This window comes from Xyrauchen texanus, chromosome 2 (genome assembly GCF_025860055.1).
Source record: "Xyrauchen texanus isolate HMW12.3.18 chromosome 2, RBS_HiC_50CHRs, whole genome shotgun sequence".
Lineage (NCBI taxonomy): Eukaryota > Metazoa > Chordata > Actinopteri > Cypriniformes > Catostomidae > Xyrauchen > Xyrauchen texanus.
In genome coordinates, this window is record NC_068277.1 from 34557333 (window position 1) to 34629421 (window position 72089).

Consider the following 72089-nt stretch of genomic DNA (forward strand, 5'->3'; position numbering starts at 1 on the left):
AACATTCTTCTTCCTAACCAGTAGGCAGAAATAAGCACAAAAATGTGAGTAGCCAAAAACAAAAGAAAAAGAAGAATGTGAAAATGAAAGTGAAAGTTAACATTTATAGTAAAAAATGACTTTTTTTATTGTTTTGTTTCTCACAACACCTATCATATCTCTTCTGAAGACATGGATTTAACCACTGGAGTCATATAAATTATAAACAAAAATTATGTTTTCGACCTGTCAATCATTTAGCATGTTCTCATAGTTTTGTAGTTGCAGCTAATTATTGAGTCTTACGTCTCGGGTTACTTAACTGTAACCCCTGATCCCTGATTAAAGCGGAACGAGATGCTGCGCTGAGTTAGCGCTTTGGGAACAACTTAAGGTGTGACCAGCTGTGAATATGTGTGCAACACATCAATGAAAATTGACTGGAATTTATAGTCTCTGCCGGTGACATCATTGGATGCACCTGCGCAGCATCTCGTTCCGCTTTTATCAGGGAACAGAGGTTACAGTTAAGTAACACCTGACGTTCCCTGTCAAAAAGCTACACTTATGATGCTGCGCTGAGATATCGCTTTGGGAATGAGAATACCCACGCCGCCGCACTGTGGATGTCCGGACCCCTTACGGTTGTGTAGTGTGCTCACAAGAGCACGAGAGGTCTCTGACATGAGCTTGTGATGTTGACTCAAGGACATAAGAGCCCGGAGTGGCATGAACATCCAAACTATAAAATCTTATGAATGTGTGCGGAGAGGACCAGCCTGCTGCATCACAAACATGCTGCAGATGGATACGTCTAGCCACGGCTTTAGAGGAGGTGACCCCTCTGGTAAAGTGAGCCCTGATACCTACTGGCGAAGCTATAGCAATAGCGTCCCTCACCCAATGTGACATAGTCTGCTTGGTGGCGGCGCCCCCCCTGTTGTGGCCCCCATGGCAAATTAATAGTTGCCCTGACTTACACCACTGGCTAGTGCGGTGGACATAAGTCTGAAGGGCACGGACTGGACAAAGTCTGTGAAGCCTTTCCTGCTCCGGCGTTGTAAACGGCGGGGAGCAGAAGGATTCGAGAGTGACAAGATGTACAGTCGAGAAAGTAACCTTAGGCAGGTAGTCAGGATGAGGGTGCAAATTTGCTTTAGCCATTCCTGGGGCAAAATCTAAGCAGGCTGGCAAGACAGACAGAGCCTGTAGATCCCCAATTATTTTTAGAGAAGTAATTGCCATAAGAAAAAAACATCTTGAGAGTCAGAAGTTTATCAGACGCTGACTATAGAGGTTCTAAGGGGGTCTCAACCATACCCTCAAGGTCTATTGCTAAGTACCATGAAGGGATCCTGGTCCTAGCAGGAGGTCTCAGGCGCATGGCTCTACAAACGAAGTGAGCGAGCAGAGGATGTCTCCCCAACGGCACCCTGTCAAGCAAGGCGTGGCAAGCCGATAGAGCAGCCACATAAACCCTGAGAGTGGCGGGGCATGTGCCTGCTGATGAAAATATTGTCCCCTGCGTTTGAGACAGAATGTCCCTCCTGTCTGGAATCGCCCAAGGCGAGCCGTCGAGGAGAGACATTATCTCTGAGAACCATACCCTGTTTGGCCAGAGTGGCGCTATCAGTTAGAGGCAGGACCCTTGATGGCGAACTCTGGCCAAGACTCCCAGGAGCAGAGAAACCACTGAAAAGCATACAGGCGCATTCTAGGCCATTGTAAAATCTCAACCAGATTTGTTCCACAACATCGGGGTGGAGTTTCCACTCCCCCTTTGGTATTTTCTGTCTGGACAGTAAATCTGCTCCCACTCAGGCATCCAGGGATATAAGCTGCTCTGATTAACAGGAGCTTGCCCTGGGCCCAAAGGAGAATCTGCCATGCCAGTCTGTTCAGCTGGTGTGAACATAGACCTCCTTGATGGTTTATGTTAGAGATTACCGCTGTGTTGTCCACCTGCAAGACATGGCAGCCTCTGGAGGAAGTATTTCAGGGCCAGAAATACAGCCATCAACTTGAGACATTAATGTGACAAGTGAGCTGATGACCCTCCCATTCCCCTTGAGCTGTACGACCACTTAAGACCGCTACCCAGCCCGTCAGGGAGGCGTCTGTCATTAGCAACCTGCAACGGCAAGATGCACCTAGAGTGGGACCCAAAGTGAGGAACCGGGGTCTGAACCACATAGAAAGGGTATGTAGCATGCGGCGTGTAACCCTTATCAGCCTAGGGGATTGGCCCTTGGATGAAATCCCCTGGATTTGAGCCACAACTGATACAGTCTCATGAGCAGAAGGCCCAAAGGGATCACCGAGGACACAGATGCCATGAGACCTAGTATTCTTTGGTACTGACGAACAGTGCAACCTTGGCCTAGACTGACTTTGCGCAGGGTGTTCTGAATGGACATGATTCGAGCGGGAGACAATTGTGCCCGCATCGTGATCGAATTCCATACAATGCCCAGATAGGTGATTCCCTGAGAGGGAGAGAGAATGCTATTTTTGACGTTGAGTTTCAGACACAGAGAAACCAGATGAGTTAAGACGATATCCATGCCAATTCTTTTGATTGTGCTAGTATCAGCCAGTCGTCTATTTAATTTAGAATGTGGGTGCCCCAGAGTCACAAGGGAGCCAGTGCTGCATCCATACATTCCGTGAATGTGTGGGGTGATAAGGCTAGACCAAATGGAACAACCTGATATTGGAAAGCTTCACCCCCGAAAGTGATCCTCAGGAACTTCCTGTGTTGTGGCAGAATTTCTATATGAAAGTACGCGTCCATGAGATCGATCGTGACCAACCAATCACGATGTTGGATTTGAGACACGACCATCTTGACGGTTAGCATCTTGAACTTGATCGCCCTCAGAGCGATTCAAGCCTCGAAGGTCTAAAATCGGACGCAACCCCCCATCCTTCTTGGGAACCAGGAAGTATCTGCTGTAGTAACCTGACTCTCACTCTGAAGGGGAACATGTTCTATGGCCCCTTTGACCAAGAGATTTTGCAGTTCTTTCCACAGCAGACATGCTTGCCACGGAGGCCGGCGAACAAATTTAATTCTGTATCTTTTTCTACTGTTCTTAGGACCCACAGACAAACACCTGGCAGTAGCTTCCACGCTGCTTTCCACACTGATGTGTGTCACCGAAACACAAGAGGCGGCGTTACTTGTGGACTCGACTGGGGGAGAAGAGAGCACATCTTCACCTCAGGGGAGGGGAAAGGCACTATGCACAAGTGAAACACCTGGCCAGCAGTTGTCTCCATATTATCGAATTCTACATGTTCGGACCTGTCAAAACACAGGACGAGACCAGATCAAACTGGAGATTGTAAAATCTCACAAAGGTATTGGGTGTTGCCCAGCATGCTGCTCTGCAGATATCTGCTAGAGAGGTGCCATTGGCCAGTGCCCACAAGGATGCCACACTCCTTGTAGATTGTGCTCGAACCCGCAAGGGGCAGGCATGGCCTGGGTCTGGTAGGCCAACGCAATGGCGTCAATGATCCAGTGGGCAAGCTTCTGTTTGGAGACAGCGTTCCCTTTCCGCTGTCCACCAAAGCAGACAAAGAGCTGCTCAGAGTGTCTAAATCTCTGCGTGCGATCCAAATAGGTGTGCAAAGCATACACTGGACACAGCGACGTTAAGGCTGGGTCTGCCTCCTCCCGGGGTAGCACTTGGAGGTTCACTACCTGATCCCTGAATGGGGTCATAGGAACCTTGGGCACGTAGCCCAGTCGGGGTCTCAGGATGAGTGAGAGTCTGCCAGACCGAACTCCAGGAAAGTGTCGCTGACAGAGAGCGCTTGCACGTCCCCAACCCTCTTGATGGAAGTGAGTGTGATCAGGAGGGCCATCTTCAAGCTCCTTAAATTTGACTGAGTCTAGTGGCTCAAACGGGGCTCCCCGAAGGCCCGAGAGGACAATGGAGAGATCCCATGAGGGGGACAGGCATGGCCTAGGAGGGTTCAGCCTCCGGGCACCTCTAAGGGGCCTAATGATCAGGTTGTGCTTCCCTAATGACTTACCATCCACTGCATTGTGGTGAGCCGCTATATCGGCTACATAAACCTCCAAGGTGGAGGGGGACAGCCGCCACTCCAACTTCTTATGCAGGAATGAGAGCACTGACCCAACTGCGCAGCTCTGCGGGTCTTCAGATCGGGAAGAAAACCAATTTGCGAACAAGCGCTACTTTAAGGCATAAAGCTGCCTGGTAGAGGGAGCTCTGGCTTGAATGATCATGTCTTCGACGGCTGGTGGTAGACCGTTTAGATATTACGCATCCCATCCAAGGGCCAGACGTGAAGGTCCCAGAGGTCTGGGCGCGGATGATAGAGGGTGCCCCGTCCATGAGAAGGAAGGACCTTCCTCAGGGGAATTTGCCAGGGAGGTGCTGTCGTGAGGAGTATGAGATCCGAAAGCCAAGTCCGAGTGGGCCAGGTGGGGGCTACGAGAATAACTTGTTGCTCGACCTCCCTGACCTTGCACAATTCCCTCCTTTTATATCCGGGAGAGGGGCATGCAAATTCTGTTCGCTAATAGCACTGTTTTCTCAAAGATAAGAGGTAATCGAGGCTCTCAAGAGAGACCCCTAGTGTCACTACATCGACACAATTTTGAGTGAGTGACAGAGGGGGAACAAGTTTATCTCATGCACACATGAACATGCCACTGATGTCAAGTTTAGAACTTTTCATTTAGAATATCATCATGATGAATATCCGTAAATTATGACAGAATTTTCATTTTTTAATAGTTCATCAACTATTCCTTAAACACTGCAGGGGATGGTAAAATGTCCAGAATTAGTTTTGAAATCCAGTCTAAATGCCTTGTTTTTAACTACTTTTAATTCACACCCACCAATTGTAAAGGTTTTGTTGCCCAAAGAAACTTTGGTGGTAATGGAGGCAGGGACAAAAATGTCATCAAAATGTTGGGGGGACAATAAACATAACAATTCTCAAGAGCAAAATGTTTAAAACTTTTTTTTGTTGTTGCCCCGATTGCATTTGTATTATTTTAGTTCTTAAACAATTATTTTAAGAATATATCATTATATTATTTACAATACACATATTTTAATGATATTTTAGGGGGGAACAACCCTCAGATGGGGGGGGGGGGGGTCCTGACCCCCCCGGTCCCCGCGATTTCCACCTATGAATGGAGGTACACACATACTCTCTCTCTCTCTCTCTCTCACACACACACAAACACACACACATGCCTACTTGCTCTCATACAACATACAAACACACAAACCAGTCTCCAGAGGTCCCTCCTGCACTCAGAACCATGGGTCAGGTCAGTTGAGGCCATCCCTGCCCAAACAAATAAGAGCTATTCTTCCACCACACCAAGCCTCTTAGCTTTCTACTGGCAGTGTGATTCCCACAGGGACACGGAGAAAGAGAGAGACAGAGCTGAAGAGAACTGAAGAGGAGCAACAGGAAAACAAAGAGAGAAAAAAAGAGAAGAAAAGAGAAAATAAACCCTATGTTTGGAAAGAAAGAGTGATAGCAATAAAGAGACTATGCACTAATCTGGTGTGGATTGAGTGATGTCTCTGTGGTTTCTGTAAATGCAAGGGATTGTTTTTGTGTCTCTTGCCATAATAACTGTTAAATGTGTTGTCTTCTCCCTGCACAAAGCTGGACCAAACACTCCAGCTCTGCGGTTCTCTGATGCATTGTTCCCTGTAGACCTTCCTGGAGCCTCACTGACAAACAGCAGAAAGGTCCATTTAAAAACTAGCTCGTAGATGACATACAACTCTGTAGACAATAGCCTTGAGGGTTATGAGGACATGTAATTATACAAATCATACCAATAATGGAAGCCAAAATAAAAAAAGCCCAACATTTTGTCTTGTTGTGTCATATTTTTCCACGGTGTGCACATGGGCCCAAAGGAGCATATTTCATCAGTGCAGTAGTTCAGCTGTGTTCAATGTGTTCAGCTAGAACAATGAAAATTATTATTTTTAACACTTTCCAATCATGCAGAGAGCTTGAGACAGAGAGACAGAAACAGAGGGAAAGATTTGTAGAGCACTGTCAAAAGTGTGATTGCTACTTAGTATCTAGAACAATCTGAGTTGGCGATAAGTCTGTTTGTACCCTCAAAATGACAATTTAGCTTTGTTTAGCTATACATTAAGTTATGTGTATTTATGGTTGTTTATACATGTTCTAGTGTACAGATGCAGTGAAACAAATTCAATAACACAAGCACAGATGACAGTGAATGTTGCAAACATTTAGCATGTTTGTGTGACCAAACCACAAGATTTATATACTTTTTTCCTTTTCGGAGAGTACATGTCTACATGTGTGTTTCTCAAATATCCTTCACCACCTGTCATATCTAGGCCATTACAAGTCTTTTGGCCTAATTAAGAAAAATGAAGCATATTTTGCAGCTGAAAAGAGCAGACTACTGACCTTCTTATAAGCATAAGCAAGTCCAGTGGACTAGGCATGTCTGTCAGTCAGAAAGTAGCGAGAAAGACAGAAAGAGCGAGAGAAATCCTGACACAACACTGCAGAAACATCAGATTCTCCTCATAATTGGTTTAGTTTAAAAAGGCCATTCTATATTTCTGCCTGAGATTGCTGCTGCTGTCATGTTAATTTAGTATCCATAATGAAGCCAGCAGTGCCAATATTTTTTCAATAGACAAATAAAGGTCATTTTCAACACCTTATTTATTTAAAAATGTGTTATTGTATAGTCAATATGTAAAAAAAGTCATTTAGTAAAATCAATTGTTCTTAATATACTAATTTGAATAGAACAGAAGGCTCAGTTTGGAAACATGACAGGGAGAAATACTAATGTTAGAGAAACCACAGAAACAAACCAAAAACTAAAATTTAAACATGTTAGTGCTGGTTTGGTGCTGGTCTAGCTAGTGCACCAGCATAGCCATGTTTTTCACCAGCATGGTCTTTCTTATGAAGCTGGTTATGCAAGTTTAAAAGCATGGTATGGTCCCCAGCACACCAGCATCCTTGCTGAGGGACCAGCACACACAACACAACATAAACTGGTGACCAGCAATGTTGATCTTTTCAGCAGAGTTGTCATGATTTCATTGCATCTAGCTTAACCAATTTATTGCAGTTAACACAATGTTGATTGATGGCATTTCTGCTGTCAGTCAGTTAAATGTTTTGTGTAGAACAAACTATAATTAATAAGGTCCTGCTGTGTTTTTATTACAATACAACACTTGCAATAAGTACACAGTCTCTTGCTTGATTGTAGGTTACTACAAAAAAGCCCTTATCATTCACAACTTTGGTATTGAAAGGTAAGGAAACTCTCGGATCAGCTAACAAATATTAGCACTGTTTAAAATGTTTTGCTGAACATTTTACCACCCCACAGCGTGTTTCTGTTAACACTGATAGCAGTCTGTGTAGAAATACAAAGAAGACCGGAGGGGTTTTTCTAGCATCTGTAAATGCACTGCTCTCGAGGAGGAACTAATTAGATTAATAAAGCCCAATCCCATCTCTCGAAAGGAACTTTGGTTGTCATGTAAAATTTTGACTGCTACCAAGATTCTCTTCTTCAGTGACCAAACGTTTTGGACAATGTGTACAGCCTTCCTTACAGCTATCCAATCCTGGGCCACTCATTGACAATTTTGACCCATATTATGTACTTTTTTATTCTAATGTTGAGGATCTTGTGGCTTTATTGCTTGAAATCTCTAGTCTCTGTACTGTGAATTCGCTAGTGGGTGTTCCTACTGCAGTCGCTCTAACATTTTTGGTGTACTGCAAATCTGACCATATCTTAAGAAAAGCTGATCGCAGATGAGACATATAGCCAGTAAAACTTAGATTATTCTCTAATTAGACAAGTAATTTGTTTTTGTGTCCCAAAAATGTAACATTCTGCAGTGGAGAGTGTATATATATTTAAATTAAATACAGCTATGCTCAGTGCATTAAAACATTTACCATTTACCAGATGAACAGTCTATCAATGTACAAATAAAATTTATTTAGACTGCCGACAGTTTCTTTTCCGTGCATAATTTTTATTATATCCATGTATATGGTTCCAGTCATGTCATATAGAACAGTGAAATCCCTCTCAGAAATGCCCTCATCTAGTTGCCAGAAGTCGCTGTCGCTCTTGTTGCCGGAAGTCGCCAGCTCTCATTGAAATTTTTGGTTGCAAGAAGTCACTGCATGTGAGAATGGGGCTTTAGTCATCCAGCCCCTTCAACAGATCCGTCTTGCGGAGATTATCCCTGACAAAAAAAAATATGTCCACAGCTGAAAGACTGACCTTCCAGTTTCATAGCTCCACAATATTTCTAAGCTAAACCTCTGACAGAGCAGTTGCCACTGTACACAGACTGTAAACTTAACCTCAACATATTTGTCATCAATGCCCTGGTTTTCCTTCACAGATGCCTTTCGGATGCAGACCTGCCCCAAACTGTTTCCAAAAAGATTATGTTAACCATCTTTACTGGCATCCCTGGGGTGGTGGTATGCCTCAACAACATTATGCTACATTACCCTCCACAACAACTGCCTGCACCTTGTGCTTACTTGACATGTTTGCCAAATACAACCTCACCCTGAACAAGTCCTCTTCTCTGTGCCTGCCATCCAGTCTGTGGGGTTCTGTGTGATGGCTTAGAGCCTCAGGCCACTCCACTCAAAAGTGGAGACTGTACAGCGCCTCCTGGAGCCCACCTGCTCAGCTCAGCTCAGCTCATATTTTTTTCCTAAAGATACCTGTCAATGCTTCATCCCCCAGTTCATACCAACTACAGCCCTTTTGTGTGAATTACAAGTTGCATGGTTTACTTTATGACTGGCAGTCTATCAGGTGACAGTTGTTCAGTTTAGTGTGTAAAAGAATACTTTAACCAAAAATAAAAATGTTGTTATTATTTACTCACCCTTATATCATTTCAGAATTTTCTGACTTTCAGACTTTCTTTTTTCTGTGGAACACAAAAGGATATTTCCTTCATCTTCACTGTCATTATTTGCCATAATGAACAGCCGGATTCAGTAGCTACCCATGTAAGTTTGAGTTTAGTTTGAGCAAACTTTGGTTTTTCGGGCTCAAGAAGATGGGTTGGTTTTACCCGTGTTCATCGTATAGCAACTTATGCCACATAGCTAACCTGCTCTGTAGCATGTTTTATTCTGCATTACAGATCGGAAACTGATGCTGAACCATTCAGCTGTGAGTGAAGTGACATCTCTGAGGCAATAAAGTCACTCAGGTTTATTTGATATATTGGGGAAACTTGTATCTTTTGAGCAGCACATTTAAATTTATTATTGAGTTTCTTTGCATTTCTTTACATCCAGTGCATAAGGCTGAGAATCTTGAAAACAAAATAATGCTCGCAGAAGTGTTCGTAAAATGATTTCTACATTTTAAAGACAAATGTATTGTGTGATGAGTCTTTGCACATGCACAAATATACTGGATAAAATTACATTGTAGACTGTTGCACAAAGTGACATTGCTTGCACTTCATTAAATTATATAAGACTTTTAATTTTAATTAATATAATATAGTTTGCACTTTAAATATATAAATTTGTATGCTTCTAAATGGAATGTTTATTATTGTGAACCTATATCCATTAAATTACACATTATATTCATTTTCTTTTTTTCATTCATTGCAGTTGTGTTTCTTCATTCCGTGAAAATTTGATCTCTTGTATCTTAAGTGGAGCTGTAAATCTTGCTGAATATCTTGAGAGAAGTAAATCGCACCAACTCTTTTCAAGCTTCACCCATTGGCTGTTCATGGCAAACGTCACTCATTCATGTGTACAAGGTTCAGGGTTAACCACAAACTCGGGATCAAACTCTTAAGTTGACAGAGAACATTTGTACTGAGCTTCTTCGGATCTCTGAACCCTATCTAATTGGTTTTGGATCTATCTGGTTTTCTCAACCTGAAACTTTTAATCTCTGAATTCTTGACATCACGACATTTGGTCACGAGACCGATGAGAACCAATGAGGTTTGATGTTATTACTATAGATGCCATATTTGATTTAAGTGCTTCATTAATGATTTGATTTGATAGTGAATATCTTGACTTAAATTTCATTCTGTTCATCACACAAAGTAATCAGATGGCTTCAGAAGATATGGAATAGTCATATGGATTATTTTCACTGTGGTTTATGGTGTTTTGTCCTTTTTCAAGCTTGAGAGATTTTCAGTATGGTGAATAAATCCTGTGAAAACTTTTAAAATTCACCTTTAAAAATTATTCATTTAAGGGGCATAAGAACTAGCTTCACTTTTGTTTGCATCTTTATTCTAACCTAACAAATGCCACAGTGGGACATTTTTCACAAATGTTATGAAAGCTTAGCTTAGCCTAATACTTTTGTTGATCCTCTTACACTCCTGGATTTTATAAATTTTTTACAGGTTTTCTGTTAAAGTAAGTGAGAAAAATGCAAGCTCCTCTCATATATGTGCTGGAGTTTTAGAGGATAAATAAACAGACAAATCCAAGATTATTGTTTCTCTAGCCAGCGGACATGCATCTATTCATTCTTCTATATTGCTGAAAGCAATAAAAATGAGTCTCTCTTAACAGTAGTGTGTTTAGTATTCATTAGGCAGTTATTAGAATAAATGTATCATCATCCCAGTGTGATTTATCTGCATGTTAAATGCTATGCCACAAAGCAGAGAAGGGTGAATTCATTATAGCTTAGGGCAACTCTCTATGAAATCAAAATTTTATTCCAACTTAAAAGAACATAAATACTGCCTTTGCATACAGAATATATTTTATTTGTTTTAGAGCAGCTAGAATTCTCTCTTACTCTCTCTATATCCCCTATAAAACCCCTTATCTGTTCAATTAATTCATAATAAGGCCATTTTAAATACTGATGTTCTATCCAGTTCTATTCAAATCACCTTCATTGTGTGGACGCCCATGAGGAAAATAACTTAACGGAATATTCCACATTCAATAAATGTTCAGCTCAATTGACAGCATTTGTGGCATAATGTTGATTACCAAAAAAAAAATAAAAAATATATATAAAAATATATATATTTATAATTCCAACTCATCCCTCCTTTTCTTTAAAAAAATTAAAAATCTGGGTTCCAGGAAGGCACTTATGGAAGTGAATAAAGCAAATATTTGGAGGGTTTAAAGGCACAAATGTGAAGCTCTAAAGCTAGTAAGCTAGTAATAGCTAGTAAGCTATTTAATTATACTATCGTAATGTGAACATGCATATTGTTTACTTCTTGTGGCTCTACTTTTTAAACTGAGTATTTTAACATTTACGGACTGACCCTATTGACTTCCTTTGTAAGAACCTCACTTTTTTTTTTTAAGAAAAGGAGGGGCATCAAAATAAATGATATAATATATTAATATATTTTTTTGCTAATCAATATTATACAACAAATTCAACTGAACTTAAATTGTATTGAATCTGGAATATTCATTTAAAAAATATAGTAAATAATGTATTGATGAAAATGTAATAAAGCATAAAGGTTTTTTAATGAGGGTGAGGGATAGGAGACAGAACATATCATTAGCAAAACACAATAGAAGGTACTGGAAAGTCCCCATACATGTTTGTCTGTGTGTTTGCTTGTTTTATACACTTCAAAGAGTCACTCAGTCTTCCCCTTAACTGTCCATTGCTTCTCAGTTTGACGTCATGTTGTGTAAACTTTGTGCTGAATGGCGAATACATTTCCCCTCTCTCTCTGATGAAGTACATGACCTCATCAACTGCCTCTCTGTTTTACAGAGCAGAGTAATAAACAGTAATAACCAGAACAATTGCTAGTCTGTGTGTAATTTCATATTAATGTAAACAAATCTAGGTCATCCCTTTGTTGGGTATGTTCTCATGTAATAACTACTGTTGCTTCTCATTTATCAGACACTGATATCTCCTTCTTGTACACGCTTGTTTCTGTTCAGTGGATGACCTTTGCTCTTCTCTTGTCATCAACCATATTACAACATTATGAAAAGGTAAACTCCCCTGAACTTGCTGTTGTCATTTTTCAAGACAACACAGCTTGGAATGATACAGGACTGATCACTTTTATGAAATACTTTAGAACCTTGAGCAAGGTCAGACATCTTGTGTACTTTGATTAGTATGCAAAGGTTTAAAGTTTGCAATGCAGAACTAAGGTCATCATGTTCACCCAACTCTAAAAGGAAGCATTAAAAGAAAGAGAGAGAGGGAGGGAGGGAAAGAGACCCTGCTATGTTAATCTAAATGACTATTTCACCAGCATGCCTGCCCCCTCAAACTACAGCTCAAGATTTATTCCTTTACTTTATAATCAAGTATTTGTTTATAGTTCAGACATAAAAACAATCATAATAATAATTCTTGATGAATAGCCCTGCATGCTGATATTTATTTGCTCATAAAAACTCAGAGGAAAGTCATTGGGCGTCGCTGTGTTCCGGAAGGTCATCGACACGGGGCAAGAAATGGGCGTTTGACTCTGATCATTTGATCAGTAGGGCTGCTTTGAATAGCTGATGAACCTGTCAAGCTCAAAGTCTTGTTAAAATTTTAATAAACATCTCAGAGGCCTATGAAATGGGGGTGAGTTATGCAGGCACCTCCCAGGCTGTCTGCGACGGAATGGCACAATTGTGTTTGACAGGGTGTGCTGAAAACCTCTCCATCTGCGTAAAGAATTGTACCCATTTACATGAACTATAGGATCTATCCCGCTCATGTCAGCCACAATTTATTGAACAGAGAATATTACTAGAGCCATTTTAGAAAGAACCTCCCCTAACACACACAAACACACACACCGCCACCACATAAATATATCTGCATAATATGCATGGGAAATCATAGTCACAGCTCACAACCTATACCTCTTACTACAGAAGAAAAACATAATAAACACAAATAAACAAATATTTTAGAATACACTAACAAATACAGCATATGAGATGGATTAGATTGATCGTGACTGTCATTGGAACAGAGCCGTATGAGAGCTCAGAGATAATGTGATTGCCTGTTTTGGGTTATGTATGAGATCAAGTGTGTTAAAATGACATGCTCCATCTCGTTGCTTCTTCATCTCTACCATTCACAACAATGAAATAAATAAATATGACTCAGAAGAATTTCATATTCATCAGATCCATGAACACAGGGCTGTTTGTCAAACACAACCACACAGACTTCATCAGAACAGGAAAAAGTGTAGATTTTTGACATTTAAATTCCAAACACCAAACAAAACCAGGATGAAAGCAGAAAGACAGAGAGACTTTATTGGTGTTTTAACTTTGTTCAGCTGAGCAAAGCTGGAGCAGAATGTGAGATAATCTCGTTTCTGCTCTCTCTCTTTCCCACTGATATTTATTTTATTGAAGAGAGAAAGAGAGAGAGAGTGATTTGTGGAGCTTTTTGTGGAGCTTTGATAAAAGTTATCCCTTTATATCAGAAAAACAGACTAATTTAATTAACCTTCTCAGATGCTTTGGTGATGTCCATTAACTGTTGCCATGAGGTGCCATCCAGAAGAAGATCTGCTCTCTCTCTCTCTCTCACTCACTCTCTGAATGTGCAAGTGTGGAGCGTGTTTGTTAAGAGTGAGCGTGAAAATCTGTTCTTTTTTCAGTTAATTTTTTCTCTTATTTTTTCCCCTTTTTGGACAATATATTATGCTTGTGGCTTTTGTCGCATGTCGTCATGGTGTTTGACCCTGTACAGGTAAACCCACACCTGTAGATGCGAAATGGGTGCAGGTGTGTGCCTGAGCTTGGTGTTAGTGTGGAAGATGTACTCATGGTGGTGGGAGAATTGGTCTGTTTTGAGAATATTCTCTCAACATCATGAATGAATAAGTATATTATTGTGTTTTTGAAAATGGAGCAGTTAGTTAATCTGCTAACAGAGAGCGGAATTTGGATTAAAGAAAAGTTTGTGCCTGTGACTCATTTAGCGGCTGCGGCTACTAGAGTAAATATTTCAAATGTGCCACCATTCATATCAAGCGATGCTATTATAAAAGAGTTGACACGATATGGAAAAATCGACAGTCAATGACAGGACTGATACCATGGAAATGACAATGACATGACAAGAAAAGAAAAGGCCTTCTGATGGAGATATCGGCACAATGAGGTGAGTGAAAGCGATGGTGATGCTGAGAGTGAGCAAGCTGGATGTAGTTATGCTATTGTCAGTGGTTAATAGTGAGAATGAGACTCAGACAGATGTACAAGCAGTTGAGGAAGGCTCAGTAGATGAGTTGGATGGAATGTCTCAATGTATTGATGATAGCATGAAAAATTATGAACAATGGTTTGAAGGAACAGAGATGTCAGAAGTGATGAAAGAAGACTTGTATACTGTGACTCAAATCAGTGAATTTCTTGATGAAACGAAGAGTAAAAAAGTTGAAGTGAGTGATTTTTTTTTCCGGACTTGGACAAGTTTATAGCATCTTTTATGTGGGCAAGAAGACATAGTAGTCATGAAGAGCTTTCACAGCAGAAGTGTTTTAGACTAAAGAAACACATTACTGCAAGTCGAAAAAAGTTAAACCGGAGAAGTTAGGCCAAAGAGGGTCAAACAAAACTAACTAATCACTATGGTTAATTTTTCTTTCTCCATGTCTGCTTTCTTTATTATCTCTCTTCTTCTTCTGGAGACTTTAAGGGTGGGATCTTTAAATGTTAATGGGATGAGGGATAGGGGGAAGGCGGAAACTATCATAGAATTTATCAGGTTGAAAATGTTAAATGTGGCTTATTTTGATCAAGTTGATCACCAGTTTCTTTTCAGAGTTTTAATGGCTTTTGGTTTTGGAGACTATTTAGTTGGAATGATAAAACTGTTGTACAATAATGCCACATGTATGATAAAGATGGTGGAGTGTTTCTGTTAAAGTACAGAGGGGCATAAGACAGGTATGCCCACTCTCAGGTCAAAAGTTTGGTTATTGAACCTCTCCTCTGTGATTACAGACAGATGTTTCAAATTGTATTGATTGTGTAAAACGTTCAGCATATGCTGATGATATAACTGTGTTTCTAAGAAATGAACATGATGTTCAGTTTTTAAAAGACATTTTAGAGAGTTTTGAGAACGCTTCATCTGCCAAAGTAAATTGGGATAAAAGTGATGCCCTGTGGTGTGGCTTGGATTATAATGGTCTGAGACTTCTAAATAGATTACAGTAGGGAATGTCTGGGTTAAAGTACATGTTTTTTTTAGGAAGAGATGAATACAAGAGAAAGAATTGGGAGGGCCTGATGGAAATGTGTGTGCTCGTTTGTCTCTCTGGCATTGGCTGCTCCCCCAGCTATCGTACAGGGGAAGAGTTTTGGTCTGCAACAACCTGGTAGCCTCATCCTTATGGCATAAAATAACTGTCTTAGATCCACCTGAGGATTTGGTGTAAAGTATTCAAAAACATCTAGTAAATTTATTTTGGCCTGGTCAGTATTGGCTGAAAGCATCTGTGTTATATCTGCCCAGACAAGAAGGAGCCTAAGGATTGGTGGATATTAACAGCAGAATAAAGACTTTTAGACTCCAGACAGCAAAAAGACTATTTTATGCAAAAGATGTAAGCTGGGCTGGAGTAGCTTGTGCCCTCCTAAGAAAAGGGGGCAGTATGGGGCTAGACGTCATCTTTTTCTAATGGATACTCAAGTTGATTCGTCTGGATTGACACCTTTCTACCAGTCCATGTGGAAAATTTTAAGCATATCAAGGAATCTCATGGATGTGCAAGGCCTTTGGATGAGAGAAGAACCCCTGTTGCACAATCCTTTTGTGGACTTGGACTGCTTTGAGGAATGCTGGAATTAAAAAAGATTGGTCATTTAATAACAAAAAATGTATGGATGTCTGCTGAGATGCTGGCCGCTAAGATGGGTGTGAGGTCAATTCGTTTGACGCAAAGACTGTTGAATGATCTTCTTAAATGTTTACTTATGGATTTTAAACATGGTTTGGAAACATCAAATGAAGATATAGATGTAATTTTCCCAGAGTAAAAAATTGTGCCTGTTTTGATGCTTTTCAAGAAAGGGAAATTACTTTGCTTACCTTTAAAACTCTTCAACAAAAACCTTTCAGTGAAACTGGGAAAAAAGCAATGTATGTCACATGTGTCTCACATATGAACTCTATAGAGGGACTTTTAATGAATCTAAATGGCAGGAGAGTTTTGGATCAGGGACTTTCCCTAAAGGTAGTTGGAGGACCTTGTACAAGGCTCCCATTGATAAAAGGTCTGGGGACCTTCATTGGAGAATAGTGCATGGTTTAATAGCTACAAACAGACACAGAGCACACCTTGATCCACAGGTAGGGAAGGGGTGTCCTTTTTGTGGACAAACAGAAACAGTTTTTCACTTATTTTTTTACTGTGGTAGACATGAAGCTTTGCTATCTCAATTAGAAGAACGGTGTACAATTTTAGGAGAAGTGTTCTCATCTATACTTTTTATTTATGGGCCCAAGTATAACAAAAACAGAAAGCAGATCCTTGTGATGCTTAATGTTTTGTTTAGGCAGGCCAAAATGGCTACATGGCTGTCACGCAAAGGTAAATTAAATGGTATGGGGTCAACTGATACAGTGTCAATTTTAAAGGGTCTAATAAAATCAAGGTTATAGGTGGAATATGCTTATTATCAACTGGTTAAAGATATAGAAACCTTTAATTATACTTGGGGAGTGGAAAAGTGTTTATGTGAAATTGACATTGAAGGTTCTCTGCAAATGTATATTTTATTGTGTTTTATTTCTTTAAAAAATATATACGAGGTGTACTGGCTTGGTATTAACTTTAGTGTAGTTTTTTCCCCTTCTTTGTTTTTCTATTTATTGTTATGTATTGGTGGGTTTTTCGTGTAGATTTTATGTAATTATGTAATTTTATAAGGAAAATTTTAATTAAAGGATTGTTAAAGTGCGACACACACACACATTGGGTTTCCATGTTTTATGGGGACTTTCCATAGACTAAATGTTTTTTATACTGTACAAACTTTATATTCTACACCCTAACTCTAACCCTACCCCTAAATCTTTCTGTATTTTTACATTTTCAAAAAACATAATTTAGTGTGATTTATAAGCTATTTCGGGTTTTAACATCTGTGATAAATACAAGCTCACACACACACACACACACACTCACACACATTCAATATTTAAAGGCACACTCAACGTACTCTACTTGGGTCAAGCCTTCTCACGCTTCTCTCACTCTCCTAAGTAATTTATAATGTGCTTTACTCCAAGGTATCGCTGAATCTCATAAACATTATTGAGCATATTTAACAACAGTTTTTAATTAGATGGTGTTGTATTATTCATGGCAATAACTTGAAGCTGCAGAACCTCTTAAAAAGCAACAGTAGATGAAAAGAGGGCGTAAAATGGAGCAGCCCTTGTTGATGTGTTTTTGAAACTGGAATGATTAAGTTAGTGATGTTTAACTGGAGACCTTCTGACTCTGCTCTCTGGTAACCATTCTTTTCAGCTTGCTAGCATACACCGAGTTGTGTATGCTTTTGCATCTGCTGAATTCATAGCACTGGGAATTTTCTGCTTGCATCTGTGTGTTTTTGTGTGTGTTTGGCTCCTGTGTAAAGCTTGTGTGTGTGCTGAGGCCATGGCTCCTTGATGTATTATTAAAACTGGAAATGCACTCTTGGGATTGCATCTAATTTTGTGCTTTCATTTAGTGAATATACCAAGCATTGTTTTCATCTTTCCTGGTGATTGTTAATGGCTTGCCTGATGAAGTGTGTGTGTGTGTGTGTGTGTGTGTGTGTGTGTGTGTGTGTGTGTGTGTGTGTGTGTGTGTGTGTGTGTGTGTGTGTGTGTGTATCCATCTACTGTAGTTCTCTTATTTGGGGGGGAGAATTTGTTTTGGGTTTTCAATTAGTCATTTTACCAAGCACATCTGTCGCTGGCACACAACCAGTCACTGAGTATGCTCATTACAGAATACAGAAGTAAAAATGTAAAAGAACTAAGCTGAAAAGATGCTACAACCTTGTTTTAGTTGTCCTGATGGTTATTGGTTTTTAATCTACAGTTCCCAAACCATATACATGCCCTTACTTAGGAACTTGAGCTGTGTAATTGCATTGGGATACGCCCTGAGTGTCACATTGTATGAAGCCCTTGAACAATCGTGCCAATTTATTGGCTGGTGGCACTTAAGAAACACCCCTAGAGAGCTACATGATAGGCTCCATAAAAGTGCTTGCTTTGGCGACATCGAGTCAGATTTTCTGTTCTTCATTGCACAATTTTGTTTAAGCCCATGCTTGTTCCAACTACTCACTTCGAAGCAAGAACTATTAATCCTCCCTTTTGAATGGTGAATGCATAAGGATGTTGTTTATACATAAATTTCAGAGTTAGTTTTTTTTCAAACATTACAAGGGTCTGACAGGGACAGCTGCACTTTTCGAGGTTTGCAATTACTCACCATGAGGCATTATCCCCATATATTATTTTATATAATTAGTAATTAATAATTGATAATCTGATAGTAAAATTTATCTAAACAACCATTAGCACCATACAAAAAAATGGTGCCCTGTGTGAGGTATCCTATTTGTCAGTTTGTCACAGTGTGTATGCATAAGAATCCAAAGTAAAAACTTGAATCATTACTTCAAAGATTGGTTCTGTTTGACAATTGACTTCTCTCATGACTTGCCAAGCATAAGCCAGTGTGGTATGAAAGTGCTCTTCGAGTGAATTAGGGGTTGGTAAGTTTCCAATGTCTGCTCAAAGCCTACTATTGTTGTTATATAACTTCTAACACATTCACCTAGATGTTACATATGTCCATCAAGGAGAGAATGCATTGAAATTTGCAAAAAAAAAATATTTAATTTTTTTTATTGAACAAAACACAAATTAACAAGACATAGTAGCTTATACAAGTAAGGGACCAGTGAAATACATATATACATACACATACACACATAACAAAACACAAAAAAAAATTAACAAAAAAACAAACAAACTTAATTATAGGTGTATAGGTATAGTAGTGTCTAAATGTATTGCGATAGGTTTAAGGGCTAGGTTAATTTAATGTCATATAATAGTATTCATTATTATTAATTAAATTTTTTCTGGTGATGTTGGTGAGATAGAGAAAAAGAAAGATATGCATTTAAACTTAGATAGATATGGAACAACCAGTTATAATAATAATATGAATAGTTGTAGTAGTAGTATAATACTAGTAATAATAATAACAATAATAGTAGTAGTAGTGGTAGCAGTAATAATAATAAAAACAATAATACCAGTAGTAGTAGTGCTAACAATAATATCATCTCAGCTTTATGAAATTTTAGACTAGTCAATAAAAGTATTGCAGATATACCGAACTCTCTAGGTCTGGGAGCAGCTCCACCAACGCCAGCGGGCACATCCAACAGACCCTCCAGACACAGACACCAACCCCAACTCTAATCCCCCCGTCCCCCCACCGGCATTCCGCCTCTGTGCGCCGCTGTGTCTTCCTCCACAAAGGATACTGGGGCACCATGAAAGGCACCTCCAAATCAAGCTCACCTGGTCTGGTTGTGAACCGGCAGATGACCAGATATCATTGTTTGGTTGACCTTTTTTGGTTTACAATCTTTTGCTGGAATTGTGGTGTGCACCAGTTATCTCCCCAGCCAGAGACACCACATCCAACCCAGATAGCACTCTGACACAGTCATGTTAAAATAAGAGAAAGGACTGCCAGCGGATGCGGCAAAGGGAGGGGCCAGGCAAACCAAAATTCGCACAGGTAATGCCTATGCCGACAAGATGTGCCAAACACACCCACCAACAGCCCCCAGACCCAGACAGTTAATAAAGTATATAAGTTATAAGTGTATAAATAGAATGCTTTTGGAATTGGGTTTTATAAGGGAGGCAGGTGGGAGGGATGATAGATTGTTCTATACTAATATAACTATCAGTACTACCACCACTATTAACCCATCAACAATAACAATAATAACATTAACTATAACAATTACATGCATAATTTACATGCAAAGAAAATAAATGAAATATATTATAGCATATAAACATTTTTTTTCCCTGTCCCTTTATTAGAGCAAAGTATGGAAATACAACAAAATAATTACGAGATAAACAAACCAAAAACAAACAAAACAGATATTGCATGATATTATGTGAAGTGTAGGTGTGAGGTTGTGTTCCTCTATTCACATTTATGCATTTGGCAGACGCTTTTATCCAAAGTGACTTACAGTGCACTTATTACAGGGACAATCCCCCCGGAGCAACCTGGATTAAGTGTCTTGCTCAAGGACACAATGGTGGTGGCTGTGGGGATCGAACCAGTGACCTTCCGATTACCAGTAATGTGCTTTATTCAGTATGTACTAATGAAAAGAAAATATATTTGCACATTACATAACAGTAAGCCACAGGTCAAGTCTCTCACCTATGCATTTATGTCAGCATTATAGCAACTGTAACACAACAAACTATCAGAGCCACTGTGTCGTGAGCATTTGTACTACCCCAGTAAAATGAGTCGCCACTTGGACGGAGCTGAAGCTCCTCAGAGGTTAGTCGACCCAGCATTGCAAGGTGTGTCCTCCGTCTCTCCATAGAGGAGAGAGATAACCTTAATGGCTACGATATTATTCGTTGTGATGAAGCATTGCAGGAACTAATTGATTATGTCAACAACCTGGTTGGGAAGCCAAAGTGCACAATCCCAGTCCTCGAGGGCCAAATTTTCCTCCTCCATCACCGCAGAACCCAACTGCAAACTGCAGAGCACCAGGCCCAGCTCATCCAGCTGCATAACAGCTACCAAATGGTGCAGATAGAAAATCTCAGTCTGTGCCAAGAAGTCAGATGCACCCAAGCTGAGATTGCCTGGATGCAGGAGGAAAATCAAACCCTATGCAGGCAGCTTGAAGCTGCCCAGGTAAGAGCAGAGTCAGATCAGGTAAGTGCAGCTGAAAGGCACAACATCTGACATCGAAGAGGGTCCCCTCTTTAGCACAAGGTGTAGAAAGGTACCCTAGAAAAATCCAGGGACACACGCTAGGAGGTGAGCTGCCCCTAGTGGTACAGTCTCTGACTTCGTCCTCCTAGACTCCTGACAAGCTCCTCACGTGGCCTGCTGGTTGGACGCAGTTGCCCCTATTTACAGTAAACCACCCCAGTCAGTTTTCTGTCATACCACCTTGTCTTTCAAACCGACTGATTCCACAACACGGAAGGGGGAATACTACTTCCAAGCCCAGAGTGGTGTAAGCAGCTTGAAAATCCCATTAGCCAGGGAGCTGTACGCAACCCGGGATCCACCCCCACGTGCTTACTGGACTCCTTCCCCACCACGAAAGGGAGGAGGTCGTCCTCATCGCTATAGCGATCTGAGTGACTACGGTGTTTCGGATGACTTGGACGATCCACAGTCATACCGACACCAAGGCTTGCACATTAAACAACTCGAGTCTCTTGCAAGGGACATAGAACACTTTGACCTGAGTAATCGAGATTCAGACTTCGACGATTATCTCAGAAAAGATGAGCTCTGTCTGGTTGACTTGACGTATGCCTCGTCTTTTGAAAAACTCAAGCTCATATTGAACACCACTTTAAGGAGTGTCCATGTGTTCATGCAAATGCTACCGACTGGTACCCGAGACCGCTACTCTGCTATGTGTAAAGCCCTACGCGAAGAGTATTCGCAATATATCGATGAGGCCTCCACTAGCATAGCCGCTTTCGCCATCACACAGAAGAGGCATAAGCATCCGCGTGAGTATTACAGACGACTGAGAACTGCGTACTTCCAAAGACGTAACGCACCAGGTCTGGAGGAGTTTCAAGTCTCTTTTCCTTCAGAACCTCCATGAGAGCGTGCCGTGTGACGTCATGATGCACTGCAGAAAAGGGAACCCCACCATGCAAGAAATGAGAAGTTACACACAATTGTCATGGGAGACACACGTATGCCCTGCCCGAGGGCATAAATGCGATACCAGAGTCCTGGGGATCCAAGCCTCAGAATATGCAGGCCTAGCACTCGAAGGTGTAGGGTTTCTTGGTTCAGGTTTGGGGAATGTACAATTAATATTAATGATTGTAATCAATGATTAATCATACGGTTTGAACCATTACATACCATTACATTCTAAATTGCCCCAAAACAGGGGTTATATAGCCCAAAAGTCTGCTTCAGATATATATAGATAATTAACACAACGAATTATAATTAATTAGGAATATACATCATATGCAGACAGGCTGTATTAATTTTCAGAACACCTTAATGGAATTAACCCGTACCGCAACCAATCAGTTCGTCCACCGAACCACTTTGCTCGACACTCTTGATCAATTCTCCAGAAGGTTTATTCTTAGTATAAGCCTACTTAATCAAAACACGTTAACTTACTTTGATAATATCAGCTCGTAGCTTTAGATCGCACATTAAAGAGGCTTTGCTTTATAACCAACAAACACAGACAATCAAGCGTATAATTGGGCTTAATACAAGGAACTAGGAAATATCACTACACTTAAACAAACAGAACACATTTAACAACAAACATTTAACATAGAACAAAGTAAAACAGTAAGGAAAATGATAGCAAACTTGTTACAACAGTTAAACCTTAAGAACCAGCAAGGGAATTACACACTCTAACGCATTTGAATTTAGATGGAATAATACTTGCAAAATGGACCTTTGTGTCGCTGAACAAGACTGCGTGTGTGCATGAATGTCCTCGTTGCGTCCGTAAGCGGGAGGATTTCTGTTGGTGCTCCCCGAGCGTTGATCGCTCGCGGGAAGTTCAAAGCATCTTCGGAGTAACGGTTGAAACTGAGAGAGAGTCCTTTCACCCGGAGGATATCGGACTGCTCCAAAAACGTAGAGTGTTGAGCTTTGTCCGAAGACAAGAAAAAGACTGAGATAAACGCCAAATAAAACAAAAGACATGTCTGACAAGAGTTTTAAGAGAAGTTGAAGAAAACTTGAAGAGGTTCAGAAGAGAAAGTAAGAGAGAAGTGTAAGAGAGACAAGAGAGCGAGAGGACAAGAGAGTTAAGAGAAGAGAGGAAGAGCGTGATTCCACACCAGATCCTGACTTTTAAGGTAGGGAGGTCACGCCTCCTTTGGGAGGAATGACCCAATGAGGCTCCTCAGTTTTGGCGTGAGAAGGTTCCCTTTGTCTTGTCAAGGCTGGTCATTTGCCTAATTTACAACAGGGTCCTGGATGTGGTTTGAATCACTCAAAAGATGGTAAAACATAGCAGAATACATTTTAATGTAACCTTATATATATATATATATTCAGCTAGGGCGAGTCGTAAGGTTTAATTTGATACCAAGAAACTTGTATTTGGTACACTTAAAAGTGAATATATACTCTTAGATTCTTTATATAAGCCCTCAGAGTTTAACTACACAACTAAACAATCTTAACTAGTTTGATATAACAGCAGAAATACCCAAGCATACGGGAATAAAACATATTTCCTTAAAAATAAGCCATTTCTGGGTTTTAAATGAAAGGAACGTGTGTGTCTAAGAAAATCTCACATTCCTTTCTCATCTAAGGAGGGGGGTGTGGGGAGAGTAACAGTGTGTGGGGGTTTTAGGACCCTTGCAAGAATGTGTGTATTGCATTCAGCATTAATGAGTTCATGATGTTCCGTTCATACTCTACAAAGGCAACGAAATTCCTCACGTTCAGGTAAATGCTAGAACAGGACCGCCAGTGGGGAAGGCAACAGAACCAGGGGGTGGTGAAACAAGCCTTAAACAAGCCCTCATAATAAATCTCCAACTGATTGACAAATTCACATGTGAAATGGATTGCTATGAACTGTATGCCAATGATTGACTTATGATCAATAATATGGTAAAAATAAATGTTATTCTAAAGCTGCTTTTTTTATGGCCTTATCAATGATTATCTCTTCTGCTACAGGAATGAAAAGCATTTTAATTATCTGAATATATATATATATATATATATATATATATATATATATATATATATATATATATATATATAAAAATTTAAATATTTAAAGATAACTATGTATAATTATATATAACTTTTTAATATTTAAAGATAACTATGTATAAATATATTGATATAAATATGTATAAACATTATATATTGAGTTATTGTTATATGAGGGGCTTTCTCAGCAAATATTTGTATATGCGATTAATCACAATTAATTAATTGGGACACCATGTAATTAATTTGATTCAAAAAAATTATCGATTGACAGCCCTACTTTTTTCCTTTAACCCTCTTTCCCTTTCCTCTAATGTTTTGGTCCTAGTAACCATTATCAGTTCCTACTTTGATTTTGTGCCATGACCAAAGAACAACAAAGGACTGTGTTATGGTTAATGTTGTGTCTACATATAAACTGAAATGTTTGTGTGTGATGTATGTTGTTTTATATTTAGTTAGAAGTTATATGCCCAGATGTGTCTCTGTCCTCTATCAGGAATATATGGATGGCGTAACCCACAGGTTACTGTGAACTGACAAGAACTGTTCGGCCCTTCAGTTGCCCTAAAGATGCTGGACAACAACCAACTTTTCAGAACAAAGGGGGAATGTTTGGCCACATGTATTCAGATACAAGACAAAGGCTGGCCTAACAAAGTCGTAAAGCCTGACTGAGGCCCACATACCCAAAGTCATAAATCTTACTGATAAAAACCATGCCAAAATCAAACAAAGGGAGTACAAAACAGACTACAAATCCCAAGAAGCCTTACTCATTTTACAACTGTTTGAAATTCCAAAGGATCGATCTCTCAACTCCTATTGGATGAAGCGCTCAACAGAATGCCCCACAACCATGATGTCATTGGGAGTAGAAATACCTTCGAATTCCTTGTGAGCATTGCTTCCAGTAACTTTGCGTGCCATACGTAGACACAGCTCATTGCTGCTCTCAGGTGTGACCTTGTTGCACAAGGAAGTAGCGTACGACTTGAAACTGTGGCCATACAATCTCCATCTTGCCTGGACGAGTTGAGACTACTCTGTGTTCCACCGAACACTAACGGATCTGAAGGAGACAGACAAGCAATCCACATCTTCATCTGTTTGCCTGCAGAAGTGAAGAAAGAAGATTTCTCTTCCATCTTCAATCGAGTCGATGTCGCTGATTTCTCCACCAGCCCGCTGAGAATCAGCAGCTGTAGCGCCCCCCGACAGATCAAGGAAACGGCCTCCTGACATCACCCAATCCTTGAGGAACCGAGTCGGTATCTGTGGAGCGGAGGGGGGGCGTGGCCAGGCTAGAATGTCGCACACCCGGTCCCCAATCGGCCTGATGGGGCGAGCGAGGGATAAAGGCGGTCGGTGACGACGGTTCGAGAGAGAATTACGGGCATGTCCGCCATGTGTGTGTTTATGTTCGTGTGTTTTGGTTTTGAGTTTAATTAAATATGATTTATATTGACAAGTTGGTTCTCGCCTCCTCCTTGCCCATCTTAACCCCCTTACAGTGTCAAACGACGGATGAACACACATTCTACTCGCGTCCTCACACGCTTCAAGTAAGAGGTTACGTCTGGGCAGAGATAGAATATTATAGTGTGTTATTCTTGTGTATCAAGGTTATTGCTTGTACAGTTTACGGACCACCGAGTCCGCTCATTGCTGTTAATAATACTTAAGGTATTACTGTAACCACAAATGAGATTTGCTGTGTTGTAATCCAACCACGTTGGACTGTTGTGTATTTACTACATTTACGTGTCTTTGAGTGGTAAACCAACAGTTGCCTTCTCTCCCCCGATCGGCTTCGGCGCCGCCACTTTATTCTCTCTCTCTCTGATCGCACACACGTGAACCATCACAAACATTGGGCTAGTAGATAACTTTGTGATAAAGCTCAGCTTTGTCCCCAAGTTATCGTACAAGCGGAGACATGCGGTAAACGGGCAGACGCCATTAACCGGCATCTCTCTGCCCACATTCGCGGCCATACTCTCGGGCCGGAAATCTTGCGTGACGTACACTCCACGAGAGTCACTTCCGCCATTTTGTGCGTGTCACTCCACACACACACACACACACACACACACACACTCCTCATGTGTTATATGCTTATTTTTGGTTCCTTTATCTATTAGTTTGTAGTTGTAAGTCGGAAGATTGTTGACTGCATTGTATTGATTATTAGTTGATATTACTGCATCAATAAACTTTGTTATATTTCAAAGAGAGGTGTTTTGGTTTGGTTTGGATACACATGTTTCAAAGGCTGGCTGAGGATGTCAGTACTCGGATTCAAACCTTCATTGTTCCCTTTTTAAAAAAAGATATTCTCCAGACATCGATTTTCCTAAGAGAACAATCAGAGAATTCACATTGACATTAGGTATTCAAATAAACCTATAAACTTGACTATCTGCATCTATAAAGATAAGCCAAAATGTATTTAAACACATATACATGTTTTACATGGATTAACTTGTAAGGCAGTTATTACCTGAGATATTTATGTAATACATATATTTAACCTTCAATTCTTATTGGTTTAAGCTTTAACAACATCACCACTTTGCATTTATATGCATATTCTCATTTACATAACAGGAAACAATGTAATATTACATTTGTGCACACTGAAATTATTACTTGTACCATGTGACTGGGAAAGTGCATTAACTTAGTACATACATGAACTTTCATGGAACCCAACACAGATATTATGAGTAAAAATGAATAATGAACACTCTAAGATGGTAACTAGAGCCTTTTTGAGGTAAATTAAGTTCCCAAAATGGTGGACCATCGTCAAATTTGACATCTTTACACAAATCAGAGCATTTACACTTATGACAACACAAGCATATACGTGTGTTATGCAACCTGATATATTTTGTGTTATTTTTCCACAGTCACACCTGTTAAAACATCTCGGGTTACATGCGTAATCCTTGTTCCCTGAAAAAAGCAGAACGAGATGCTGCGCTTTGCTAAGCACTTTTGGGAACAATCCTGCATTGTGACCAGCTGTGAATATGTGTGTAACACGTCAATGAACCTTGACCGGAATTTGGAGCAGGCCAAAAGGGATCACCGTGGACGCAGATGCCATGAGACCTAGTATTTGTTGATACTGGTGAACAGTGCAACCTTGACCTAGCCTGAGTTTGCTCAGGGTGTTCTGAATGAATGTAATACAAGCGGGAGACAACTGTGCCTGCATTGTGATCGAATTCCATATAACCCCCAGATAGGTGATTCCCCGGGTGGGAGAGAGAACGCTCTTTGACGTTGAGTCTCAGACCCGGAGAAACCAGATGAGCTAAGACAATATCCCTGTGCTGAACTCCCAGTTCTTGGAGCTGCGCTAAGATCAGCCAGTCGTCTATGTAATTCAGAATGCGGATGCACCGGAGTCGCGAAGGAGCCAGTGCTGCATCCATGCATTTCATGAATGTGCAGGGTGACAGGGCTAGGCCGAATGGAAGAACCCGATACTGGAAGGCTTCGTCCCTGAAAGCGAACCTCAGGAACTTCCTGTGCTGTGGCAGAATTCCAATATGGAAATATGCGTCCATGAGATCGATCGTGATCAGCCAATCGTTATGTTGGATCTGAGACACGACCGTCTTGACAGTTAGCATCTTGAACTTGAACACCCTTACCGAGCAGTTCAATCTCAAAGACCTAAAATTGGTTCAAGTTCAAGTTCAAGTCTGGCCACAGCCCAAGTAACGACTTCGAGTAATTTCTCAGCCGCTATTATGCGTGAAATGTACAGAGTTCAGCGCCCCTCGTGAAATGAAGAGGGGCCGAGGCGCGCTTCAGATTACGAGAAGGATCAGCTGGATCTGGGGAGATAGCGAGCGATAGGGACGGACCCGTCTCTCACTCTTCAGCCAGATATATGCAAGAGCCCCACAATGAAAGAGTGGGCGCTGACTCCCGGAAGTAAGCGAGGTGAGTGCGAAGCATTTGTTGCCCTGCCCCAACGCGAGAGCAGCACGCTCTTCCCCCAAACAAACAAAACAAAATTGATGCGTGTCCCTGACACTCATAGAATGTTGACAGGGAAACATGCATCGTTTGCTTAGCTTCTCCAACATTTTTCCACCTTTTTCTTTTCTATTTTATATATATATAGAAAGAGGAAATTGTTTCCAAAAGCGCTTAGCAAAGCACAGCATCATAGTGAAGCTTTTTGTAAAGGGAACAGGACAGAATGAAGAGACGGGAGAAACAGGTCTGCACTGCACGTAATCCCTAGTAGTTATGAGGCACGCAGTATCACTATTTTCACCCACGATCTCCCAAACTCTTCTTTCAAAGACACAGTCCACTTTCAAAATAAGAGTCCCATTCTCATTCAATAGAAAACTGTGGTTTCAATGTAGTCAATTGTCCACAAGAAGTAACACAGCAATAAAGCATCACATTTCTGTTGAGATATTCTTATATCTTCTGAACTATGGAGCCAGAAATATGACAAAACAATTTGAATTGTGTAAATCTGAATGATAGACTTTTGAATTTGAATAATAAGTGTGATTTTGCCAAAATTAATATTATGTTGTATTTTAAATAGGTTTGAATTTTATTTTTTTTTAACTCCAATCCTGGACATTTCATATTTAACAAAATGTAATTGTTTTTTTTTATGGCACAATTTTATAAATATGTATGTTCAAACAACAGCTTTTTGGTTCTGAATTCTTACACTGTAAATAATCAATTTAAAAAAAAAAAAACAGCTTCAAGTTTTCAAGATGAAGAAGAAATTCAGATCTACAGAAATTGGGTCAGAGATCAAGCTTTCGTGTTCCACAGGAAAGAGTAAAGGGTCTCTGAAAAGTCGAACGGAGCATTTTTGCCAATTACAGGTCGAGGTGCAATAATTCTCTTGCGTGAGCGTGATTCAAAACGTCACCATTCTGTCCATGAAGTGGTTCTTAAACTTTTATGATTCATATTTTTATGGTTAGCACGTTAGCACATTCTCAGCACATGAGATATTTGTCTAAGCGCTCTCTGGTATTTGTTTTGGTAGAAATTATATTTAGTATGAAAATATGCGTAAGATTAAGCATCACATATAACTCAATAATGAATGAATTCTGCTTCATTCTGTGATCGGAATCCACATCAGATCCAAGTTGGATGTTATTTCAAACACTTGTTGGTGTTTGTAAGTGCGTTTTGAGCTCAAGACATGAACATCACAAATGATCATTCAGATATGTGTGATTTAGCAGGCGTGATTACATTATACGATTAATTTCATGCAAATTGTAGGTTTATTGTTAGGCATTTAATGGATAATTTACACACCGATCTCCAACAAACGTTAAGAACACAGTATTACTGTCATTCTCACTCGGAGTGTGCACATCCCTATTGATGTTTAGTCATTATGCCATTTATTTTTAGTTTAACTGTCAGAATAATTTTAGGTAATGTTGATTATTGTTAATAATAACAATGTAAAAAGGTATAAGCCTTTTTACTGTTTCATAATGTTATTCATCATTTCTTAGACCCACTTTCAGTAGATAGCAATTTTTCTTAAAATATTGAATTTGGTGTTCTGAAATTCTTCTTCATCTTGAAAACTTTATATTTACAGTGTGAGTTTGAAAATACATATTTATAAAATTGTGCCATAAAAAAAAAACTATTCAATTTGGTTAAATATTAAATGCCCAGAATCGGAGTTTAAAAAATTCAATACAAAGTAATATTAAATTTGGTAAAAATCACACTTATGATTCAAATTCAAAAGTCTATAATTCAAATTTACACAATTCAAATTCAAATTGTTTTGGCATAATTCTGGCTCCATACTGAACAATACAAACATTATCCAAATGTGTACATACTTTTGGTGTGTCACACGATCTTAAACATAAAATAAACAACGCTTCCTGAATACAGCCTCTGTCTCGTGACCAAGGGTCTTCTATGTTCATCATTATAATTCACTATGTTCATATATTATAATTCTATGTTCATCGAGCACATATGCACACAAAACATACATAAACACCACACATTGTCCCCCCATAAGAATGCTGGGGCCGTTGTGGTGAGCCTGCTAGCTGTTCGCACATTCTTCTCCATTCTATGCTAGAGTAGATGGTTTATCTGGCGTCCTCTGTTGTAAATACATTGAGTGACAATGTTTTTATAATTGCCTGATAAAATTCAGCCTCTGTTTCCATTTCCAAGGGTCTTGAGACATGCATAATAGAATTTGATGTTCATCAGGCACAAATATTCACAAAACACACAATGAACATTGATGCATTGGCGCATCAGTGGCCGACAGCACGTCTTTACGCTTTCCCACCAATCAGTCTGGTGTACGCAGTTCTGAATAGAGTTCGGGAGGATTGGGTTTGATTTCTATTAGTGATGCCGTTTTGGCTATCTCAAGTAGGGTTTTCAACTATGGTCTCTGTCCTGGAGGAAATTCCTTGGGAGATTCCAGTCAGAACCGACATGTTGTCTCAGGCCTGGGGAAGCATTTGGCACCTCTGACCAGACTTGTGTAAGTTATGGGTATGGCCCCTCAATAAACGCTCTTTTTAATGATGGGTTATCCCCCACTCTGGTCGATACCATTCTGAATGCCTGAGCTCCATCAACTAGGAAGTTTTATACATTCAAGTAGCATATTTTTGCTTCTTGGTAGGGGCGTCGCACCCGTGGGGGATGTGGGTGATTTTAACACCCACACTTTTCCCGATGAGAGGGTTCAGCACCCACACTTTTTCTGCAGTTTTGCCGCAGTTTTGCACAAACGCCTTACTACAGCTGCTCCTCCGTGTCTCTGGCCGCTCTGTGTCTGCGCTCGCTGCGGCTGCCTCCTCCTCCCCAAACATGACACCGGCTTTGAGTGTGACCGGCTGATGATTGGCTGTTCTACCTTAAGTCCCGCCTCTCTTGGTGTGTTAGATTTATCGGTTAGCTCGTGCTGAGGAGGCGGGAACTTGTGGTTATGGTTATTTGCATCTCCCTTTTCCAGGTCCTTTGAATGAGTGTTTATGCTTTCGAGCTTTTTAAATAAGCTAGATATGTGTTTGGGAAGATGTTCTGTTTATGTTTTGTTGACATGTCGAGTTTTTTCGGTATTATATTTAGTTTTTTAGACTAATGCTAATTCAGATATTGTTCAGCAGCTTGCTAAATTTAGTTATGTATGTGGCATGCAATGTATAAAGTAACTGTGATGAAGGCAGGGAATTGAGAAGGAGGAGGGAAAAATTGCCATTGTTAAGCAGTGTATAAGCAGTGGGTTTATTGCCAGTGTAATTGATTTTGACATTTTGAGCATTGTTTGTTGATTAGCTGAATACTTTTGTGGATACTTACCTGTTGTGTTTGATTGTACCTGTTGAGCAGAAAAAAGTGAGAAATGATGACATTGTTTGCATACCTTTTGAAGAAATATGAAAGAAAAGTGTATATTATTTTATGTTTAAAAACAGTAAATTGTTACATTATTTATACCATCAGAGAAAAAGCTTTGTGTGGGCCTTTTTTTTATATATCTCCCCTTTTCAGGGCGCAAGTAAGCAAAATGTAGCAGTCTCAGTCACAGTCCTGTCAGACCCATGTCACTATCAAGCTTATCAGTCTTTTTGTCACGCAGAATCATTAAGATGCAGAAAAGAAAGAGGCAGGAGAAGATTGACACCTTTTTCAAGAGAAATCTTGTAAGTGAAAGTTAAAAAATGTTGACATTAAACAACAGTAGCCTATTACCATTAGATATTGTTTGCATTTATTTCATTATATTACTTTTCAATATTCACTGAGGTTTTCTAGTGCCACAGCTGTAACTGTTTGACCCTATTCCTTTACCACTCCACCCTTGTTTAGGAGAGGAAGTTGCTGGAGGCATCAGTTTCAGAGAGAGCACAGGAAAATTCACAGGTGAAATGAATGTTACCGTTTGTGAAAGAGGTCTATGAAGGAAGAGAGGCCATGTGTGTGTGTTTTAGGCATGTGCCGGTATCACATTTTCATGCTGCGGTTAATTGATTGAGCTTTTATCACGGTATACGGTATTATCACAATATTTTAATTCCACAAGAGAAACGGATGGATTGGGGGGGGGATGTAAAAAACATCAACTTGCATCACCATAGGTGTAATTGTGATTGTCAAAACATTTGGTACTAAACAGAATTTTATTAAGTTTAGTGACAACATTTTACAATGTTTACATGGTACAATGACTGGTAGGCTACTGTTTGTATTATTGCTTAGCACAATTTTCATGATTTCAGTTCAATTCTTGATTTGATTTCAATCTTGAAATATTGACTTATTTGGATAAATATTAGGTAGGCTACAGTAGATAGCCTACATGTAAATTTTTCTCAAGAAAAAATATATCTCACATAATGCTGTAATCATGTTCTGAGTGTGTTTTTATACTTTTCTAGTATCACTCATTTAAATGGGAAGCTTTTTATATCTTGTATGTTATACCTTTTGTACCCTTCTGTCATTGTATTCATCGTTTTTATTGTTAATAAACAAACCACATCCATCCCCCGCACTTTTGAAAAGCTTGCTACGCCCCTGCTTCTTGGTGTACAGCTCGAGGTGAAAATCCAGTTCATTACCCAGTCGGTACAGTTCTGGATTATTTGCAAGAGCGTTTTGGTGCCAGGGTTGCCCTGGCAATGCTTAAAGTCTATGTTGTCGCTATAGCGGCTGAGCATGCGCTTATCATTGGAGTCTCTGTCAGTAGACATTCTCTTCTCTCTAGTTTTATGCACGGGGTATGCAGGCTTAGACTTTTTCATCTCTCCACATTTCCTTATGGGATTTATCTGTTGATTTAGAGGTGCACTTGGGTGCTCCGTTTGAGCCCCTGGCAACAGGTGCTGCTGATAAGTTTCTGACGCTTAAAATGGCCCTGCTAGTAGCATTGGCATTGTTCAAAAGGGTGGGTGATTTGCATGCTCTGTTGATCAATCCCTTATATATGGATTATTCACCAGGGTGTTTAAGAGTGGTGTTAAGACCTGGTTTGGGCTATTTGTCCAAGGTTGTTTCTACATCATTTAGCTCACAGTCTATTGATTTCCAGGCTTTATATCCTTCCTCATTTGAGTTGGAGGAGCATGATAGATTGCATATGCTTTGCCCAGTTCGGGCGCTGTGAGTAAGAGCAGTTGTGTGTCATTTGGTTTCTGCAACAGGGGTGTTTCGGTGTCCAAGCAAAGTCTCATTGGCTTATTGATGCAGCTTCAAGTGCTTACAAAACATGCAGTTTACCTTAGCCTTCAGGAATTCAAGCCCATTCTGTGAGGAGCATGGCATCATCATGGGCTTTTGCTAGAGGTGTGTCCTTGGAGGATATTTGTATGGTGGCAGGGTGGTGCTCTCCATATACATTTGTTAGGTTTTATAATCTGTATGAGGGTTTGACTCCTGCTTCCCAGGTGGTTCTCTCTGTTGGAACAGGAGTAAACTCATAATTTTCTCTGTTTTATTCAGACAATTTAGCTTTCTTTTCCACCACTATATGCTTGCCACAAGGGCATAGACAGTTGGTATGAATGTATTGTATATTGTTCTTAAATCGATTAAATAGCTTGAGTTTCTACAAAAGAGACTGGTTCCCTGAGTGTGAATGTGACGCTGCATAAGCTGGCCATACTCTCTAGAAGCTTCTTAATCTTGTGCCTACCTGCAGAAGATCTGACACGATGGTGCCAAAACAAGCACTTTTATGGAGCCCATGTTGTAGCTCCCTAGAGGCGTCACTAAAGCACCACCAGCCAATAAATTGGATTTATTGTACAAGGGCTTCACACCAGGTGACACTCAGGGGGTGTCCCAATGTGATTACGCTGCATCTCGTTCCCACTCAGGAACCCTGATTACCTGTAACATTTGAGACCTTCTTCCTCATTGCAAGCTCCCTTTGTACAGTATAACCTATATGCATCAATAATCCATTCTCTTGAGTTTAGCAAAAATTAAGTTATTACACTTATTTGAACAAAGTACAAAAGTTTTTACTTGCAAGTTAATTGGTTTAATTCAAATTCAGTTTCATTCAGCCAACATAATTTATTTGGTTTAGGTCAAATCAATTTACTATATTAAATTTAACTAAATTGTATTAAGTTCATCAACCTAAATTTACAAATGTTTAATTTAATGTATTTTCTAATGTTGGTCTTCCTTAATTAATTTTTTTAATCATTAGTATATGACTGGCGAGCAAGTGTAAGCACAATCAAAATATTGTACTGTAAATTTGTTAACAACTGCTTATAGAGCCAAGCAGCAATCAAACATCACTTGAACATGTAATCATGTAAGTCCATCCTCAACCTAAGCACAAGCACCATTCTTCACCACAATGGTAACACCCAAACTCCAACCTGACAGTCACTCTTTTTAATACCAAAATGACAGAACATTAAAAAATATCCTCCTATTCTCATTTTGCTGAGATTACAAAATTTGCATAAAATAACATTTGTTCACCCCATCCAGTCCCATGAAAAGCATGCTGGGAAATGGAAATCTCCTGCCCAGTTTCATCAATGCCACAAAACGTATCCCTGTAGTTCAAACTCAATTGGATTAAGTGAACTTCAATTTTACCAATTTAACTGGATAAAACATAATGAAATCAAGTTGTGACAAACTTTTCTAGAACTGTGTTGATTTAGTTCATTTTAATTAAGTCAACTGATTAAGTGTACTTTTTATTTGAGTGTAGTTTATCACACACTCACACTCTGTCTTTTGGAAAATCTGAATTCCAGACATGTCTGTCACAGGATAGTCTGGCAAGTGAAAGTTTTCAGAACCCAGTTGCAGAGACTTTTTTTTTTTAAATAAGCAAGAGGAACCACAAAAGAAACAAGACTAAGATTCACCAAACTCAAGTCAAAAGACAGGGAGAACACAATGGCTATACATACACAGAACTAAATGACACAAACTAGAAACACCTGTAAACAATTAGGAAAGGAAAATGAGGATATAACAGGAAAATCATAGTTCAAAATAAAAGTCCAGCCCTCTAGAGACACTAGGGAAGTTATACATGACAATATGCACATAGCTTGGTAACTGTCGATGCTGGTATTGTCAGTTTTACATTTACACAACACTTTTAAAGTAAGCATATTATATTTTACAATAATCAATGTTTTTATAATAATTTTATCTTAATACTGGTGCTTTTATAATGGCATTGCAGTAAAAATAGCAATATAGCTGTTATGATGTGCAGGAAGACAGACGAGGGGCAAGGATCTAAACGCAGCGATACTTTATTAGAATAATAGGGAAACACAAAAACACACGAACAAAGAAAACATCCACAATGGGAAACAGTAAAACAAAAAAATAGGGAAGAGTTAACTGATGGGGTAATATAGACGGGAAACAGGCATCCACATACATCAACAATCGACAGGGGAATGGAGAACAAACAGGGTTTAAATACACTGGAGACATGATGATGACAAACTACAATCAGGTGAGCACAATGACACAGGGCTGGCAGTGATGAGGGCCGGGGATCATGGGAAGTGTAGTTCTTTTAACAAGGACAAGTGAAACCCAGGGCAGACAACAAGGGAATCGTGACAATAGCAAGCCAGTAAATTTGTATTAAATAAAGCTGCCTATACCTCCCATTTTGATAACTTAGCTCTACACCCTCCAGTTACTACCAACAGAGAAACAATAGAGCAGAGGATTATATTAGCCTAAGCAGGAAATAAAACTGGAGGCACAAAACCATTTTTACAGCCACTACTATTTCACCAGAGTCAGCAGTTTCCTGACAGAAGTGTGCGCTGTCGATAGCTCAATTGCAGGAGCAGAATGTGTCGTGCTTAGGGGAAAAGGGTGAGTATACTGCTGTCCAAAAGACAGCTGAGCTTTGATTATTGAAGTTCAGGGGAGGTTCAGTGAGCAGCAACGTTTCTGCCTGATTCAAAGGAGGCTTCCCAAGGGATGTTAATAAAACATTTTGCTCATTGTGGAAAGTAATGACCAACAATGTAAACTTGCGACTCGACAACAGATGTTGGCATGCTCAGTGGAAATAAGGTGCTGTAAAATTAATTTGGTCTAAATAATTTACTGCATGCATTACGTTCTCAAGGATGTAGACAAGGATGATTGGTTTGCAACGACAACAATGAGAGCGAGAGAGAGAGAGAGAGAGAGAGAGAGAGAGATTTTTGATTTTTGATTTTTAAATACCCTTTTTATTACAAAATATTCACATGGCACAAACCAAACAAGATAAATAAATACAATACTGAACAATTCCAAAAAACAACAAAAAAAACACCAAAAACAAAATTATGTTACTTAAAAAGGAAAATATAACTTTTCTTCAACAATTTCACAAATGACCCCGTTTAAACACCAATTTGCTTCAAAAGTTGAAAGATCGTGCATTAATCTGTAATAATGATTAATAATGTAATAATGTCAATTAAAACTCTTGATTTGACTAATTTAATAAAAACAGCTTCTATACTACTAAAAACATTCTGTTCCACCTTCTCCTTCCTTGTAGTATATATTGCCATTTTAGCCTGACCCAGCAGGAAATTTAACAAAAGAGACTTCTGACTGTGTTTTTTAACATATTTAACACCACAAATAAACACTTTCATTGAAAAAATTACATTAAAAGAAATAAAAAACATATTAAATAGAGGTTGTAACCGGTCACAGTGCAAAAACGCATGAAAAATCGTCTCTTTTTGTGAACAAAAGGGACAAGCTTCAGTAACATCATCGTTAATCAAAGAAATAAAAGCATTAACAGTAATGGCGCCATGTAACAATCTCCACTGTAAATCTCCAATTTTCTTGACCAATGGTGATTTATATAATACTCTCCATTCAGGTTTTTCATTAACATCAAGATTAAGAACCTTACGCCATGGAGTGTCACATTTGTTATTTAAAAATGTTTTGTTAAAAGCCTTCACACAACATTTGTACATGTCCTTACCCAGTGCAGAGTTTGGACCCACAACTATGAACTCTTCACACTCTAACAGTACACCACTGCACTCCCCTAACCTGGGGGACAGACTCAAATTGGGAAAAGGATCTTTACATTCAGGATGAATAGATCCCTTAGAGTATAAATCCAATAGTTCTGTTTCCTCTCCAGTGAGGGCTGATCTCCATTTCTCAACTGCTCTAGTAACAGTTCGGTGTGATTTAATACCGAGACACTCAGCGATGGCAGTCACATTTTTAAAAGCAGGGCCCGTTATTTGATGCAAGTGTTCAATTTGTACCACCTTTGCATTACACAAAGTCCTTTCAGGAATGGCAAAAGGCATCTCACGCGTTAAGTCCAGTCGTGAGCCAATGACCAAAGGCTCCTGTAGTAGCCAAAACAAGGAGGATGAGTTGTTTTCTCTGCTTATTTGAAATAGAGACCATACTTTGAAAAGGTTACGGTAGAAAATTGGAGAATCACGTAGTTTAAGTCTCTGAGGATCCGACCAGAATAAGACTTTATCCAGTCCTAGTCCATCAATATTCCGAAGGATTGCACAGGCAGCACCAGTCCAACTTGAATCATCGGAGTACTTTAAGAGTCTTTGTACAAACTGCAGGCGAAAGGCAGCTGTCCTGCTCTGCAGGTGTATTAGTCCAAGTCCCCCTTCATCTTTAGACAGGTACAGCACACTTTTTGGTATCCAATGCATTCTGTCCCAGAAAAAGTCAATTAAAATGGACTGGATTTTTATTAAAACTTCAACTGGGGGGTCTATACAGGCCAAACGGTGCCAAAGTGCAGAGGCGACCAGATTATTAATTATCAAGATACATCCTTTATAGGACATTTTAGGGATCAGAAACTTCCACTTATCTAGTCGCCCTTTGACTTTTTCAATGACACCTTCAAAATTCTTTTTCACATAATTATCATCACCCAGAAAAACTCCTAAATATTTGAAACCATTCCTGGTCCAATTCAATCCATCAGGAAGCCTTGGCTCAAACTCTGACCATTTTCCAACTAAAATGGCTTCACTTTTTCCCCAATTCACCTTTGCAGAAGACAGAGACTTAAAATAATTTAAAATCTTCAACATCACACTGATATCATTACAATCACTGATTAAAACAATGACATCATCAGCATATGCTGAGATTTTAAAAGTATTAGCACAGTTGGGAATACACAGTCCATGTATATTAGCTCTTAGCTTGTTCAACAAGGGTTCTATGGCAAGGGTATACAGCATGCCTGAGAGTGCACAACCCTGTCTTACACCCCTATTCACCCTAAATGGAGAGCATAAATCACCATTGATCTTCAATACACTCTCAACACCACAATACATAACTTTTAACATAGAAATAAAATCCGAATTAAAACCAAAAGCTTCTAAAACACTCCATAAATAGATATGTTCAACTCTGTCGAAAGCTTTTTCTTGATCAATTGATATCATTCCAAAATCCAAATCAAAGAGTTTTCTACAGTCTAAAATGTCTCTAATAAATGAAACATTATCAAAAATGTTCCTACCTGGCACACAATACGACTGATCAGGGTGAACTATGGACTCAAGCACTTCCCCTAGTCTAATTGACAGGGCTTTGGAGAGAATTTTATAGTCATTACACAAAAGACTTACAGGCCTCCAGTTTTTTATATCATTTAGATCCCCTTTTTTTGGTAGCAGAGTAATGATTGCTCTCCGGCAGCTTTGTGGCAGTTGTCCTTTTTCCAAACTCTCATTAAAAACTGCTACCAATTCTGGACCCAACTCGAACCAAAAAGATTTGTAAAAATCTATTGAGATCCCATCAATGCCCGGTACTTTCCCACTCTCCATTCTTTTAAGTGCATCCTCAAATTCTCCTAAACTCAAAGCTCTACCAATCTCTTTATTGGCATTTTCAGTAACTTGCGGCAAATTTAAAAAAAAAAAAAAAAAACTTTCATCATTTAACTCTAAAATTTCATTTTTATACAAGTCTTTATAAAATTGGACTGCTCTTTTTCTGATCTCTATAGGATTTGACAATAAGACACCAGTTTCAGACTTCAGACTGTGAATGAACTTTTTCTGCCCATTCTTCTTTTCCAGATTAAAAAAGAATTTTGAGGGAGCATCCAATAAATTAGCACTCTGAAACCGGGATCTAGTTATTGCACCTTGCGTTGTCAAACCCAAAATATCATTTAAAAAATTCTTCTTCTTTTTGATGCACTCCAAAAAAGTGACATCTTTTGTGGAGTCTGCAAGCCCTTGCAACCTCATTAAATCTTCTTCTAAAACCCTCATTGACTTATTTATGTCTTTTGTAGCGTTGCGAGTGTATTGTTGACACAACTGTTTTATTTTAACCTTTGTAAAATCCCACCACTGCTGCAATGACAAGAAAGACGATTTCGAAGCTTTGGCGTTTTTCCAAAACTCTTTAAAAATATCTCTAAAACAAGAATCACCCAATAAATTATTGTTAAAATGCCAATATGCACTTTTAGATTTAACATGGTTTTTTGCCACAATACATTTGACCAAACTATGGTCTGAGAAACTTACTGGAACTATTGAGCATTCCCTGAACATACTTAGTTGATGCTTAAAACCATAAAATCTATCAAGCCTTGCCATTGATAGCTGGTTATTAAAAGCATGAACCCAAGTGTATTGCCTCTGTGTGCCATGGAAATTCCTCCATATATCAATAATACTGTGGGATTTCATTAAATGAATTAAAGTTTTTCTTGATTGCATGTGAGGTTCAACATGATTTCTGTCAATGCCATTTTCAGTACAGTTAAAATCCCCTCCCACAAATAAAAACTCATCAGCATTGCAATCATTTAAAACATTACCCAAAGCATTTAAAAAAATGTATTCTCTCTAAAGCCGCAGTTGGAGCATATACGCAGATAAAAATAAAAGTGCTATTTTCAAAAAAAGCTTTTACTTTCAAGAGCCTTCCTTTTATTACTTCTTCAATAGTGTAAGAATAAGGAGTGAAATTCCTAGAAAATAAAACTCCAACTCCGCCACTTAGAGAAGTGGAATGACTTAAAAACACTAAGCCATCGAACTCCTTAGCCCAATCTGCAGCATTTAAGACATCACTGTGTGTTTCTTGTACAAATAGCACATCAATAGTTTTACACCTCAAAATCTCGTATATTTGTGCTCTCTTCCTATAATCTCTTGCTCCGTTAACATTTAAAGAGGCGAGATTTATTTCCTCCATTAAAAGGAGAAGAAAAGAGCAACCAAAGCAATAAAGCCAAAAAGGATATCTTATGTTATCCATTAAACTTTGTGAGGATTTTCTTTAACCGGAAAACATCTTGCTCAGTGAACTCATTTTAGCTTGTTTGACATTGTGACATCTCAACAATTTCCTTTTTTGGGGAGTCCTGAGAAAAACCTCTTTGTCTTCCATCTCAGGACTCTCCATTCCTTGTATCACCTTCACAATATTCATAGCTTCAACCTCACTGTTGCTGTCATCATCAGACTCACAAAGCTCTTTTTCAGCTCCCAACACATTTCTGATTTTTTCCTCCTCAGCCACAACTTTTCCTTCTATTTCAGCTGTTTTATCTGTAGGAAACTCAGAACCATTTTCCAAACTTTTTGAGAACTCAGGCGCCCTGCTTGGGCCTGGCATCTCCTCATTAACTGCAACAATCTCCTGTACTTCAGCTACTTTCTCAGTTGTGACATTAACAACAGTTTCAGTTTGCTTATTTGCATTTTTTGGACATGCACGAACAAGATGTCCATTTTCACCACAACCAAAACATTTCATATTGTTAGTTGTAGCGTAGATTACATAATTAAACCCTTCGTGACTAAAATTAAGGGTCAGATCAAGTTCATTAACGTTCTCTTTCAGGACCATATAAACAAATCGTCTAAAAGGCACCACGTGTTTTAATAAAGATGATTTACTTCCTATTGGAATCATCTTTATTGGAGAGACCATTTTACCATATCTGGTGAGCATTCCAACAAGAACATCATTTTTAATAAATGGCGGAACATTGGACAGAGTCACTCTTTTGGACGGAGTGGAGAGAGGGAGTACAGATGTAAAAATACCCCCTATCTCAACACCACTCTCGACCAACAAATTCGCTAAGTCAATGGTCTTAACAAACAGAACGTTAGCGCTGTTCATCCGCGACGCCGACAGAACATTCTCATGCCCAACAACAGCACTCACCGCCAACACACACTCCTCTACACTTGCGGTAGTGTCAATTTTCACCCCATGACGTCTTGTCAAAAACTCTAAACTCTCCGCACCTGGAGCAGCCATCCTCCCAGTACACAGACTGGGAGTTAACAACAACCCTCCCTAAAACGACCACTCTTAACTTACTGATAAACAAATCAAACAACAAACAATCAAAAACAAAAAAACAAAACCAAAAAAAAAAACATACACAGAAAAGAAGAGAGAGAAAGAAAGAAAAACTTCACTCACACCCGTCTGCACCACGCTCACGCCGCTCCGCACACACTCACTCAACAATCGCACCGGAAGTGTGTGTGTGAGAGAGAGAGAGAGAGAGAGAGAGAGAGAGAGAGAGAGAGAGAGAGAGAGAGAGAGAGAGAGAGAGAGAGAGAGAGAGAGAGAGAGAGAGAGACTATTCAATTAAACCAGATGATGTCTTTTAGGAAAACAGGCGAGAGAATAATAAAATATGCTCTAAAAACAGGAATCACACAAATGCCAACAGAGGACCTGCTGTGATTTATATTTAATTGTCCTTTATTATTTAATATTGTCACTTCAAAGCGAGCAGCAGGAAACTTACTGAAGATATTTTCCATATTAAATAAAATAAAATGAATGACTAAAGAACATGCAAGTGATTTGTGTGCAAAACATGCAAGTGTTTGTTGTTTATTGATTTCTCTCTCTCCAAAGACTAAGAAAAATATGACACCCTACAACATTTGTGAATTCAGTCTTGGTGCACTAAAGGGATAGTTCACCCCAAAGTGGAAATTCTGTCATAATTTACTCACCTTCATTTGTTCCAAAACTCTCTTACTTAATTTAACCATTTTGCTAAATATTAGGCTCATAAAAGTTTCACTTCTATTGTATGGAGAAAAAAAATGCAATGAGAGGCTGTCATTCCCTAACATTCTGCTTAACATCTCCCTTTATGGTCCATGGAAGAACAAAATTCATGTGACTTTGGAACAACATGAGAGTGAATAAATGATAACAGAATTTTATTTTTTATTTTATCTACTAATCTCTAAACTATTAAACATTAACATTGGTTAAAGGTTGTATAATATATAACAATATAGTTATTTATTTCAAAAATATGAGAGAGAGACTGCTTCATATTCAATGAAAAAAAAAAAACGAATTATAATAATATAATAATAAGGCAATTCATCAGTGCACAATATTTTGACCAAAAAGAGTCCCATCTCACACACACACACACACACACACACACACACACACACACACACACACACACACACACACACACACACACACACACACATCTTTTCATTTACCGTTACAGATTATTTTTAGAATCCATTATTCAAGATAGATCTCTTACATGACAAATTACACCTGACCTTTATTATACATGCTTACAAACTGACATGAACCTTTGTCATGTTTTTCTTGTTTGGAGACAATGTTTCCTTGTGTGTCTGACGTCAGCACCACGCTTGTGGACAGCAGCACTGCTACCAGGTCAGTTACCTCAGCAGGGGTACAGTATCACTTCAAATGCACACCAGAGTTTGCCGTGGATATCCTTCTCTGTTCCTCTCACGGCTGTCCACTGAATATCCCAAAACAGCACGTAGAATGCCACCGCATGCTAGAAAAATAATACCACCAAATGTGAGATATAAATATATTTGCTCTCTCTGGCCCACTCTCACCCTCTGTGAGTGAGTGAGACAGAAAAATAGAGATAGAATGAGAAAGAAAGAGAGAAAGAGAGGGGTTATATAGTTAAGAATAAAAATTAAGGTTAACAGTGTATTGTGTATTGACCTGGAGAAAAACAAGTGTGAAGTGTGTGGTGCAGGAAAGGGAATCACTCTTTAACCCAAACACATGAAGGATTGTGACACTTAAAAACAGGGCGTCCTGACAACAGCTGTGTGTTTGAGGCATCTTCTTAAAGCTCTTATTATTACCTTACTAGAAAAGTAAGTGAACGTAAGCAAGATAATTATTTTAATAAGAACCGCTGCAGTTAAACAAAGACTCTAAATCCCCAGTGCAGTATCCTTTGTCTAATTCATTAAGGCTACATATAACAATTTAGCCATATGTTTATTTTAACTCTAATAAAAAATAGTGAATACTAAAGACAGCAAATATCATTTTGTTCTCTGATTAAGTGGTATGATTCACGAACTGAGTTTGCAACCATACAGAATCATGCACCGTGAAGCCCAATTTTTTTATTGACTTCCATTTTCAATTAAGGGAAAAAAAAAATAATTCTTACACCATGATCTTACTCAGCAGTCTCCAGCAATGAGCAATTTGTCTGTCCACTTCTGCATGATGTGACACAATCACCACAGCATGTACATGGAAGAGATAGCGTGTATCGCTTGTTTCTTAATCGTGCTGCATGTATTTATCAATTATCAATTATTAAATATTGAAATATTATTGTAATACTTTCCTACCAAACAATTGTAATAATTTAAATTATTTTCCAAAAAGTGAAAACAGAAACTCCTTTGAATTATCAAAAGAATCTGAACTTTAGGGACATATTTCAAATTACCTTCAACTATGTAATTGTGGCATCTGGTTAAAAGTTCATTTGACTGTGTAAATGGCTTTCCTTGTAAAAAAATGCATTTACTTGTTACAACTAGTTTCCATTTGTTTGTGTCCACAACATAACCATTCTAAATATTTGTTATATTTAATGTGGAAACACCTCTATTTTCACAGGTTTAAAAACAAACATCTGACACAGCATCTGTCTGTCGACACAAAATCACTGCACACTGTTAGATTGCGCTGGTAACGAAGACAAACAACAGGCCATATGCTTTGAGTTGTGCTGAGTTTCATCCTCTCTCTCCTCCGCCTCACTTTAAGGGGACACTCAAGTTCAAAATTTGCTAACTCAATTGTGGTTCACCATGACCATTAAGTGTACGCTTCACCACCAGCTCCTCACATACAAACACATTTACGTCAGTGCTGCTTTTCCTACTGCTGGATCTCTGCTGACAATTCCATACGTCTTCTATTAAAGGAACAGACTCTGTGCTGTGAGACAAGATGAAGGATTGGTAAACTTTTGAGTCATGAAATGTGAGCCAAGTATGCCAGTGGAAAATGTTATCTGATGAATGAAAATGCTTCAGTATGTTTAGGTGCAAACAAATAGTGCCACTGATGTAACTTTTTTGGACTTTAACTGAGACATTGAAGCATGGCAACAAATTCAAGCTGTTGATCTACTGTGGCCCAATACATGTTTGGACACTTAGTTATTCCTTAAAAAAAAGTTGAGTGTGGGGGAGGGGGGGTGGTGTTCGCTGTCCTTTTCTGAATATCGCAGCGCCATTTTGTGGTCCGTTTTGCATAACGCAGCGGCCCATTTTAGCTTATCGTGGCCGTTTCGCAGACGACCCACCGGCCATTCTACCGATGGCCAGTCTGTCCCTGATCGGCTCCAAATTGCATCGGCCCACCGGGAAAATGCCCAGTATGCCAGATTACCAGTCCAGCCCTGCCTGTATGCTGTTACTTTTTTCCAGTTTAGAAGAATCCTCATAGATTTATTTTCCATGCATTAAAAGTTAATTGTGACCGCATATGTCAAGCTTAAAAAAGGACAAAAAAACACCTAAAAAAGTGCCTTAAAAGTAATCCGTATAACTCATGCACATTATTGTCATTGTATGATCAACAGACCAAAATTTAAGTTGTTATTCACTGAAAATGTTTCCCTTCAGTAAAGCTCTCAACTTTTTAATGCTTCTGCATCCATTTAAATATTTATAGATTCTTTAGATGTGTTTGTTGGCCACCTGTGACGATGCAATAAATACAAATTTAAGATTGAAAGATACACTCTGACTTTCATAATTTTTTAACCATCCAGCTACATTTTGGGCCCAATGTATGTTACCTAAAAGTATTTTTTTAACAGTTTGCAGCGACATCTAGGGTTCTAATGATCTTTTGATTGATTGATGCATGTTTGAAGATTTTCCTCCGAAGTCCTACGACAACAACCCTCACTATAGCATTTCTATTTTACTCTCCACATCTCTCTTTTTCTCAAATAGTGAATAACAAGATGAATGATTTTCTTTCTGTATCTTTCCCAGATGAATAAAGGTAAAGGTTGGTTATTTATTTTTCAGATGAAACTATTCCTTACTTGTGTTTCTGTTTTGGTTTGTGCCTGCCCTCATGTGCAACATGGCTATGATTACGAGCCTGGCTCTTGAGGGTGGATACCAAACCGCTGCCTGTCCTTGTCCTGTCCTGAACGCTGCCCACTTGTTTGCCTGTCCTTAGCAGCTCATCACAGCTGTGCTCCTCCAAATATAATAGGAGAACCCCTCATCCATCATTTAGAGCATTCTTTCTTCTTCTCTCTTTGTCTTGCTCTCTTTTTGTTCAAGTGCCGTCATGAAAGAGTGTCAACAAACAGTCACAGGTTCGTGGCAGAGGGTAATGGCACGTTACTTCAGAGGTTTTCCTTCCTCACTCTCTTTTTCTCTCTCTGTATGACTTTCCTCTTTTAGCTTTCCGTTCTCTCTGCATAATGTTTTAAGATTAGACATCCTCTCTCTCTCTCTCTCTCTCTCTCTCTCTCTCTCTCTCTCTCTATATATATATATATATATATATATATATATATATATATATATATATATAAGATTTTTATAAGCACACTTCAGCTCTGTATGTCCATACAATGAAAGTGAATGGGTGCCATGAGGCTGCTGGCTGTTTGACATCCAAAAGGCATATTAAGGCAGCACAGTAATCCACATGATTCCAGTCGATTAATGAATGTCTACTGAAACAAATTGATAGGTTTGTGTAGGAAGCAAATCAATAATTAGAACTTTATATAATAATATCATTACTTCATGTCAAATAAATCATTACTTCGTGCCAAAGCTGGGAAACTGTTTGAAATGACTTAAATCTCACATTATATACATTTCTCTGTTGTAAATAATGTGCGCACTTCCGTCTTATTGCACGAATGTGCAATCGCACTTATGTCGCACGACAGCCCCGTGATGGGTCGACTGGTTGCAGGAAGCATTTTTTAAAAGTTCCAAAAAATTAACTAGCAATTTATTTTTGATTATCGATTTGCTTCTTGCAACCAGTCGACCATCACGGAGCTGTCGTTTGACGTAAGAGTGATGGCACGTTCACGCGAGAAGACAGAAGCGTGCACTTTGTTTACAACAGAGAAACGAATGTCATGTGAAGAGTTTTATCAGATATACAAATTAATTTTATGCATTATGCCAATTTAAAATGAAATGTTCAAACAAGTATAGGAAAGAGAAGAATTTGAGAACCTTTTGGAAGTGCAGAGAGGGAGTGTATTTGCAGTACACATGTTTGTAGTCTTAAATCATGTTGATTGACCATATCCTACTGAGTTTCAATATGGTGGAGCTCCTTCCACAGCATTGCCAATCTCTGCCATCAGCAGAGGTTAATGACTACCCTTGTCACACCATCTCCATACACATCATCTAGCCATTACTCAAAAGACAAACATTGTTTCCTTTATGCCTTAGATTAACCTTTGACCTATAGAGAGAGGAAGAGGAGAGAGATGCAGATACATAAAGAAAATTACCTTTGAAATAACTTTCACTTTCCTTTTTCTGGATTTCCTCACACAGCGTGCTCTGAAGATTAAAATTTGCCTATGGATACATGACAATATATTAAAGAGCCCATATTATGCTAATTTACAGGTTCAATATTTTATTTCATGGGTCTACTAGAATAGGTTTTGCATGCTTTAATGTTCAAAAAACTCATAATTTTTCTCATACTGTAAATTCCTGCTAAACCAATTTTCATCCTCTGGCTCAAACACTCAAACACTAGGTCCTGTCTCTTTAAAGCCCCCCTTTCCAAAAGCCCAGTCTGCTCTGTTGTGATTGGTCAACTGTGTAGAGCGAGTGTTGGAAATGTAATGTCTCGGGTTACTTAACTGTAACCCCTGTTCCCTGATAAAAGCGGAACAAGATGCTGCGCTGATTTTAGCGCTTTGGGTACAGCTTTAGGTAAGACCAGCTGTAAATATGTGTGCAACACGTCAATGAAATTGACTAGAATTTATAGCCTCTGCTGGTGACATCAATTGGATGCACCTGTAGCAGGGCTATAAATAGATGTGTCACTGGAGCATCGTCAGGTGTTTTGTCTGAAGAGCAGTCCTGGGGCATCCCAGTGCAGCAATTAATCTCGTTCCGCTTTTATCAGGGAACAGGGGTTCCAGTTAAGTAACCTGAGACGTTCCTTGTCAAAAAGCTACACTTTAATGCTGCGCTTATTTTAGCGCTTTGGGAACGAGAATACCCACGCCGCCGCACTGTGGATGTCCCAACCCCTTACGGTTGTGTAGTTGTGCCCACAAGAGCGCGAGAGGTCTCAGACATGAGCTTGTGATGTTGACTCAAGGGCATAAGAGCCCGGAGTATATAAAATCTTATGAATGTGTGCGGAGAGGACCAGCCTGCCGCATCACAAACATGCTGCAGAGGGACACCTCTAGCCAAGGCTTTAGAAAAGGCGACCCCTCTGGTAGAGTGAGCCCTGATACCTACTGGCGAATCTTGACCACGCCTTGTAGGCTAGCGCAATAGCATCCCTCACCCAATACAGTCTGCTTGGTGGCGGCCGCCCCCTGTTGCGGCCCCCATGGCAAACGTATAGTTGCCCTGACTTATGCCAATGGCTTGTGCGGTGGACATAAGTCTGTAGGGCACAGACTGGACAAAGTCTGTGAAGTCTTTCCTGCTCTGGCGTTGTAAATGGTGGGGAGCAGAAGGCTTCGAGAGTGACCGGATGTACAGTCGAAAAAGGAACCTTAGGCAGGTAGTCAGGATGAGGGCAAAATTGCTTTATCCATTCCTGGGGCAAAATCTAAGCAGGCTGGCAAGACAGATAGAGCCTGTAGATCCCTAATTATTTTTAGAAAAGGAATTGCCATAAGAAAAATCATCTTGAGAGTCAGAAGTTTATCAGACTCTGACTCTAGAGGTTTGATTGGGGTTTCGACCAGACCCTCAAAGAATATTGCTAAGTCCCATGAAGGGATCCTAGCAGGAGGTCTCAGTCACATGGCTCCACGAACGAAGCGAGCGAGCAGAGCGTGTCTCCCCAACGGCACCCCGTCAATCAAGGCCTGGCAAACCGAGGAGTGGCGGGGCATGTGCCTGCTGATAATTTTTCCTGCAGAAAGTCCAGAACTGAAGCAATCTGGAAGTTAACTTGATCTGCATTATGTGCAATGCACCATCTTTTCAAAAACACCCAATTTATTGGTGTAACGTCTTCTAGTAGAGGGAGCCCTTGTACTTAGAATGGTCTCGATAACTTCAGTTGAAAGCCCAGTGTCCCTCAGTTGGTAGCCTTCAGAGGCCAAACATGAAGGTTCCACACCTCGGGCAGGGTATGAAATATTTTCCCCTGCGCTTGAGACAGAAGATTTGTTCCACTACCTCGGGGTGGAATTTCCACTCTCCCGTCTGTATTTTCTGTCTGGACAGTAAATCTGCTCCCATTTAGGCATCCAGAGATATAATCTGCTCGAATTAACAGGAGCTTGCCCTGGACACAAAGGAGAATCTGCTGTGCCAGTCTGTTCAGCTGGCATGAACGTAGACCTCCTTGATGGTTTATGTAAGAGACTACTGCTGTGTTGTCCACCCGCACCAAGAAATGGCAGCCTCTGGAGGAAGTAATTCAGGGCCAGAAATACAGCCATCAACTCGAGACAGTTAATGTGACAATCGTGCTGACAACCCTCCCATTCCCCTTGAGCTGGACGACCACATAAGACCACTACCCAGCCCATCAGGGAGGCATCTGTCATTAGCAACCTACGATGGCAAGACACACATAGAGTGGGACCCAAAGTGAGGAACCGGGGTCTGACCCACATAGAAAGGGTATGTAGCACGCGCGCGTAACCCTTATCAGCCTAGGGAATTGGCCCTTGGATGAAATTCCCTGACTTTGAGCCACAACTGAAACAGTCTCATGTGCAAAAAGGCCCAAAGTGATCACCGAGGATGCATTTACCATGAGACCTAGTAGTCGTTGATACTGACGAACAGTGCAGCCTTGGCCTAGCCTGACTTTACTCAGGGTGTTCTGAATGGACTCAATTTGAGCGGGAGACAATTGTGCCCACATTGTGAGCGAATTCCATACAATCCCCAGATAGGTAGTTTACAGAGTGGGAGATAGGACGCTTTTTTCTTCGTCGATGCCCCGGAGTCGCAAAGGAGCCAGTGCTGCATCCATACATTCCTTGAATGTGCGGGGTGATAAGGCTATACCGAATGGAAGAACCCGATATTGGAAAGCTTCGCCCCCGAAAGCAAACCTCAGGAACCTTCCTGTGTTGTGGCAGACTTTCTATATGAAAGTATGTGTGCGTCCATGAGATCGACCACGACCAACCAATCGCGATGTTGGATTTGAGACATGACCGTCTTGATGGTTAGCGTCTTGAACTTGAAAGCGCTCGGAGCAAGTCAAGCCTCGAAGGTCTAAAATCAGACGCAACCCCCCATCATTCTTGGGAACCAGGAAGTATCTGCTCTAGTAACCTGACTCTCTCTCTGGAAGGGGAACATGTTCTATGGCCCCTTTGACCAAGAGATTTTGCTGTTCTTTCCACAGTAAACATGCTTACTCCGGTTTCACGGTAGTGGGAACCACTGCCATCGACTGTGTGCTCCTATGTGAATTGTATTTGAATGTGTGTTATTTCTTTGAATAAGTTACCAGACCCGGTTCTATGCCCATGACTTGTGTGGGGTTGGTATGTTTTTAGATATTATTAAATCTTAAAATCAAGTATTTTTGTAAATTCACGTCTCTGTGGGAATGGAACTGTGTGCCCTTACTGTGTGGGTTGTTTTTTCCTTGGGTGAAACTACCAAGGTGGCGTAGTCGTGTGTAGCGGGGGTTGTCTTTATTAATTACTGGGGTAATTGGGTTGGGCCCGCATCCCCTGACAGTGCTGGGAGACTTTGGCTCTTAACCCTTGTAGTTTTTACAATTTATCATTAATAAAAAATATCCCCTCCCCCACTCTGTATCGCCACACCTGCACAAACCGCTATATTGCACACTAAAGGAAAAGTAAAATCCCCAAAATCATAATAAGGCTTCTTTAAATTGATGTTTTTACAAATATTTATCCTTGTGCCCTGATTATAGGTACTTAGCCATCCTGTAGTAGCGTCCGTTTGAAGTTGGCAGTACGTACTGTATTCATGCTCAGAAATTACGTTATTTGCCTCTACACTGATTTGTAGATGAATAGCAGGTCCCAGGTGTCCCTCACCTCTCATTCTGTGTGTACTGGAATCATTTTCTCATGTTAAACATTTTCTTGAAACAATTTGATAAATTATTATTGATGGACAATATGTCAAATATAATGTCTGCTCCAGAAGACAGAGTTAATTGGTAATGCAGTCAGTTATTGAAAGAATACACAATCGTGCAGACACACACGCACACACACAAACACAAACACACACATACATTCACACACACACAGCAATGTTCTCCTTAGGGACTGAACTAAAGGTAACATATCATAAATAATACTGTGAGGTCAAGTCAACTCCCAAACTTAGTCTCTAGCTCTTCATAATTTTTTTTTTTTCTTTTTTCAGATTTTTATGTCTTTGGTGACAAAAGTGCAAACACAGTGTGGAAAAACAAAAGCAGGAACCCTCCATTCTCTTGAGAATTAAAATCAGTGTCAATGGAACCAGACACTCTCTGATATGCAGGATTGTGCATGTGTAACACTACATATCTGTATTGTCTGTTTGAAAAGCCTTAGAACACCTCTCAAACATGCCTGTATACTGTATAGAGGTATGTTGACAATACTCTGTAGAAAAATATATAACTTTGAATTATTTTTCATTATTTAACAGTTCCCCTCAAAGAAAAAATAACTAGGAATTGTTTCATCTTGATGCCATTAGAGTCAGTTGTGTGTTGTGAAGAGTGGAGAGGAGGCACATGTTTGAATACACAAGCAATTTCACACACCGCTTGTTGGTTTATTTACAAACCAACAAACACACATTTGTCTTCATACCACAAGAGAGCTGAAACCTTTTAATTGACCAAACTTTTAATTGAAGAAGCGTGTTTCAGACTACAGCCCAAAGTTCATCACTCATATGCACACATACACATTTGTTCCAAAACGTTTCTGACCAACACATGTGAGGCCTCACACTCTCTCAATAACATCTAGCTGAAGCAACAGGCATTCCTCCAAGCCTCATAACCGATTTCATCATGTTACGAGATATAGGATCACAGCTTAAAAAGATCATAGAAACTACAAAAAAGTGATAGATAGATCAATGGAGAGAGAGAGAAAACTACACATATTGTGGGTGACAGCACAAGAAGTTTTTGGGGTTGTGAGTGTCAGCCCATTAAAGATGTGAGGCTGGCATCCATCTTTATTGGAAACATCTGTGCAAAGGAATGTTCTTTCCTGGTAAAACATTCCAAATACTGTCCCAGAGCTGGAGACTTTAGTGTTAGTCTAATTTAAGCAGCATGTTGGGAGAGCTCTTCAGGCTTTGATCATATGAGGATTGTTTGCTACAAATTGAACAAACCCTGAGCTCCAGTCCTGAAGGATCAAAACCATGGATTTGTTGAATTAAATGCCTGGTTGAACGCAGTCCGCACATGAAAAGGAAAGTTGCTGTGACGAATCAGATTGTAGGGTTTCACCTAGCCAAAAGGTCCATTCTTTATTATTACATTTAAATGTAATCCATGCATGGGCAGCAGCTCTGTAAAGAGAAGTTGCTTCGGGAATGAGGGATCATGTGCTGAAGAGAAACATGCAAAAATCACCTGTCCCTCTAACACCAAACATATTGAGCCAAGACCCTTGAGCGATGAAGAACTGGATTTTGAGTTTTCTTCCCTCTCTATAAATCTTTGTCTATTTATAATTTTGTTTCTTAGTTTCTGCCTTGAATATGACTACATTTCTACACCCAATTGCACATTTCATATACAGTAAAAGACTGTTTAATCTCAATGTCTGTTTAGGCACAGCCTGCATCCTTCACAGTTCCAAACCACAATGTGCTGCTACATATAGAGCAGGTTCCGTTCTCTCAGGTGGATAGCTCACTTCTTGTTTTGTCATTGTATGACATTTTTTGGCCTGCTCATTGTGCCGCGGGTTCCAGTTTCCATCTGTTAAATGAAAGCATGCTGGACAGGAAGAAGTGCTGAATATTTTTCTCTGCAGATGCCCACATGTCCTATTGGAAGCCTGAATTCTACTTAAAATAAAGGTGATAGTGTTAGCGCGTGTGTGTGTGTTTATTACTGAGTTTCAGATTCAATCTCAGAAAGTTTTAAATTGAATTTCAATTTGTCTGCTAATAGACTCTATGAGTGATTTTATTCCATTTCAACCATGTAAATGTATGTTCTTTAAAAAATACAAATAAGTCCAATATGCCTGACTGTAATGGACTAAGAAAATATGAAGAACATAATCTACAATATTGCAATTGTCCATTCCTGCTATGGTAGGTCATTACATTTACTAAATTTAAATATACTTAAATTTACTAATTATCTCTCTCTCTCTCTCTCTCTCTCTCTCTCTCTCTCTCTCTCTTCCCCTGAAGGCATTCTGTGCCATTTATCAGCATTCTTTTAAATACAGGACATATTCCAGGATATAATAAATTCATGTCTAGCATTCCGATTACAAATATTGGACACGAACGGGTTGAAAGCACTTGGTTCTGCTCCAGTTCAGCTGAACTTGGCATGGTAGTTTTATATGGTAACAGATGCGCAATATTCGTCTTTTCAGAATGTGCCAAACAGATCACAGCAACTTGACAATTTCTCTCATATTTAGCAGCCAGTTTGGTGTAGACTGTATCTCTTTGCCAACTCTTCACAAATGTCCATTATTGATGAGCCTGAGCTCTGCCTTTAGATGCCAGAGTAAGACAAAAAAAGATTGAAATCTATGGTGCTGTATTAGCAACCACACACAAAGAGACTGTCTCAGAGACTGTCAGAGGCGCAATACACAAGTTTATGACCATGCCAGCGGCAATAATCACAGTACAAATGTGAACTGTCAGTTAAGCATTCGCAAATGCTATGTCTTCACTTTAATTATGTCCCAGTCATGGTCATACAAACTCTCACTGGAAGCAGTTTTATTGAAGGCTTGGATGTGCGCACTGTTGTTTACTGAGCATAAAATGCCTCCCGAGGACAAGTCGGGCGAGTGTTAGTGTTTAAACCCAGACACTGCTGTCAGCCACACTGAGAAACACTGAGTGAGATGATAATTGAAGGGACATAAAGTTAAGCAAAGACAGAGAGATGAGAGTGCAGAGTTTATGACCTGGATAAACAATCACTGGTCTTTGTGTAAACACATCTGCAAAAACACTGGGGATAGTTGCCACTATTGAAAATTCCACAGTGATAAGGGCTGTAGATTTTGGGGACAACACCCAAGGCCATGATATTTGGTCTGAGGTGGCTAGTAAAATGGCCACAAGTTCAAAGACGCCACCAAGAAGAACCAGAACAAACTAGCTGAGATCCACGGATTTGAACCTAATCAATCCCTCTCATTTTATGCGTTCCATGATTTTACAAGTTTGGCAAGTTTTTTTTTATTTATTTTTTTACAATAAACCAACGCTACATTGTGAAAACTAGATTAGACATAGCTTTTGGCTTAGATGTGTTGGCTGTCCTTATTAATCAACACAATATCAAATGGCTGGGCATAATTGGTACTATTGTTTTGCTTCAGTTTAATTGAAAAGGAACTACCATATTGTACACTCAGCCTTACAAAAATCAAGAGTTCACGGCAAATTTGTGGCAAACTTGTCAAACAAATTTAAAAATGAACATTTTTATTTTAATATATAAAGTACTGTCAACATTTCTCCCAAATTCAAAGTAAAAATATAGTAATTTACAGCATTTATTTGCAGAAAATGACAACTGGTCAAAATAACTAAAAATATGCAGTGTTTTCAGACCACAAAAATGCAAAGAATACAAGTTTAAATTCATTTTTAAACAAGTTTTAACTTAGGAAGAGTTCAGAAAAAAATATTTGGTGGAATAACCCTGATTTTCAATCACAGCTTTCATCTTGGCATACTCTCTACCAGTCTTTCACACTGCTGTTGGGTGAATTTATGCCACTCCTGGCGCAAAAACTCAAGCAGCTCGGCTTTGTTTGATGGCTTGTGGCCATCAATCTTCCTCTTGATCACATTCCAGATGTTTTCAATGGGGTTCAGGTCTGGAGATCGAGCTGGCCATGACAGGTTCTTGATTGGGTGGTCCTCCATCTACACATTGATTGACTTGGCTGTGCGGCATGGAGCATTATCCTGTGGGAAAAAAACAATCCTTAGAGTTGGGGAAAATTGTCAGAGCAGAAGGAAGCAAGTTTTATTCCAGGATAAACTTGTACGTGGCTTGATTCATGTGTCCCTCACAAAGACAAATCTGTCCAATTCCAGCTTTCCAGAAACACCCCCAGATCATCAATGATCCTCCACCTGGTCATTTAATGGTAAGACGGAGTCCTCGATAGGTATTCCAGCCACAGTGTCTCGCACCTACTGTGAAATTTGGTGGAGGATCAGTGATGATCTGGGGGTGCTGCTTGAATTTTTTGCACCAGGAGTGGCATAAAGTCACCTAACAGCAATGTGAAAGACTGGTAGAGAGCATGCAGAGATGTATTGAAAATCAGGGTTATTCCTACAAATATGGATTTCTGAACTCTTCTTAAGTTAAAACATTTGTATTGTGTTGTTTAAAAATTAATATGAACTTGTTTTTATTGCATTATTTGAGGTCTAAAAACACTGCATCTTTTTTGTTATTTTGACCAGTTTTCATTTTCTGCAAATAAATGCTCTAAATGACAATGTTTTTTATTTGTAATTTGGGAGAAATGTTGTCAGTACTTTATAGAATAAAACAAAAATGTTCATTTTACTCAAACACATACCTATAAATATTAAATCCAGAGAAACTGATAATTTTGCAGTGGTCACTTAATTTTTTTGCTGGGCTGTATATGTTTCTTAATGGGTGTATTACTTTGGGCACTTTTCGGACTGTGAACGTCTAGAAAATAAAGCCTCGTTAAAACATTTTACACAGCCTAGCTATAGGTTATTTAATTTGTCTCTTTACAACAGTGTATGCACATACATAACTGTTTTGTTTTTTGTTTTTAAGTCATGAAAAATCCCAACACATGCATTGTCATTTCGTGATTGGAAATAGCATTTATTTTAATTATTGTTTTTTAAAATATTTTCATGTCCGACTCTTGTCTTGCAAGGCTAATTTCATAGCTACCAGGAGATAATTTCCTTGATCTTTTTCTATTCTATTCTTCTAATATTTTAAGAATTTTCTATTCTTAAAATATTACTTTTCTCATATTATCTCAAATATCATTCAAATGACTCCAAAACTATGGGTGTAATTTTTGAAAAACTGATAGAAATCATTTTTGCACAATAAATATTGAAATGGTTTATATTTATGTCACGCTTTGTTAAACTCATCATAGTTTTAAACGTCATAATTTTTATTTTTTTAGAGCTGTTGGAATTAGAATGTTAACACATGATTAATTACATTTTTTAACCAGTTAATTTTTCTTTAACACAATTAACGCATTTACCAATTTTCACATTCGATTCAGACATTTTATTCAGCTCTGTGTGATTTCTATACACTGATTGGAATAGGGCAGATATTTGTGATGTGTCCGGGGACATTACACTGACGTACACAACACAAGCACACACAACAATGGCTGAGTTGAAATTTGTACATACTTCTGCTATTTCTGCCATAGATATGGCAGTAGTAACAGTGGTTTGGGAAATATACCATTCCGAACTCAGTCAGTGATTCCATGTCAATGATAAAGTTATGGTGAAAGGACCTCTTTACCATATTGCATTGTACAAAACGTACACAGATGGGAATTGTCATAAGCCGCATTTACATGACCTGCTTGAGTACAACATCAGCATTTTTACCCAACACCATGTTACACTTCTGTCACCACCATGTTATCAGACAATTTGGATCAAGTATCATTACGTTGACAGTGCCAGTGCTCAGAGTTCAAAACTACACAAATAATGTAAATGCTGCTTCACGATTGCTGTAGCAAAGTGAATCGCCACAATTAATATTGTGAAGGATAAGGGTGTAATTGATTTAATGCCATCTTCAATTAATATTTAATCTATTTAGACAAGTTATTTAGTTTAATCAACCTCCCTCTTAGAATTTGGGTTATATGTCTCATATGCATCAACCCGAGCGGCGCGACCGTGGCTGAGGATGCTATATGGCCCAGGAGCCTCTGGAATTATTTTAGAGCAACCGCTGTGCCGGGCTCAAAGCGAGCGAGGCACCTGAGCACTGACTGAGCGCGCTCGTTGGTGAGCCACGCTGTCATTGAGACTGAGTCTAACTCAATGCAGAGAAAAGAGATGCTCTGAACCGGGTCGAGTTTGCTCTTTTCCCAACATCGAGTGAGTAACAGAAGGGGAACAATAAATTCTATTCATAAACACAATATTTAAAAATGACCAAAAATAAATAAATAAATGAGGAAGGCAAGAAAATAGTTGAAAAGTGCTAGTTTTAACAAAAATCTATGGCTGGGAATTAATACTGCCTGAAGATGAAGAAACACCCATATACTATACAGCACATCACAAAATTTGCATATGTGTGTGTATATGTGGGACAGAGTGAAACCAAGATAAATAGAAATTATTTCCTCTTCTCAAATATTATGCATATTCAACATAAACAAGTTCTGTTTTGTCCGTTGAAAATCTGCTCACACTTGAATTCTGCAGTGGCACATTTGGAGTCCTTAATAAACTTGTTTGACAGGCACAGAATTGTTGTCTTGTCTTACAATGCCTAACAGCAAAATCAATCATTTTCTCTGTCTTTGCCTTGAGGCACTAATGAGTAATTGACATTGCTCTAAAGTTGAGAAACACTCAATCCTCAAATGTTCTCATCCTCGGCCCCACCTCTCTCTTTTTCTCTCTCTCTAGCCCCAATCTATCACCAGTTGTACTTATTGCAAATGCATGTTGTGCTCTGATTGGTTAGGAATGCCTTGTTATTTTGATATCCCACTATGCACTTCTATAGTAGTCCAGCATGAATGATAATTATGCAGGGGAACATTTAAGGCAAAACTGTCCATTTAATTGGTAATGCTCTGACTGGGGAGTTTTAAATACAGAAAAATCATTCTGTCTCCGTCTTGATCTAGGTCCTGTTGTAAAGCTGGGTCTTTGAGTCCTGGCCACTAACAGGTTTATGTTGTATAAGTGAAATTCTTGCTACGAGGCCACTGCGCTGAGATCAGCACTGGACTGTTACCGATGTGCCTATCAGGGCCAAAGTATAGGGTTCAGATTCAACATGAGCTTCTCATGTGGATTGAGCCCGGGGAGCTCAGCCGGGAGTGGATTAGTCAGGAGGCCACACTGAGCGATGCAGAACATTTGAGAATGCTGAAGGGAGAGAGGGGGTGTGAGACAGAAAGAGGATGTTTGACCTTGGGGAATAGACAAGGGTGGAAAACTAGACAGGTCATTACATTAATCTGTGGCCACATGGTATCGCAGCATTTGTTTAAGGAATAATAATGAGAATGATGGAATATAATAATAGAGGTGCAGGGCAAATAGGAAATTACAACATTTTCTAATAGCCTATGTGAAAAAAACACATTAAACAAATATGACCTAACATTCAGAATTAAACATAGAGCTCCTGCTCTCTTTGAAGTAGCATAGCTCAAGTTCAATATCTGAAATTCATGCAAATAAGTCTTACAAATAAACTGTACTCTACACCGCACTCTCACATATACACACACTCTTGCTTAAAAACACTTTTTTTTTGCCTGTAGATGCTTCCTATCCTAACCCAAGCAATTTACAATAAAATGCATAAATTTACTTTTACGTCAACACACATACATCCACTTCACTTAATTTCAACCCACCACCCAGTCAGAACAAGCTGTCACTTTAATCAGCCAGGGGCCAAAGTTCAGCAGGGTCAAATGCCTGTCCTCCTCTGTCAGTAAATACTGTATATAGCCTATATATATATATATATCAGTATACATTTATAGAAAAGAGAAGATTATCAAAGATTATTTAAAAAAGTATTCAGTTTCAAAAATTTAGAAACTGTACCATTTGTTCCCCGTCTGTCATTCACTCAACGTTGTGTCGAATTAAGTGACACTAGGTGTCCTTCTTGAAGGCCTCGGTTACATCTGAACTTGAGAAAAGGCCAATGAGAAAATGTCAGAAAAAATTTGCATGTCCCTCGCCCGGACATATGGGTATAAAAGGAGGGAATCATACATCTGTCTAGTCAGATTTTTTCTTCGGAGCTAAGCGGTTGTGTGTTCAGAAAGCTGGTGTTCCACTACTGTTCCACTTGCCTCTAAGAGCATTGCTGTTCTATTGTTGTTATTTCTCCCTTCTCTACATGCCAGTGCAATCCACGCCCCTGAGCTCTTTGACAGTGTTTCCTTAAAGAGCAAATAGACCTGTAAAAGAGTATATTTCCTCTGAAAGAGTATACACATTGGCATTGAACGTCTTTTTAAAGATGTGTGTAGTTGTGTAGTTCCTGGATGCGGCAAATATTTCTCCGCTTCTGACGGTCATAAGACCTGCCTCGCGTGTCTGGGGTGCGATCTCACGCAGGCAGAGCTTTATGAATGGTTCATGTTCTCATTGCAAGAACATAACCATGGCAACATTGCAGTCGCAGCTTTCTTTCCTCTGAGAGAAAGCCACTTCAGCCGACCCCCGCGCCTCCTTCCTACGGGTTTGGGGCCGGCGAGGCTGGCGATGAAGGCTATTTGGGGAGTACAGCGGGCTTGGTTTCACCGGACCATCTGACTTGGCAACGCGATATAGTTAGCCAGGCACTCGCCCCACAGGGATGCGATAGAGCCGTCCCTCCAGCCGAGATGAAGCCATTGTTCTACAGCCTTCACTTCATAGTACCCAAGACAGGCGGTGCGTGGCAGCCAATCTTGGACCTGCGAGTTCTGAACTTGGCTTCACACAGTCTCCCGTTCAAAGGTGCTCATGTGGAAACTTATTCTAATGCGTGTCTAGCATCTAGATTGGTTCGCAGCGGTAGACCTGAAGGATGCATACTTCCATGTCTCACCTTCCCTCTCCCCAGTTCAGAGCATCTCTTTTCATGTCATGGAGTTAGACTCAGTCTTAACGACAGTGTAGCGAATCAGCTCTATATTCTTCCACCATTAGGTAGCGAATCAGCTCTATGAAATATTAATAATCAATCATAACTTGTTATAATCAATTATGAATATTTGGATCAGTTAATCGGGTTAACTTGATGTAGCTACATTAACATTACAACCAAATACTCGGTTCATCCCATGAACACTCAATTTTGGTTATTAATTAATTAATTAATAGAAATGTACATTTCGGGGCAAGGGAAATGTCTTTCTTACTAAGTATTAAGAGCAAGTATTCAAAATCTATGATTAGTGACTTTAGATATGAGCTTGAGACACAGACAACTTTACATGTGACATGAACAAGACTTTATTAACTAGACTAAACATTTAAACTACTCTAACATACATATACATACATGCATACAGTTTACCAAGGGAAAGAGGGCTGAAGCAGAATACAGGAAGGCAGGAAGTTATAGCATTGTTTGAAGTTCAGCAGATCAACAGCCTGAGCAAACCATCATATTAGTTCTGACACGCCCTTTTTAGAAAGGGGTGAGGATACTTAATGTATCAAATAATGAGACTAAGTTTGATACTTGCATGTCCCATTTGAATTAAACTGTCCTGATGCAATTTGTTGAGGCTCCAGTTGATCTTTGATGATGTTGTCTTGATGAGAGAGAACCAGTGAGAGTCAGAGACAAGGCCGTAGCCTGGCACACGCTTGGGAGTCCTTGGGGCCTTCTAGTTTGGCATCATTCAGCGAGAGAGTGAGAGAGCACAAGGCTCAGAGGACCAGAAAACAAGAGAGGTATGCAAGTCTGAAACATTAACCTATTAGTTTGCAAGAAAACATAGATCAAGCACATTTAAGGGAAAATGTGAGATGGCACATTAGATACATGTCAATATTTTTATCACATGGATTATATATATATGTATATGGAATATATAGGATTAAAAAGTGTTCATTTCTCCTTCTCAGGAAGAATTGAGTTAGAATCAGCCCTCTCTAACATTCCTTTGGAGGTCGTAAACTTCTCCTTCCTTTGGGCAGGAGAATGATTCCTTTGTTCCGTCACGGCTCATTTGCATGTTTCTGGCTGGGTTTATGACGGTAAGAGATTTTGGGCTGAATGACTCAAAAGATGGCAAAACATAACGTAATATCATTCTACGAAGATCTTATATTCGAATTTAGCTAGGCCAAATCGTAAGGTTTAATTTGATACCAAGAAAAGTATATTTAGTACACTAAAAAAAAAGGGAATATACACTGAGGCTATTAAATATGAGGCCTCAGAGTTTAAAACACACAACGAAACAGTTCTAACGAGTTTGATATACCTCAGAAATACACAACATACAGGGATTACACGTATTTCATTAGCAATATGCAGTTCTGTGTTTAACTGAAAAACACACACACACACATTGTTACGTTCAAAGTTTCCCCCTTCCTGTCCACACGATAAGCACGTGGTGAGCATGCGGATGTCACATGCGGTTCTCTGTCAATAGTTCATTGTCTTTTTGTCAATACATTTATTGTGCTTGTGGAGACTGGTTGGCGCTATTTCAGTAATTAGGGGAGTTTTTAACAGTAAGTTCTTGTTTGTTCGTGAATCTGTTAAGGCCACTGATCCTCCGCCATACCTTACAACAGCGTGCCTTGCGAGCGCATGCAGCCATTGTTGAACTGTCTAAGTTCATTCAGACAAGGCACAGCAGTTCCACTGTGGTGGTTCTAGATGCTCTTGGGGCATATGACATCCTCAGCGGCGGCCGCGCTGCTCGGGTTGATGCATATGAGACTGCTTCAGCACTGGCTTCAGACTCGAGTCCTGAGATGGGCATGGTGCCATGGCACATACTGTGTGTTCATCACCTCTTTCTGCCACCATACATTCAACCCTTAGACAGACCTGTTTTCTGCAGACAGGTTTCCCCCTACAGATGGTGTCCAGATGCATCGTGGTCACCACAGACAACTGGACAGGACCATGCCTACATTGGCACTTCAACTGCCTAGAGTTGTTGGCTGTACTTTTTGCCCTGCAGAGGTCTCTCCTGCTGATCCAGGGCAGCAGGAGAGCAGCGCTCTCTGTCAGCGACACTTATCTGGAGTCCGGACCGGCAGATGCTTACATAATCATAAGACTTCGATCGGGCTATGTGCCCAAGGTTCCTACGACTCCCTCAGAGGTAGTGAACCTGCATATGATGCTGCTCCAGGAGGAGGCAGACCCAGCCTTATCGTTGCAGTGTCCAGTGCGTGCTTTGCGTACCTTTGTGGACTGCACGCAGCGTTTTAGATGTTCTGAACAGCTCTTCGTTTGCTGTGGCAGACAGCAGAAAGGGGCAAATAGACTGTCTCCAGCAGTGGTTGCCCACTTGGTCGTCAATGCCATGGCTGGCCTATCAGACCCAGGCCATGTCTGACCCCTTGCGGGTTCGAGCACACTCTACGAACAGTGTAGCATCCTTGTGGGCACTGGCCAACGGCACCTCCCTAGCAGACATCTGCAGAGAGGCGGGCTGGGCAACACCCAATACCTTTACGAGATTCTGCAAACTCAGGGTAGAGTCGGTCTCATCCAGTATTTTCTCTGGTCCAAGTACGTACAGCGTAGGGTGTTCCGCTTGCACAAAGCACCCTTCCCCTCCACTGAGGCGATCACATGCGCTCTTTCTCCCAGGAGAGTCCACCAAACTCATACTCCCTGGATGTCTTTCCTCCCTAGCCCTCTGGTTTGTGAATTCAGCAGAGGAATTCCTGACCAGACCCACTAAGGGTACTAACTACTCTGTACTGGAATCGGTGCACCACAGCGTTTGGCCATCACAGATTAATCCCCCTGTGTGTATTTTCCGTGGTATGTTCTCCCTAGCGGCGGACCCGCATCTCCCTTGTGCAGTCCCCTCTGCCCCCGTCACTGTGTTTGAAGTAACTCCTCCCTCGCTAGGTAGGATCTACCACCGCAACACTTCCACATGTGGCCTGAAAACACATGTGACGTATTCACCACATTTAAACTCCTCCCAGCCTTGGCAGGATGTGGTCTCCGTGGGGTCTTTTCACCCTGAAAGAATAGGAGTTGCTAAAGAATGACTTACCCGATGAGTGTCATAGCGTTAAATGGCCCCAAATGCTTTAACTCTATGTGAGAAACATAGAGAGAGAAAAGGTGTGGCCAATGCGGCCTGCTCCCATGCTTGGCATGTTGCTTGCTCCCCACCCTTTGGGAATGCCTGGAACCTAAAAAGTTTATGACATTTTTAAGTGGCGTTGGGGAAGGGTACGTACAGTTTGATGCAGCCTACTGCTTTGGCATGCAACTGCCTGCCTGCACCTGCATCAGCAGTTCACGTACATGGTTCAGCGCATGGCGTGATTGAATTGGGACGCCTAGTGTCACCTTATTCGACACAACATTGAGTGAGCGACAGGCGGTGAATGTCTAGGTTACTATTGTAACCCCCATTCCTGATGGAGGGAACGAGACGTTGTGTCCCCACTCCATGATGCTGTACCGAGCCATAGTAACGGCCGAACCTTATTCTCTGCTTCTCAGTGCATAACCTGACAAGTCAGATGCATGATTCCCTCCTTTTTTACCCGTATGTCTGGGGAAGGGACATGCAAAATCTGTCTGCCAATTTCTCATTGGCCTTTTCTCAAGTTCAGAGGTAAACGAGGCCTTCAAGAAGGAACCCTAGTGTTGCTTCATTCGACACAATGTCTCGTTCCCTCAATTAGGGAATGGGGGTTATAATAGTAACCTAGACTTTGGTTTTGCTTATGTGGACAACAAAAATGCAATATTCTTATTCTAGTTGTACACTTTTTCAGTGTTCAGTGATTTAAAGGGGTAATTCACCAAACAATAAAAATTCTATCATAATTTTCAAAAATTAAATAAAAAATTATATCATAATTTGTATGCCGCTCCAAACCTGTATGAATTATAATAAACAGCACAAGTTCTCACATCTGCCGGACCAGACTCCAGACAACTTCTCTCATAGCCCTCATGAACATGCAACAGACATGAAGATTTTCCCTGAAAATAATTCTTACATTTCGGGATGTTCTCACCAAAACATATTATATGCCTACAAAAGTTGTATAAAAAAACGTACTTTAGAATATGATGTAGTAGTCAAATAGATTACTATTATGATACGTTTGGGTGCTTTTTCAAGCTTTAAAGGGAGTCCCTAACAACTGCCATTGTATTGTAAAGACAGAACGGAATATTATTATTTTAATTTGTGCTCCACTTAAGAAAGAAAGTCAAACAGGTTTGAAATGACATGAGAGCAAGAAAATTATTACAGAACTTACATTTTTGGGTAAAGTCCTCCTATAACTAAATACTAGATTCAGGGGGACACACGCAGACATGTCAGTTTTTCAAAGTATGGAAAATGAACAACATGCCTTGTTTGTTTACTCATGTTAACAAGATAATCTGTGAGTCGGTAGCAGTTTTTACAGCTGTTTTCACAGCCTCTGCAGCAATAAAGCACTCAGGTAAAAGACAGAGTGATTTGTTTTTAATGAAGAACAGAGACATGGAACAGCATCCTGGGGATCCCTAATGAAAGGCTACACCGCACTTTGAAGAGTTTTATGGCTTGCACAGCTTTGAGTAAATCAAAACTAAATACTTATTATTTGAAAAGGTATTAAAAGGGCAGACTCGGTAATGTGAAGGGTCTGGTGGTGATTAGTGAACAAGAGGGGAATCACGGTTAGGAATTTCATTTGAAACCCCTGTCTCTCTTGGAATTCCCTCACCTGTTGAGCTCAATCCAACAGCACTGTTTAAACATGACTTATGAACGCATCATAAGAATATATAATTACACATCTGAGTTGCTGTAAGCATTATAGTCTTATTGTTGGCATGAGGGATATATATATATATATATATATATATATATATATATATATATATATATATATATATATATATATATATATCCATTCCTATGCTCTCTCTTAAAGAGTCTTTAGTGTGGTGTTTACAATGTCTCTGTTCAAAGAGTTGAAAGTTCTTGAAAGTCAAAAATGCAAGGAGATTTACATGTCCTGTCTGACTGCTGATACAACCTCTCTGATTAATTAGAGAGTTTGGTGACATTCATCATACCACAGAAACATAAGCTGGGTTGCAGAATGCTTAAAATGGAATATGAATTGATACATAGAACAGGTATCTCTAATAATTATTGATTTATGCTGCTCAGTTAAACTTGGAACATCAGAAAGCAGAATTAAAGACACCTGGAAGTCAGCTTGGATGGCAGGTGCTGAACATTTAGACAGAGAGAGAGAGAAAAGGCAGATGGGAGATTATTGGGTCATTTGTAGGGCAAAAGAGTGAAAGGTATTTGTCCTACCATGAAACCATCAGCACACTTGTCACCAGACCAAAGACCATCAACTAAAACATACTAATCTTTGTTGATGCGAGGAAACCACACGAGTGTGTAAGAGGGTGGCGAACAAAAGAGATAGAGGAAGAAAAGATGTTGAAACAAAGCTGTATTTCTTATTTGAATGTATCCTGGACTTCCTGACTGGGAGACCTCAGTCAGTCCGGATCGGGAACAGCATCTCCACCACCACCACAATGAGCACTGGGGCCCCCCAGGGCTGAGTGCTCAGTCCACTGCTGTTCACTCTGCAATTCGAGCAATGCACAGCTCGAACCACATCATTAAGTTCACAGATGACACGACCGTGGTGGGTCTCATCAGCAAGAACGACGAGTCAGCATAGAGAGCGGAGGTGCAGCGGCTTACGGACTGGTGTAGAGCCAACAACCTGTATCTGAATGTGGACAAAACAAATTAGATGGTTGTTGACTTTAGGAGAGCACAGAGTGACCGCTCTCCGCTGAACATCAACGGACGGCTCCTCTGTGGAGATCGTCAAGAGCACCAAATTCCTTGGTGTTCACCTGGTGGAGAACCTCACCTGGTCCCTCAACACCAGCTCTATCACCAAGAAAGCCCAGCAGCATCTCTACTTTCTTCGAAGGCTGAGGAAAGCACATCTGCCACCCCCCATCCTTACTACATTCTATAGAGGGACTATTGAGAGCATCCTGAGCAGCTGCATCACTGCCTGGTTTGGGACTTGCACCATTTCGGACCGCAAAGCCCAGCAGAGGATAGTAAGGACAGCTGAGAAGATCATCGGGGTCTCTGTTCCCTCCATCATAGACATTTACATAAAACACTGCTTCCGCAAAGCAACCAGCATTGTGGATGACGCCACACACCCCTCATACAAACTCTTCAACCTCCTGCTGTCTGGCAAGAGCTACCGAAGCATTTGGGCCCTCATGGCCAGACTGTGTAACAGCTTCTTCCCCCAAGCCATCAGACTCTTCAATACTCAGAGACTGGACTGACACACACACACACACGTGTCCTGAGTTGCACTTTAATTATTGTCACTTTATACCTGGCTGCTACCCAATAACTGATATGTGCATAGAACACTATCTCATAGTATGTTATGTTTACATTTGGCATTTTTAGAAACTGTCATCTTTTTGCACTACTGTGTACTGGCCGGCGCTGCACTGTCTCTCACTGTGCCCATTGTCCTGTTAATTTTTAATAATGTAACTTTTTGCCCACGTTTGCATGTGCACTTTATATACTGTAGGTATGTTATTTAGTCTGTGTAGTTTCATGTGGTTCTGTTTGTCCTATGTTGTTTTATGTAGCACCATGGTCCTGGAGGAACGTTGTCTCATTTCACTGTGTACTGTACTAACTGTATTTGGTCGAACGATAATAAAAACCACTTGACTTGACTTGACTAAAAACATAAAAGTTCAACCACATGACAGAGAGTGAGTATAATATCCCATGTCTATTTCCTTATCCATTATAATAAAAGTTAATTATTGGTATTATTATATTACTATTGTTTGAATAATAAATCAAAATTATACATTTATTTATTAACTTCTTATATATTTTAGATAAATATTTCTAATGTGTAATTTATTTTTTATTTATTTTGTATTTTTTTTATTATTATTGTCCTTCATTGTCCACAGCTATCTGCAATTGTTTTGCCAATACAAGTACAACACAGTGCAACTAGAATGTTAGCTTCACTTACAAAAACTTAATTACAATACTTCACTTGCAAAATATCTGTCAAGGGGGAAAAAATAATTGATTTAAATCAAAATAATGATTTAAATTTCTGCATTCAGAATTTCTCACAGCAATTTCTGCACACTTTTATTTCTCTCAGGCAAAATAACATTTTTATTTATTTATTAATGTATTTGTTTTTGCTATATTTTCTCTCCCTGCATTCTCTCCTGTTCCCCTTATTCTAAGATATGAGCATTCTCATTGCTGCTCTCTGATTTAGAATAGAGCTTCAGAAAGCTTGTCAAGTTCAAATGAAAATGCAGTATGAAAACAGAAGTGCAGAACACATGATCCATGTGTGTTTGTGTATACGGGCCCGTGTGACGAGGAAGCAACGTTCTTTTGCCGTTCTCTCTTTGTCAGCTCCAGGGGTTTCCCTCTGTTGTCACAGAGATGCGTGGGTGATGTCAGCATGTTCTGTACTGCCTTTTGGTTCAAATACATCCCAAAATGATTGTGTTTTGTTTTCTTCATGAGCAGATTTTCTCCAAGGTCTATTGCATAAAATAACTCTGTTTTCCCTGTTTTCAGAGAACAAACTGTTAAAAACTATCAACTCAGCTAAATCAAACTCCACTTCAACCCACAAACACAATAATGTGGCAGCAATATAAGTGAGGGAGTTTACAGTTTATAGTATATAGTTAAAAGTGTCACATCACATTTTGGATTTTTCTTTTTCCTGAGGTTCTCTTATGTTGTTAAATTGAGGTTTCTTTGCAATTAAAACATAATCTAGTTTTATTTTTGTTTCATTTTACTGTAGTTTTATTTAATGTAGAGTGCTTTAAAGCAGGGTCATAACCACAATATAATTTGAGGGGGACAAATCCCTCCCAGTAATCAGATATGGCCGGATTGTCCCGCCCAATAATTGATATACTATAAGTATTCCTGTTCTGCTGCATTCCATTATGCACAGCTTTTTTTTTGACATTACGTTGTTTCAGGAATAACAGTTTCATTTTTACCCCACTCAGTTGTCTAACACCGCTCGTCAGTGTCATTTGAGATAGCCAATCAAATCGATGAAGGTGGGACTCAAGTGTAAGACGATAAATGGGAACCTCGTGGATTATCCCAGCACTGCACATCAGCAAGCAGTTCATGTTAAGAGTGTTTGTGTCATGTGAGATGTAAGTATCTAACAAACATGCAATATTTGACCACTGTTTTATGACTGAAATGTTGAACCGACCAACATTAATTTCCAAGGGTGCAAACAATTTCACCATTTGGCGAAATTCGCTGTTTTTAATCGAAACTATGTCATGCACAGTATGTGATTAGTATGTCATGCATAACTGTGGATGTGAAAACATTGAGCAGATTTTAGCAAATCAGGATTAAGACAAAGAGTGAATGTGTGTATATTGTAAAGTAACTGAATGAATGCGGTAATCTGGTAGGCTTTTGAAGTATCTTTGACCATTGTCTAAGAAAATTATCTATTAAAAATACACAAAGCAGAGTGTGTGTTGTATGGACTACTTTTATGGTATATTTATAAAAAAAAAAAATTATCTTTGGATCTTGACAGCAGTGGCCAATATGAACTATTTTTGTAAGGAAAAGAGCAGCATTAGGATTCTTGAAGAAAATGTTGTAGATTCAGGGCAACTTAGGGACAACATGAGGGCAGTAAATAATGTTGTGTATTTTCTTTTTGCTAGCCAGCTCAACTGACACAATCATGTCATTTTACAGATATATCAATGATGAAAATAAATTAAAATGATATTCATCTTTTCTTTCAGACAGCACCAAAATTAAAGAATAGATGACTGAAACAGGCAAATTGCTAGCAATACAGACACAATGTCTATCTTTTACTGTGTGCACTTTAAAAATGTATGTATCTTTTAAAACTAAAAATTAGACAATTTTGGGCCTTTATCGCATTTCAAGCCTTTTCAGAAAATTATTGCAATCATCGCCTTTCCTATATTTAATGATCAAAAGGACCATTATGTTTGTGACCTCAAAACCTGTGACCCCCACACCCAACGTTCAAGACATGGTTACGGCCTTGCTTTAAAGTCACAGAGAAGTGCCTTGAAAAGCACAGTTCTGACTGGTGTTTTGACATATCGAACAGCTCAGGCTTTAGATTACTGCCACACACACACCTTTCCACCTTGCTCATAGTGTCATAGAAGTGACACAAAATTATATGATTGCTTTAGAAAATGTGCTCTTCATGTCACATTTGCTTTTAAAACATTATTGGTTAGGTTTTGGTGTTGGTTAAGGGTGAGGATGTCTGTTTTATTTACCATTAATTTGCTTTTAGTACACAATTGTTTAGGTTTAGGTTAATGTTTTAGGTTCGGTAGGTACTTTTTACTTATTAAAACCTGATCTGATTATGACACAATTTCACTTGCTTTTGATCCCACTCGCTGGACATTTTACTGGGAATCTGCAGCAAAACATGTTATGAAGCAAGTCATTTAATTTGTCATGTAATTTTTATGAGATCAGGCTGATATAAGCTCCAGCCACTTTCTCTGCATCCGACTCGCATTTAATTCAGAACTGACCACCTCTGGATGCATTCAGTCGTGAAATGTCTCCACACATGCAAATTTGAAATCTAAAATAAAAATAAAAACAAGCCACCAAGGCCGTAACCAAGTTAGTTTGGAGTATGGAACAGGATTTTTGGAGGGAAACCATCGAGAATACAGTACACATCTTCATCAGGCTCTTGAAGAGGCAGGGTTAAAACTGACAAAAAAACTTTTGGCTTTTGGCTTAACTGCCTGGCAGTCTCACATACAGGTGAAACTCGAAAAATTTGAATATCGTGCAAAAGTTCATTAATTTCAGTAATTCAACTTAAAAGGTGAAACTAATATATTATATAGACTCATTACAAGCAAAGTAAGATATTTCAAGACTTTATTTGATATAATTTTGATGATTATGGCTTACAGCTTATGAAATCCCCAAATTCAGAATCTCAGAAAATTAGAATATTACATGAAATCAATAATAATAAAAAAGGATTTTAAATACAGAAATGTCGGCCCTATGAAAAGTATAATCATGCATATGTACTCAGTACTTGGTTTGGGGCCCTTTTGCATTAATTACTGCCTCAATGCGGCGTGGCATGGATGCTATCAGCCTGTGGCACTGCTGAGGTGTTATGGAAGACCAAGATGCTTCAATAGCGGCCTTCAGCTCTTCTGCATTGTTTGGTCTCATGTCTCTCATCTTTCTCTTGGCAATGCCCCATAGATTCTCTATGGGGTTCAGGTCAGGCGAGTTTGCTGGCTAATCAAGCACAGTAATACCATGGTCATTGAACCAGGTTTTGGTACTTTTGGCAGTGTGGGCAGGTGCCAAGTCCTGCTGGAAAATGAAGTCAGCATCTCCATAAAGCTTGTCTGCTGAAGGAAGCATGAAGTGCTCTAAAATGTCCCGGTAGGCGGCAGCGTTGACTCTGGACTTAATAAAGCACAGTGGACCAACACCAGCCGATGACATGGCTCCCCAAACCAACACAGACTGTGGAAACTTCACACTGGACTTCAAGCATCTTGGATTGTGTGCCTCTCCATTCTTCCTCCAGACTCTGGGACCTTGGTTTCCAAATGAGATGCAAAATTTGCTCTCATCAGAAAAGAGGACTTTGGACCACTGAGCAACAGACCAGTTCTTTTTTTCTTTAGCCCAGGTTAAGGCGTTTGACATTTGAAGCCCATGTCCAGGACCCGTCTGTGTGTGGTGGCTCTTGATGCAGTAACTCCAGCCTCAGTCCACTCCTTGTGAAGCTCCCCACACATTTGAATGGCCTTTTCCTGACAATCCTCTCCAGGCTACGGTCATCCCTGCTGCTTGTGCACCTTTTTCTTCCACACTTTTCCCTTCCACTTAACTTTCTATTAATGTGCTTTGATACAGCACTTTGAGAACATCCAACTTCTTTTGCAATTAACTTTTGAGGCTTTCCCTCCTTGTGGAGGGTGTCAGTGATGGTTTTCTGCACAACTGTCAGGTCAGCAGTCTTCCCTATGATTGTGAATTCAACTGAACCAGACTGAGAGACCATTTAAAGGCTCAGGAACCCTTTGCAGGTGTTTAGCTGATTAGAGTGTGACACTTTGAGCCTACAATACTGAACCTTTTCACAATATTCTAATTTTCTGAGATTCTGAATTTGGGGTTTTCATAAGCTGTAAGCCATAATCATCAAAATTATATCAAATAAATGCTTGAAATATCTTACTTTGCTTGTAATGAGTCTATATAATATATTAGTTTCACCTTTTAAGTTGAATTACTGAAATTAATGAACTTTTGCACAATATTCAAATTTTTCGAGTTTCACCTGTATGTCAGCAGAGAAGAGTCAGTCATTTCAGAAGAATAGCATATTATAAAATTTTATTAAAGATGAATAAAAAAAATATGAATGTGTGAATCAATCACAATAAGACCAGTAACACGCATTAAGAAAATAAATAGGGGCAATGTTGATTTCATGTCTAAAGCTCAGTCTTTATAAACCTCTTTGCAAATTAAATAAGTAACAACCATTCTCACATGTTTGCTATTGTTTTATAATAGTATTATAGTAAAGTAATATTATTATCTTATGATTTTTAGAAATAGAAGGTTAAATTTCCTTTTTATTTGTAGATTGTGACGGGTTGGGCCAAGTTGAACGAATAGGCATTATTTATATTTGTTATATGTTATATTTCCCTCTTAATTTTTCTTTATTCTGAGTAAAGTAGATGTGTTTAGTTTGCTGTAGTGGACCAACACAAATAAAAATAAATACAAACGCAACCCAAAATAAATGAAAAGACAAATTCTGTGATACTGGCACTCTATTTCATATAATTAAACTGTAAATTCTCTATATGATTGCTTCTAACATCAAACATTTGCAAAACAATATTTACCTCAGTCTTGATGATTGGCATTAATCACATAAGGAACATTTTCCACAAAGAATCAAAGATTAATATCTCTGTCAGTCTGTCAGGCAATGTAATCTTGCCATTTTAACTTAAATAACCCAACCAGTCATGCTCTGACCAGCATTCAACATTCTTGACATTCTTTATATACTCAAAGAAACAAACAATTAGCAGCATTTTCAATATTAATTTTGCATTCAACATGCCTTAAAGCCACATATTAGAGTTTTTTGT